The following is a 71139-nucleotide window of genomic DNA, read 5'->3' as shown; positions in this document are numbered from 1 at the left end:
GATGCTAGAGAGGGGAACTGGTAGAGGAAGTCTACCAGGAATGTCAATTACAGGAAAACTGTCAATTACAGACCCCTAACTGAAGAATCTGCAAGAGGAAACAATGATCAATTACAGGCCCCAAGAGGAAAAGATGTACACTGTATCTCCTACAAGAAATTGACTACCCCTGCAACTCAGCCACTGAGAAACCCATTATCACCTGAACCCTTGCTTTTCTCCCGTGGACTTTTGTTCAAAACAACCCCTCCCAACTCCCTCCTTCTCCATAAAATAACGCTCCTCTCTTTTGTTTTTGTTAGTCAGACCTGCCTATGGCTTTGCGGAACCCTGTTTGTTCAGGACGGCAATTTTCTGCTATTCCCGAATAAACCTATTTTTGCTGGTAAAATAACTGGCTGTTTTATTTTTAAGGTTAACAGCCTATATGGTGCCAGCACCAGAACTACAGTTGGAGGTCTGGGGGTGGAAGGTGAGGGTGGGAGGGCCAAGGTTGCAATCTTGTGCCTACTACTTCATCTGTCACCTTTGTTCCCCTACCAGCCTCTAATAAACACCATGGTCTCCTGGATGAGGTGTGGCACTCACGAGGGCACCAGCTGCCTAACTTTTGTGAAGATTAAAAAACGGAAACTTCCCTAGGGGCTCCTGGGTGGCTCAGTTGGTTAAGCGACTGCCTTCGGCTCAGGTCATGATCCTGGAGTCCTGGGATCGAGTCCCACATCGGGCTCCCTGCTCAGCGGGGAGTCTGCTTCTCCCTCTGACCCTCCTCCCTCTCATGCTCTCTGTCTCTCATTCTCTCTCTCTCAAATAAAAAAAAAAAAAATTAAAAAAAAACAAAAAAACCCGGAAACTTCCCTAAAGTGAAACAGCAGAGCTAGAAGGGGGAGCATACCACTCAATGTCAATTACAGAAAAAATTGTCGATTACAGACCCTAATGGAAGAGTCCTCAACAGGAAAGAATGATCAATTATAGGCCCCAAGAGAAAAAGATGTACTTGCATCTTTTTTCTTTTCTTTTCTTTTTTTTAAAGATTTTATTTATTTTGAGAGAGAGAATGAGATAGAGAGAGCATGAGATGGGGGAGGGTCAGAGAGAGAAGCAGACTCCCTGCTGAGCAGGGAGCCCGATGTGGGACTCGATCCTCGGACTCCAGGATCATGACCTGAGCTGAAGGCAGTTGCGTAACCAACTGAGCCACCCAGGCGCCCCTGTACTTGCATCTTCTATTAGAAATTGACTACCCCTGCGACTCAACCAAAGAGAAACCATCATCTCTGCTGCACCCCTGCTTTTCTTCAGTGGACTTTCATTCCAAACAACCTCTCCCAACTTCCTCCTTCTCCAAAAAATTGTGTTCCTCTCCTCCATTTGTTGGACTCGCCTGTGGTTTTGCCGTCGCTTGCATGTCCCAAATTGTAATTCTCGGCTACTCTGGAATAAACCTTTTTTTTTTTTTTTTTTTTTTTTTTTTGCTGTTAAGATAGCTGGCTATTTTCTTTTTAAGGTTAATACTTTTTACCTTTCACTAACTCAACCCCATTTGTTTAACCCATTTGTTGGATGCCTACTTTTTCTTAGGTGCTCCTTACAGATCTCATGTTCTTTTTCTCTACATTGTAGGAAAGCTGGTTCGCACCTTGTTTCGTAGGCACCGTTCCCTCTGCCCGGAATATCCTTTTCTTCTTCTCGAGCTAATTCCTCTATGCTTTCACAGTCCAGCCCAAGGCACGCCCTACTGTAGTTGAGATGCGGCCACAATGGACTCTCAGCCCCCAGCCTTACCCTCAGCACAGGATGAGATCACAGACTCTTTTCATTTTCCTCTGTTATGAGACCATAAGCTCCCTGAAGCCAGAGCTCTGCCTTATTTGGCTTTGCATTCCCAAAGTCTAGCAGCATTTCTGACACATTGGAGCAGCTCCATCCATGTTTGTGGGAACGAGTAAATGAATCAATCCACTTACCACTGAATGAGATGTTTCATTTCCTTCCCTTCTCTTCTCCAGTTAAAATGCCTTGGTATTAAAAAAAAATCCCTCTTAGGAAATTATTTTAGAAAGAGGCAGTCAGCTCCTACCTCCCACACAAGGAACATCAGAGAATACAAATGAGCCGTAATTTACAAGTGGTACTTCCTGAAGGAGGAAATTTGTAGCATGAACCTCTCAATGTTTCAGCCACTGCGTAGTCCTATGGTGATAGAGGCCAAGCTCCAGGCCTGCGGCTCGGGGAGATGCCCCACATCGGGCTTCCAGAAGCCCCTCAGTGTTCTAAGGAAGTTATTCATCGATTTTCACAGCATCTCTGGAGGCTAAGCATGGGAAATGGAGAATTTCTTTTCTTCCTGTCCTTCTCTCTTTCTGCATGAACCTTCTTAACAGTCGGGGAGTTAGAAAACAGAAAAAGACCTAAGCAAATTGCCTAGCATCACGTAAATGAGAACAGCCAAGCCAGGACGCACTCTGGTGCTCATTCCACAAATCCGTGCTTCCTGTAACTTACACAGGTCTGTGTTTTAATGAATTCGTGGCATATGGGCCATAATATTCAAAGTGCCTGGCATTTCCTGCAATTTATGATCAGGCCGGGAATAGGTTGTTTTCTCCTTTTGAGTGAATTTTCACATGCCTAGGTTTGGAGTTAATAAACTTGACATAAGTGAAAATAGTTTCTAGAATAGGTAATGCTTTTTTGTTCCTTCTGTGATCTGGATCCACATCTTCTCTTTCTCACACCAAACTTCATCCCTACCCATGAACTGCCATCACTGTTTCTTCTCTGGCCTTTTGAGAATGAGCGGCGAGATACTGTTCTCGAAGTCTGCATCATGGGGGAAGGAAGATGATTTTGTTTGCTGTCTTCGCTATGAACAGAGACGTTCACAGGCCCTCCCCAGTGACCTACAGTTGTTGGACTCTTGTCTGTAGATAAAGAGCTCTCCTTCTGACTTGACTTTTGTTTATCTGGTTTCCAAAAGGCCTTGTTGATCCAGGTAGTGGTGAAAGTCTGTGAATTCAGAAATGGCCCCACCCATGCGCTGTGCTTGGCTAAGTCTTTCTGAGTTGTGTTGAGTGAGAACGGTAGCTAGGTGGCTTTGGTCCAGCTCACTGAGAAAGTTGCCGTTGCGAATTTATTGTGGGCATTTGATGCTCAGTACGGGTTATACCCATTGATGTCAGTGAGCCTAGGCAAATACCTGTTTTACTAATATTGATGTTTGTGTTATGTTCTGGAAGTGAATTGAAGTTCCCTGTAAGCCTGACCCCCTCTTCTCCACCAGATCTTTGGTTGGCAAATGCTAGCAGTGATTTTTTTTTTTAAGAACCTCAAATTGCGTTTCTCAGACGTGCCTTCTAAAGGAGATTATCCCATGCTTTGTTTTCTTTCTAATATTTTATGTGTGCAGTTCTTACCAGCTTGCAAGAACTCTTTAAAATGGAATCCCCGAATATGTGAAATGCATTCTTTTTCTGAGACAGACTGTCATGGGAGCTATTTAGAGCCTACATCATCCTGTTTGAGGGCTGAATGCTGCACTTTTCTGAGCATATTCTTAACTCAAACAGCAAAAGGCTGCAAGTCAGTTGAGTATTTCCAGACCCAGGCAATTTGTCAGTGAACTGTAGATCTTCAGGATTTTCCCTTGCACTAGGAGCCCTCCAGAAGCACCACTGGAATTTCCAGAATGAGTCCTGAACACGTTGAAGCTACTGGCATGACCCTGGGTGCCCTGGCATCCAGGAAAGTCCTTTTCTCAATGTTCAAATGACTCCTGCCCTACACCTGGGTTAAAATATTTGGAATTCCTAAGCTAATATAATAATGAGGAAACCTCTAGGTTTCAAAGATCCCAGTTCAAATATAAACATCAGGAAAGCGAGGGAGTCAGTCTCCTGGGTTTGCAATTCGTTACAGATGTGCAATTCTTGGGGCCCATGGAGGCATACAAAGTCCTTCTCTCACTGAGGGGAGACAGAGACTGGGGGAGAAAAGAGGAGTGTTTCCCAAGGAACTCAATTCAGCCAGGTACACAGTATCTATATTGGATCTTGTTAGTGCTTGATGGGGCAAGAGGGTTCCCATGGTAATTCCCTGAGGTTAACCAGCTGTGACAGGGGAAAGTGATAGCCATATGATTCATGAATGTGTATAACCAGACTGGCCCAGGCAAGGTTCACAGGGTCACATAGAGACCAGTGTCTGAGGTCAGATTTCAGGCAGCGTGCATGTGCTATCCTGTATGCAGACTAAAAAAGAAGCAGTAAGTGTTGGCTTGAATAATAACCCCCACCCATGATTCAACACCAGTTAGGAAGGAATTTGTAGGGGCACAAGATGAAGAAGTGGTGTGGTTTTTTTTTCTTTTTCTTTCCTTTCCTGTCACATGACAATGGACTAGAAGAAAAATAGAGAGCTCATAATTTTACTTGGATCTCATTGAGTGTAGGCTGGTATCATGTAATTTATTTGGATCTTATGGGACGTCTCAGATTCACAACTGATTTACCTGGCTTGTGAAGTGATTATTTTAAAACTTGAATGATGGATGCTCACATTCCATGGTTCACGGTGGGATGAATTTAGAAGGGGAAACAATGACCCATGGTGTAAGCCAGAGGCACGTCAAAATCAGAATCTGTGCTAATTAAAATAACTTCCTCTTGAATCTCAGATTACCTTGGGAAAGTGTATGATCTTCTGTGCCAGCATTTTGAAACATTTGAGCTTCCGTGATGCCTGCTTGACTTAATTCCAAATGCATGACCTCCTACAGATAGACCATGAGAGCAGGAATTGACTTTGTGAATAGTATAGATCAAATGAGGCCCAGTGACTTACTTGCCCAGGCTAATAAGTGGTAAAACCAAGACCAGAACATCAGAAAGCAGGGCTTTGTCATCTGAGCAAGTTTCCTTAGTGTTCCCTCCCTTCGGCCACCCAAACGGTTAAATTTGGAGGTGATATATATATCAAATGGATTCTACTATAGAGTCATTCAGTCTTATATTTTATGCCTTTTCTTACAAATAGAAGTACAGCAAAGAAAAGTTGATGTTGCATTGTCTGTGCTCTTATTTACTTGAAACACATGAAATACAAAATTGAAGAAGTCACTTTTTATAGTGCTTGGTCTAGAAATCTCAGTAGACACATTTATAAATGTTCCCGATTTTTTTTTAATAAGTCTACTTTTTTTTTTTTAAGATTTTTTATTTATTTATTTGAGAGAGAGAGAATGAGAGACAGAGAGCATGAGAGGGAGGAGAGTCAGAGGGAGAAGCAGACTCCCCGCCGAGCAGGGAGCCCGATGCGGGACTCGATCCTGGGACTCCAGGATCATGACCCGAGCCGAAGGCAGTCGCTTAACCAACTGAGCCACCCAGGCGCCCCTTAATAAGTCTACTTTTAATATAAGAAACTGCAATTCAAGCCAGTAGTTAAAAAACTTGTTTTCCTGTAGGCACAGGCTTAGAATAAACTGAAACCAGATTGAGGCGGGTTTATCAGTTGAAGTTTGAAAGGCGTTGCTGGTCTAATCTTACATGTTTTTACTCTGACAGTTAAGTTGGTGAATTCTTTGCTCTTAAACAGATTCTATTAAGAGTTATATATTACTTGAGATTGTTTAATCCAGCATAGGTTTTACCCTATATTTTCTTAAAGATTTTTTTTTTTAATTTTTAAGTAGTCTCTACACCCAACGTGGGGCTCGAACTTACAACCCCGAGATCAAGAGTCACATGCTTTTCTGACTGAGCCAGCCTGGTGCCCCTTCCTGTATCTGTATCTTCAGTTAGTCTCACAATCGGTAGGGAAAGATCCTGGTTTATAATATGAGACAATCCCTTTTTCTCTTTTTATTTATTTCTGGATTTTGTTTTCAAGTCCCATTCTATCTTTGCTCATATAGGAATTACGGAATGCTTTTTATCCTTTCTCGGAGAATGGAAATCCTACTCATGTTCCCAGACTGTGTTCAAATACTACTTCCTTTGTGAGGCATCGTTGATTTCTACCCCTCCTCAGGTATCCAAAGAAATTCCTTCCTCTTCAATATTCTTAAACCTGTTTCATTATACATCTCCTCCAGTATTTAATTTATTTTTTTTTAAAGATTTTATTTATTTATTTGTGTGAGAGAGAATGAGAGAGAGCACATGAGAAGGAGGAGGGTCAGAGGGAGAAGCAGACTCCCTGCCGAGCAGGGAGCCCGATGTGGGACTCGATCCAGGGACTCCGGGATCATGACCTGAGCCGAAGGCAGTCGCTTAACCAACTGAGCCACCCAGGCGCCCTCCAGTACTTAATTTAAATCTGCCTTCTGGGTTTCGTTTATTTGTTGAGCACCTACTACATGCTAGGCACTGGTCTAGGCCTAGGTAATAGAACACTGAACAAAATCTCCAGTCTCATGGAGATTATATTCTAGTGGGTGTAGACAGACAAGAAATGAATTAGTATTGAGAGAAAGACAAAGCTAGGTAAGGGAGGTAGGGACTGCTGCAGAAGGAGAGATGTGTTACTCTCCTTTTTTTTTTTATTGGTTTGCTGGGAAGGTGACATTTGAGCAAAAATCTGAAAGAAGGGTGGGAGTGAGCCCTGCAGTTATTCTGGGGAATAGCATTTCAAGCCGAGGGAAGAACAAGTACAAAGGCCCCAAGGCAGAATTGGGCCTGGCATGTTTGAGGAATAAACAAGCAAAAACAAGGATGTGGAGTGAGTGAGGGGGAAAGCAGGAGGAGATAAAATCAGACTAGGAGCAGGACTTGGATTTTTACTCGGGGTGGAATGCGAAGTCCCTGGAAGGTGTTGAGCTGAGGCGTGACAGAGCTACAGTGTCAGAACAGACTGTTGGCAGGCAGGGGGAGAAGAGGAGATAATGGCGGCTCCCACCGGGAAGTAGTGAGAAGTCAAATTCGGGCTAGGTTTCGAATTGATGGATTGGACGTGGAGTGTCAGAAGTCGAGGATGACTCCAAAGTTTCTGCCCTGAACACCTGGAAAAATGGAATTGCCAAATACCAAGATGGAAAAACAAGGAGCAGGTGAAGGGGGCAAAATCAGGAGGGGTTTGTTGTTGTTGTTAGTTATTTTTTATTTAAAAAAAAAATTTTTAGGGGCGCCTGGGTGGCTCAGTCGTGAAGCGTCTGCCTTTGGCTCAGGTCATGATCCCAGGGTCCTGGGATTGAGCCCCGCATCAGGCTCCCTGCTCGGCGGGAGGCCTGCTTCTCCCTCTCCCCCTGCCTCTGTGATCTTATTTTCTCTCTCTCTCTCAAGTAAATAAAAAAAATCTTTAAAAAAAATTTTTTTAATTAAAATACCATATTCTTTTTTTTTTTTTTTAAGATTTTATTTATTTATTTGACAGAGAGAGACACAGGGAGAGAGGGAACACAAGCAGGGGGAGTGGGAGAGGGAGAAGCAGGCTTCCTGCTGGGCAGGGAGTCCAATGCAGGGCTCGATCCCAGGACGCTGGGATCATGACCTGAGCCGAAGGCAGACGCTTAACGACTGAGCCACCCAGGCGCCCCTGAAATACCATATTCTAACGGAAAAATAGTCACTGACTTTTCACAGAGTGACTTCCCCCGAAACCTGCATCCAGATCAAGGAATAAAACACCGTCACCGACACAGAAGTAGTGATTTCAAGTAGGTATTTGGATAGCAGGTCTGTTGCTCAGGGGAGATCTAAATTTGAGATTTGTCAGCAAATAGATGGTAGTTAAAGCCACGAAACAAGGTGGAATCACCTAGGAAGTGAGTGTGGATAGAGAAGAGGTTTGAGGATGCAGCTGTGGGGCCTTCTAACATGTAATGATCGGGGAGATGAAGAGGACACAGTAAAGGAGACTGAGAAGGAGCAGACAGGGAAGTCGGACACACCAAGAGAGAATGAGAAGAAAGGAAGAACATCTCCTCAGTACATGAATTCTGCTAGATATTGGGGATAAAGCAGTGAGCAAGATAGACCATGTCCCTGACCTCAAGGAGCTTATGTCAAGTAAGGTATACAGACAGGTAAAAAAAAAATCATCTATCTATCTATCATCTATCTATCTATCTATCTATCTATCTATCTATCTATCATCATCTATCTATCTATCTATCAATCATCTATCAATTATCTCTCTCTCTCATCTATCATCTCATTATAATGTATAAAACAGGCTCTGAAGAAAAAGCACAGTGACAGGGCACCTGGGTGGCTTAGTCGGTTAAGCCTCTGCCTTCGGCTCAGGTCATGATCCCAGGGTCCTGGGATCGAGCCCCGAGTTGGGCTCCTTGCTCAGCGGGGAGCCTGCTTCTCTGTCTCCCTCTGCTGCTCCCCCTGCTGTGTTCTCTCTCTTTCTGTCAGATAAATAAATAAAATCTTTAAAAAAAGAAAAAGCACAATGAAAATATTTATGGGGGGATCTGATTTAGTTAGTAATGGCTTCTCTGAGGAAGTGATATTTAAGTTGAAGCTTGAAGGATAGAAAGGGATTATCGAAGATAAAATGTGGGGGATGTATGAATTTGCTAGGGCTGCCATAACGAAATACCATAAACTGGGGGGCATAAAACTGCAGAATTTTATTCTCTTACAGTTCTGGCAGCTAGAAGTCAGAAATCAAGCTGCAGCAAGGTCATGCTCCCTCCGAAGGCTCTAGGGAAGCATTCTTTCTGGCTTCTTTCAGCTTTTGGTAGCCCCAGGCACTCATTGGCCGGTGGCAGCATCCCTCCAATCTCTGTCCCTCTCTTCACATGGCCTTGTTCTCTGTGTCCTCTCTTCTTATCCAACACCAGTGATTGGATGTAAGGCCTACATTAAATCTAGCATGATTTCCTTGCAAGATCCTGAACTAATTACATCTGTGAAGACCCTATTTCCAGATAAGGTCACATTCTGAGATTCTGAGTAGACATGAATTTGGGTGGGGGGTATCCAATCCACTACAGAAGATGACCAGAAGAATTTTTAGCAATTTTGTTATCTGGTTCACTTTGCGTCGGTAGCTTGAAACGGGCCGCCATGGGGATATTTACACCATGGAAACTGCCAGATGCTACAAATCGGGTTTAGTTATTTTTCTTCTGGAGAGGCTTTTTTTTTTTTTTTTTTTTTGCTTTTTAACTTTTTATTTTAATTCCAGTTAGTTAACACACAGTGTTGTATTAGTTTTAAGTGTACGATACAGTGATTCAACACTTTCATACATCACCCTGTGCTCATCGCAACAAGTGCCCTCCTTAATCCCCATCACCTATTTGACCCATCTTCCCACCCACCTCCCTTCTGGTAACCAGCTGTTGTTCTCTATAGTTAAGAGTCTGTTTCTTGGTTTGTCTGGAGAAGCAATTGTTAAACATTCAACCAGTATTCCATGGGTTTGAAGACCTTGAGTCCAAAAAAAATTTGTGTCTAGCAGGGCTGGACCATAATGAAGTGTGGTGCAGACCAAGGCACACAGGGCCTTGAATACCATGGCAAGGCTTTTGGATTTTAACCCAAGTACAGCTGGGGTTTATCTGAGAATTTTAATCAGAAGAATGGCAGGGTCAGATTTATGTTATTGTTCTAGTTGTTTATATGCCAGTCTTTCCTACGAGAGAGCAAATTCCTTGAGAAGGATTTTATATTCATTGTTTTTTTGTGTCCCTCATGAAATTTTGCACATAAAAGACATTTGATAAATGCCAGGTCATGAACACAGGGTTCTATAAATACCACACCAATTGGCAAAAACTATGGTTAGTGAAGCCAGCAAACTCGATCAATCACGAGTATGTCACGGAGGAATCACCGGAAACTTCTATCATTACGTATGCCACCCATTTAGCAGACATACATTCAGAATTTCCTGTCTACAGGCAAGGGGCGGGGGGTGGATACGGCAGTGACAAATACACAGTCTTACCTGTAACTTGGGATCTTGTAGAAAATGCAACAAAAGCCTGTCAGAGCCCCTTTGTGATTAAATGTGTGACAAAGTGAACATGAGCGGATATCTTGAATTTGGGGGTTCGGGGAAGTTCCCATACTAAGCACAATTTTTAGAGAAAGTATTATGACCTGAACTATGCTCTGAGTTCACTATTGCCCCCTTAAAAGGGTGGTAAGCAGGCTTAGCGGACTGAGGAAGCCGAAGGACTTTGTGTCTTTGAAATGACCTTGGAGGCTTGTTATACCCTCTACTTGCCCACATCCACTGCTAGTTCTGCCACTTTTGTCCCTGTGGGCTGAAGCAGGCAGAATTCTAAGATGGGTCCCCATGAACCTCACCTTTGTATAATCTTGTCCCCTTTGAGGGTGGTTGAAACCTGTGAATGTAAGATAGTAGGCCTGTGCTGATGTTATGTTTATAGCAAAAGGGAGATTATCCTGGGTGGGCCTGACCTAATCAGGTGTTTCCTTTAAAAGCAGAGTGTCCTCTGGCTGGTGGCAGAAGAGGAAGGCAAAGATTGAAGCACAAGGATTCAATGCACCATTGCTGGCTTGAAGATGAAGTGTGAGAAAGAATGTAGGTGAATTTCTAACAGGGGAGCATAGACCCCGGTGGAGAACGAGCTAGGAAATGGGGACCTCAGTCCTAGAGCTGCAGGGAAGGGAATTCTGCCAACAATTAGAATGAGCTTAGAAGTGGATTTTCTCCCCAGAGTCTCCAGACAGGAATCCAGCCAGGCCAACACCTTGATTTCAAACATGTCACACCCTGAGCCTCCGAGAACCGGCCACACTGTGCCTGACGTCTGACCTACAGAACTGTGAGATACTAAATTTTCGTTGTTTTCAGCTGCTGTTCCATTTGTGGTAATTTCTTACCTAACCAGAGAACTCGTACCAAGGCCTCCGCTTTGGAGGGCTGGCTCAAGAATAGTAAAGTCAGGGGCGCCTGGGTGGCTCCGTCTGTTAAGCGTCTGCCTTCAGCTCAGGTCGTGATCCCAGGGTCCTGGGATCAAGCCCCACGTTGGGCTCCCTGCTCAGTGGGGAGCCTGCTTCTCCCTCTCTCTCTGCCTCTTCTCAGCTCATGCTCTTTCCCTCAAATAAATAAATAAAATCTTGGGGCACCTGGGTGGCTCAGTCGGTTGAGCGTCTGCCTTCAGCTCAGGTCATGATCCCAGGGTCCTGGGATCGAGCCCCGCATTGGGCTCCCTGCTTCGCGGGAAGCCTGCTTCTCCCTCTCCCACTCCCTCTGCTTGTGCTCGCTCTCTCTCGTAAATAAATAAATAGAATCTTAAAACAAAAAAGAATAGTGAAGACCACATTTCTTTCACTTACCCTGCAGAAGTGAGGTGAAGAAAGGTCAATGCTAGTTTGCAGAACAGGAGCTGACCACAGAGAAATGTCTATAAGGCACCAGAGGCTCCTACGGGGGCAGGAATGACATTATCACAAGCTGCTATTCATATAATTATGACTTCGCAACTGTCCTGTAAATTCGAATCGCCTTTATGGTATTCTGTGCCAATTCTTATGGGATGTGCTATTGCAAATAACAAGCATGCCACGCTGTGGACCTGGTAGGCATTGATGCAAATCCTGGCCATGGAAAAAGAAATCGCATGAAATGCTGCGTCACGTTCTTTCACAACCCAAGTTTTCCCTTGGAATATAGTTTTTCTCTTTTTGCAGGTTAGGCAGGTACTCTGGAGGGTGTGGGGCCTTGAATAGAATTCTAGTTGCTCTATGGAAGCAGCAGTTTGTACAACAGAAGCCTAGTGAGAAAAAGAGAACTGTGATATTTCTAGAGATTTCCAATCGGTGCATAGGGGCATTCTCTAAAGAGAATTTCAGATGCAGTAAGACGTGTTTGTGGCTCACTTTACTTGTAGCTATTGACATAACTGGTTTTCTTTTTTTTTTAAATTAAATTAATTAATTAATTAATTTTTTTTTAAAGATTTTATTTATTTATTTGACAGAGAGACACAGCGAGAGAGGGAATTCTCCCAAAAGATGCGTTCTCATTCAGATTCCATGCTTCTTAGCTTCGTTTACTTAAGGTTGGGTCTCTATAGGAGTAATCAATGTTGCTCAATTCTATGTAAAATCAATGTATGTTGGGTGGGGAGGTACAGATGATGGGGAATGGCTTATAAGGAACCGGCAAAGGAAAGAGAAGCATCTGCCCCTTCTCCCACGCAGAAAATAATATAACTGAAAATTTTCAATGTTATTGAAAAATAATATCATAATCCCATAATAATACCTTTCCTTTATATAGTACTTCTGAATCAAAAACATTTATTATCTCCATCGGACATATACATGAACAGTGAAAATCAATACCTTCCCATTGAGAAGAAATAGATCTGGCCAAATATCTAAAACGAGATACGTGAATGAGAAGAGAATTAGCACAGCAAAGAACAGATGATGCAGAGGAGGAGGATTTTAGAAGAGGGTTGGATGGGAGAGAACTTGCTGGATGTGTACTAAGGGTCTTGATTTTAAAATTTGTGTGGTTTCAGGCACCTGGGTGGCTCACTCAGTTAAGTGTCTGCTTCGGCTCAGGTCATGATCCCGGGGTCCTGGGATCGAGCCCTGCATCAGGCTCCCTGCTCAGCGAGGAGTCTGCTTCTCCCTCTGCCCCTCCCCTTGCTTGTGAACTCTTCCTCTCTCTCAAATAAATAAATAAAATCTTTAAAAATAAATAAATAAAATTTGTGTGTGCATTTTTTTTTTTTTTTAATTTCAGGTAACTTCTAGAGTGGGCTGAGAAGGAAGGCTGTCTCTCGCTTGATAGATTCAAAGGGGCAAAATGAATTTTATTAATTAAATCTAAACTATTTCTTGCAGAAAATATTTCACGGTGGTGTAGGGGAGGAAAAATTGTTTCTCCTCTACTCTCCTAGGTTCACTGGCCGAGACCTGTGAATCAAGTTGGTAAAAGAACCGATTAACAGGAGAAAACACAGTTTTAATTACGTATGTGCCCACAGGAGTTCACGAAGAAAAATGTGGCTCAAGGAGGCAGCCAATCGATTGAGGCTTATATACCATTTTAGGCAAAACAAAGGAAAAGGGGTTTGGGGCTTCTTGGCTGGGGAGGTGAGTTATGGGAAGGGAAGGGAAGGAAATGTATGGTAAATAAGGGTTGTCTTGTAAACAGGTAAGGGTCTCTCAGGTGATGAGTTGTCTCCTGAGGAGTAGCTCTCTTCCTGGTAGGAGGCATTTTTACAAATGGAAATTTCCTTTATAAATGTAAATCCCTTTTACAAAAGGGAAACTTTGTACTCTATTTTTAGGCAGTGAGGGGGAGGTAAAGAGCTCCTCCTGTGTCTGTTGATTCTCAATTGCCTTTAGCTGAAAATAATTCATATGTCAAAGAGGCACATTTTGGGGTGGCATATTTTGATCTCTTCTCTAGGTACATATCAAGTTTTCTTTAGAAGTAGCTTTTTTGGTGTCACTTATTTTGCAAATTATTTTCACATATTTTTGCCTCTTTAAGTTAGAGGTAGAAGGAAAAACCCGTCCAATCAATTGATAGCGATATTCCTCCGTTCATTACTTGAGGTAAGACCTATCTGAGAGAACACTTGAGCAAGGACAGAACAGATCCAGGTCAGTTCATTCAGCAAATAACAACTGAGCCAGCAGTACAGCTCAGGTCCTTGCCTTCATGGAGCTTACAGTCTTGTGGAGAGGAGACAGAGATTTAAGAAGCGAAACTTAATAAGATAATTTAAGGTGGTAAAGAGCGTCAGAATATACCACCCCAAAATATGCCACTTTGGCATAAGGATTATTTTGGGCTGAAGGCAATTGAGAAACAGTAGACAGAGGAGGAACTCTCTGGCCTCCCCCTTTCTGCCTAAAAGCAGGGCAAAAATTTCCATTTGTCATGGTGTCTCCTTCTCACATACCAGGAAGAAGAGAGTAATCCTTAATCACCAGAGTTGACTCTCATCCCTGGAGATGGCACTGACTTGAGTCTCCATAATGAACTGGACAAGACAGCTCTTATCTACCATTAGTTCCCCCCATATCCTTACCTTCCCACAATTTATTGCTCCTAGGAACCCAAATCCCTTTTCCTTTGTCCTGTCACTTTTTCTCAATTTATCATTCCTTTGCTCAAATGGTATATAAGCTCCTGGGTCTAATTACCACTTTGGAGTTTTCACTTCTTTTCTATATAGCGTCCCCCCCTCCCCCCGCCAGACACCCATAAAATTAAAAATATCAATGACGTGTAGGTTTTTTTTCTCCTGTTAATCTGTCTTTTGTCATTTTAATTCACAGGCTTCAGGTATTGAACCTAAGAGGGTAGAGGAAATGCTTTCTCCTCCCCTACATTGGCGATAACAGTTATGAAGAAAGTAAAAGAGGGGCCCCTGGGTGGCTCAGTTGTTAAGCGTCAGCCTTGAACCCTGGGATCATGCCCCACATCGGGCTCCCTGCTCAGCGGGAAGACTGCTTCCCCCTCTCCAGCTCCTCCCTGCTTGTGTTCCCTCTCTCGCTGTCTCTCTCTGTCCAATAAACAAATAAAAATCTTTAAAAAAAAAAAAAAAGAAAGTAAAAGAAGGTAATGAGATAGGGGATTGAGGGAGGTGACTTAGGTTAAGGTAGTTAGGGAAGGCTCATCTGAGGAGATGACATCTTAGTTGAGACCTGTAAGTTTAAAAAGGCACAGGCCATACCAAGACCTCAGGAAATGCATTCCAGGCAGAGGGAATAGTAAGTGAAATATCTCTGGGTTAGATGTCATCCTGGAGTATTCAACAGGCAGAAAGAGAAGGCCAGAGTGGTTGGAGTGGGCTGCACTAGGGAAAGAGTTGAACTAGATGAAGTCAGAAATGTTGGCAAGGGCCAGACTGTGCAGGATCTTGTAGGTCAGTGGTTCCCAGACTTGAGTGAGCATCGAAATCACCTGGAAGACTTGTTAAACTTAGTACAGGTTCTTGGGCCTCATCCCTAGAGTTTTTGATTCTGGGTATCTGGGGCGGGACCCAGAATTTGCATCTTGGAAGGACCTGAGTTCTTATCCTATTTCGCCACACCTTGAGTGAAACCACTGATGTCATGGAGCCTCAATTTCCCACTTGAATATCAAACATCAGAAAGAAAAAAACTTCATAGGGTGTTAAATGATCTCATCTATGTGCTAGAACAGGGAAAATTTAAAGTCTTAGGATTGTTAACAAAGATGACATTTATGGGTTGCAGACAAAGGAAATCCCAAATGTAGCTGTGGAATGTGTGAAATTAAAGAAGGAGGTGCAGAAGAAGGAGGAGGCATGGAGAGTTGCAGGCAGGCATGATTTTTTAAAAATTATTTAAGGTAAAAAATATTTGTTAAAAGGAGGGCCCAACTTGGTCCAGAGGTTAGATTTTTAGACCAAACTTGAATGCCTTAATCTTGAATGCACTAATTCATAGAGCTGTGTAACTTTGGTCTTTGAAGAAATAAAACACTCTGTTAAAGGCTCAAAAGACTTTTGTCAGAGGAGACCAGTAAGCAACTCTTACAACCTTTTTGAAGTGGAAATGATTTGAACTACCCAATATTTTACCCATCAGGGTAGAGGGTTTGGTAAGGCTCACCCTAGGCGCTGTCTTGGACCATACCCTTAACGCTGATAACAGCTGGGAATTTAACCTAAAGGTTTTTGAGCATAATGTGTGTGTACTGGAAGAATCAATATTTATTTAATTTTAGATAACACAATTGAGAAAGACTGGAGGTAAAAAAGAGGTTGTGCGTGTGTGTGTGTGTTCTTATCTATGCAGGATATTCCTGTTTCTAGTCTGATAGCAGTCAAAAGAAATCTACTTGATCCATGGAGAAGTTGAAGATGAAGGTAGAAGTTAAAATACTCTTGTTTTCTTAAATGCCTTGACACCAGCCCTCACACATTTCCAAGGGCAGAGAGAACAACCTTATAGTTTTATATTTAAGCCATCCATCCTTCTGTGCCTTCGTTTGGTAAGAGCCTAGTAGTAACCCCTGTTTTTATGTTTGAACTGTTTGAAATGAGAACCTGATAGCAGAAAGACTTTCTCTGAAAATTTCTAAGGAAAGGGCAGACTCCTATCTTATAGGAATAGTGTCTGTGTCATGTTTTGTGGGTGTGAGTTAAATCAGAATTTCGAGATATATCTAAAGTGGTCTGCTAATTCCTCCTTCACTCATGTTCTCAAGAGAAGGGACAGGGTTGGAGAAGGCTTTACTTTGGTATCCCTTTTTGGAATTCAAATCCTGGGAACCTGCCACACTTTCAACTCTGATCAATTAACAGGGATTAATGAGATGGACACCTAGAGCTGGTGAGGTGCAAGTCCAGAAGGGAAAAAAAAGAGGTGATGTCGGTGATGTCAGAAGTGATGAGCTGGTGCCAAAAGGCAGACTTTGGTCTGGAGCCCCCTCCTTCACCCCAGATGCAGCAGGCCCTACATGATGGTGGGGGAGACTTTGGGTAGGACTCAGGTTACTTAGACTAGAAATTGGCTCCATTGTAGTGTCCTCTTGATGGAACTTTTTAATGTATAGAATAAATACCTACCTGATAATCCTGTTCTGTCCAACAGCTACAGAATGGGTTTTTCCCCTTGGGGAGATTGTACTGGAGGATTCATTCTTCTCATGCCTTCTCTCATTTCCCTTCCTGCTCCAGAACGCCATTCAATCTGCCTCCATGGAGATGGTCTTTCCTGGATGGAAAAGTTGCAATTCAGGTACTGCTGGCAAACCAGGGAGGTAGTAGACAAGGAACTTGGTCTATGGAGTCAAACAGAGTTGGATCAAAGGTTGAGCTCTGTGCTTCCAAGGTCTGTAACATCAGGCACGCTTGTATCAGTCAAGGTTCGGACAACAAAACAGAAATTACTCTTGGTGTTTCAATCAAAAGGGGTGATAACACAGAGCCGTGGGTGCTTATAGGACTGTTGGAAGGGCTGGAGGAGCAAAGTCGGGAAAAGCCACTGCCAGCTAGCTCTCAGATCCACTGCTAGCTCCAGAGACTCAGGAGGCTGCTTCAGGTGTCCAGGAAAGGAATCACAGGAGACCGCCACCAACAGTCATGGCTGCCAGTAACATCACAGAGAGTGATTAGCTGAGAAACTCATGGAAGCTAATGAAAAAAAAATCCTATCATTTGGCACAAAGAGGTCTATCTGCAGGTAACTTTTCTTCACCTTCCAAATTTTGTGCCTCACCGTTTCATTAGGGGAACCTAAAATGAATCCACAATCTTGCCGGCAAGGAAGTCTGGGAAATGTGGTTCCCAGACTTCTAACCTCTGAAAACCAAGAGAGGCATAGAAGAAGGCACAAAGAAATGGTGAGTGCCAGCGAACTCCATGTCTGGCGCAGCAAGGCATTATATCCTTGAGCCTATATCATCATCACCAGTAAAATAGAGATCCTAATATAGAGAACTACAGCTGTCACTAAAAAATGTATGCAGAAGGACCAATAGAGTTCCAAAACCATTTGTCCCTTTTCTGGAAAATCATCATATGATTATAGAAAGCCAAAACACTTAAAAAAAAATCTTTTTAAAGATTTTATTTATTTATTTGACAGAGAGACAGCAGAGAGGGAACACAAGCAGGGGGAGTGGGGGAGGGAGAAGCAGGCTTCTGGCAGAGCAGGGAGCCCGACGCGGGGCTCGATCCCGGGACCCTGGGATCATGACCTGAGCCGAAGGCAGACGCCCAACGACTGAGCCACCCAGGGCCCCGCCAAAACACTTTTTGAAAGGAAAACAAACAAAAGAACTTTTGTGCTACTTATTTTTTTAAAAATATACGAATAATGAAGGCTTTCAGAGCATGCCACCCCAAAATATGTCACTGCATGAGGATTATTGAATGGAAGGCTACTGGGAAGCAGCAGACACAAGAAAAACTCTCTGCCCTCTCTTTCTTCCCCAGGAAGGGCAGGAAGATTCTTAATCACTGGAGACAACTCTAGACTCTTATCAGCCCAGAGATGACACCAGAGGCATTACTAACTAGTCCCGATTTTCCATTCGTTTCCCCATATATTTGCCTTCCTGCAATTTGCTTCCTTCCAAAACTCAAAGTCCTTCTCCTTTGTCAGTTCTCTAAAATGTATTGTTCTTTTGTTAAGATGCTGTGTAAGTCTAAGTTCTAACTACCTCTTTATTACTTAATAATACTCATCACTGAGTATTCCTGTGTATACGTACAATGTACATATTAATAAACTGTTTTCTCTTGTTAATCTCCCTGTTGTCAGTCCAATTTGCAGGAGCCCCCATCCAAGAACCTAAGAGGGTAGAGGAAAAAAGTTAAGTTTTTCCTCTTCTACGACAATAAATGTTGATTATAAAAAATTTGAACACAGCAAAGAAGACAAAATGCACTGGATAGTTAAGGAGATGATTTTACTCAGGCCATTGCAAGCGGAAGAATGTTCATTAATTAGAAACATCTCAAAGAAGAAAGAGAACACTTGAGGTTTTATAGAGGCAAGTAGACAAGGGTGTCATGGGGCAGGTGGGCAAGAAATCTTATGGGAGTTATCAGGAGTCATGAGAAAAGGTGGAGGTGGGTCTTATCTCTGAATTCCAAGGATAGGGTGGTCCTTTGCATTTGTTCTTTCCTGGAAAAGGGGGAGCAATTTCTTAACCATTGCTGCTTCCTGGGAACATGGGGCTCAGATAAAATTTAATGTGGTCAGAGCCCCCCCCTTTTGTTGAAGGCAAATAGCATGAATCACTTAACAACTCAGACGTGATCATAAACCCGAGTGGAGGAAACAGGGTCTAAGAAATAGTCTTTCTAAGACTCTTATTGCCATTGTTTCTGACCAGTTAAACCATCAGTTAAGATTTGCTGGCAAAGGTAAGTTGTTTTAGGATCCTGGAGATCAGGCATTTCAAAAGAGGGCTGCCTGAAGTGAAAAAGAGGAACTCTGATATAAAAAAAAACAACACAACTAGATCCCCCAAAATGGGTGGAGGAAAATCTTCAGTAGCTCAGGGGTCAGAAGAATTGTAGTTGTTTGACATATTTCTTTGTTGGCGCCTTGAACGTGATTGTCAGCTATCAGGTTATCAACTGTAAAGATGTCAGAGAAGTTTTGGGGAACAAATGGATAGCAGTTGCCTCCAAATACCACGCATGCACCCTCTCTGGAGGCCAGAATTCTGTGAGCACCAGTCAGACAGCACAGCTCACTGATCTTCTGGAAGCTCTTAAGTTAGTATGTTCATACTCTCAGTCATGTTGTCCAGTCTTGGTTACCAATCATATCAGGCCATGCATGACCTGAGCATTTCGCTGGACTTCTTTAGTAGTCCAGACAGTGGTTCTGATCTGTTGCAATAGTGAGTTGGGTCTTTCAAAGTTTATATCACGTCTTTGCGATTCAGCTTGCAAGGTTTCTTTAGGTCATGATGGCGGGGCGGGGGGGTGGGGGGGGAAGGTCAGCTGCAAGGGAGTCCAGAGTCTCAACAGTCAGAGCTTCTGGGCAGTCAGGTTTTAGTTCATGGTGACTCTGAGTCAGGCGGGAGGGAAAGAGATTGGATCTGTGAGTTTGGAGTGTTGTGGCCAGATGCTCAAGAAAACTGGAAGAATTGACAATTTAGCAAGAATGGATAATTTGGGCAAAGTAACAGGATCCAGCCCAATTTGCGGGTAGGGACCAACATTGTTTTTTCCAGAGGGAGAAGAAGTCACCGAAATCTCTGTCAGACAAGACAGAGTTTGTGTATCTATCAGTTACCTGCAGTTTACAAAGAGATGCAAAATAGTTCATTGACGACGAACAGGGCCACAGTCTGACTGCCTGGAAGGGTGTGCTTTTATAAATAATGCTTTATTGGAATACATCCATGCCCAATGCAGAGATCTCTACTGAAACAAAATTTGTCCCTGCAATTGAGAATTATTCACTTACCAATTCTATGAACACTTGTTATATAGTTGAGACCATAATGAATTTTCAGCCCAGTATTTTGATTTATTTTTTTATGTGCTTTTCCCTCCTCCATTGAAAAGGAATTCTTTAGAAGGGGAAAATGTTAGATATGTATAGAATGACACATCACTCTGAAAACAGAATCTATTTTCAGTGTCAAAAAAATTAACAAACAAGGTTTAAATATCAACAGGATATAAATTGGGAAATTCAGAAAGGAAGGAAATGATACCACAAAATGCCAAATATTTATGTACTGGACTCTCACAAGTGACTTTTCACATATTTATTTTTGCATCCCTCCAGCAGGAACATAGACATCAGCACTGAGAAGCCCTTTATTGAAGTACAGGAATGAGTGTGTTTTGATCCTAATTAGAAACAGAGTTTTGCCTGCCTCAGTGAGAGGAGAAGCCGAAGAAACACAGCAGTCATTGTTTCTACTAATTTGATGTTATAATTCAATGCGAGGTTGGAAAACTGTGCCCCTTGGGCCCAACCTAACTTTGGGGCAGGAAAAAAAACCCTACCTTTTTCTCTACCCTCTTAGGTTCAGTGCTTGGAGGTCTGCAAATTAAATGGACAAAAGGCGGATTAGCATTGATTCATAGAGGTACTCAGTAGTTCACAGAAAAATGTGATTCAGAGGGAAGTTAGAATTTGGAGCTTTTATATCATCTCTGTAGAGTATGGGAAGGAGCAGAGGCCTTTAGGAGAAGAGATGGGAGATATGGTAGTGTTGTGGCCATGACTGTTTGGGTGTTCTCCTAGAGAAGAGAAGATTAGAGTTGTTCCTGAGAAGGGGATTAAAACAGTTGAGCTCTTTTGGGAGGCTTTGCTTTTAGTATATAAGAGACTCCGGGAACTCAAATGCCTTCCACTCAAAATAATTCTTATGTCAAAGTGGCATATTTTGGGGTAATATCCTGATCCCTTTCATGGCCTGCTTTTATAAATAATGCTTTATTGGAATACATCCATGCCCATTTATTTATACGCTGTCTATGGCTGCTTTTGCCGTAAAAGTAACAGAGATATCTTCTGGGCCACAAAGCCTCAAACATTTACTATCTGGCTCTTTCCAGAAGAAGTTACTGATCTTTTATTTAATCATATATAGTGTATAGATATATATACTCCACATTTTGTCCCTGAAGATAAAAAAATCTCATACAGAGATTTTTCAGTTTAATACATGATTTTTTTTTTTGAGCTTCTTTTTTTTGAGCCCCAAAACCATGGGCCAGGGGTTTTTCTAGCAGGGAGAACCAGAGACAGGGGTGCTTGTAATCTGAGGCAGCCGGTGGAAGTGTTAGAACAGAGAAGAGCTAAGCACGAGACGAGCAGACAGAGTCAAGGGACAGACTCTGTGAGGATCACCAGGGAGGGATTATGGAGGAGGAATGATTTAAATGATGCATGGAAGGAACTGATAGTATATAGACAGGTAAGGATGGGAGGAAAGAACATTCCACCTGGGGAGAATTCCATTCATTCGCTCATTCATTTAACAGATCTTTATAGCGCACCAAATGGAAGTTTCTGCCTTCACAGAACTAACATGTCAGGTAAGTGGTAAGTGTTTTGAAGCACAAAATGCTCTGGTAGGAAAAGAGCAGGTGTTTTAGGAAGCGATTGCATTGTCGTCCGTGACCACAGAGGAGGCTGCAGTGGGATGGGGTATAGGGAAGCCATTTTGTCTGGAAAAATAAACAGAGATCAGATTCTGGGGGGGGGTCCATTAATGCCAAACTGAGAACTGTGTTTTGCTTTGCATTTTGCTTTCCATTGTTTTTCTTGTTTCTGGCTTGGCACTAGGGAACCCCTGGAAGGTTTGAAGATGATCTGTGTGCTTTATGCTCATAGATCGATGTGCTTTATGCTAATAGACCGATGTGCTTTAATATAAGGAAGAACCGGGGGCAGAGAAGGAAACCACTTTAGAGGCCAGAGTGAAGAAGCATCTGAACGAGGATGTAGGCAGTTGCAACAGAAAGGAAGTGGGAAGAAAAAGATTGCAGCAATAGAAGGACAGTAATTAGCAGTTGACAGAACATAGAGACGTTGCTGAGGATTTAAGCTGGAGAGACAAGCTATTGCTATTCCAAAGACTGGAAGCATGGGAAGAGGAGGTTGAAGTGTGGGTTATAATAGATTACTTCCCTCTGCCAAAGGACAATCCAGAACTTCGCAGTGTCAACATGTGAGCTTCATCTGGGTAAGTCCGCTAAACTTAGTATTTTAAGAACACGATTCAAACTAGCTATTCCGCACTCTGGTTTTGAGACTTCCCAGTCTGAAAAAAAAAAAAATTTCAAGCACTGTCATGATATCTTTAACAGTTTTGAAACCTATATTTTTCCATTCTGATTGAAAACAAAAGTATCAGCTATACAACACTCTTTAGAAAGGGGATATATTAGCAAATCAAAAATGTAGCACTCAATCCTTAAGGCATGGTAAATTAATGTCAGATTAACTGCGAGTTTTGTTTTTCTTTCTTTTTTAAGAAGATTTTATTTATTTGTTTGAGAGAGAGCAAGAGTGAGAGAGAGAGGGAGAGAGCGTGTGTTCGCGTGTGCGCATGCGCATGAGCGGGGGGACGGGGGCAGAGGGAGAGGGAGAAGCAGACTCCCCACTGAACAGGGAGCCCGATGCGGGACTCGATTCCAGGATCCTGAGATCATGATGTGAGCCAAAGGCAGATGCTTAACCAACTGAGCCACCCAAGCGCCCTGTTTTTCATACTAATAATAGTTTGGCTTTCTCTAGACTAGAGAAAACTTCTGTGATTTTTATCATGACATTTACTAGGAGTTAACCATTCCATTGTCCTTTGAATGTCTGGAAAGAACAGGCCACGGAAGCCCTGGGAGTGAACAGTCAGTCCCTAACGCAGGGAGGCAGGGTTGTGTAAAAGGAGGCATCAGAAAGACAAGGACTGCCCCCTGACTTTGTCACTTGCTAGTTGTGTTAGCCTCTGTACACGTAGTTTGACAGATTAGTTAGCCTCTCAATGCCTCTGTCTCCTCATTTTATTTATTTATTTATTTATTTATTTATTTATTTATTTATTTATTTTTATTTTTTAAAGATTTTATTTATTTATTTTGAGAGAGAGAGAATGAGAGAGAACACATGAGAGGGGATAGGGTCAGAGGGCAAAGCAGACTCCCTGCCGAGCAGGGAGCCCGATGCGGGACTCGATCCCGGGACTCCAGGATCATGACCTGAGCCGAAGGCAGTCGCTTAACCAACTGAGCCACCCAGGCGCCCTGTCTCCTCATTTTAAACTGGGAATAAAAACACTGCCATGAGAGTTAAATGATCAAATGCAGGTAGAAAGCAGCTGGTATGGGGCCTGGTCTGCAGTCAACATCAGCTATGGTTATATTTCTTTTCTTTTCTTTCTTTCTTTCTTTCTTTCTTTCTTTCTTTCTTTCTTTCTTTTCTTTCTTTCTTTCTTTCTTTCTCTTTCTTTCTTTCTTTCTTTCTTCTTCTTTCTTCTTTCTTTCTTTCTTTTTTTTTAGATTTTATTTATTTATTTGAGAGGGACAGAGTGAGAGAGAGCACAAGTGAGGTGAGGGGCAGAGGGAGAAGCAGGATCCCCGCTGAGTAAGGAGCCCGATGCAGGACTCAATCCCTGGACTCTGGGATCATGACCTGAGCCAAAGGCAGATGCCCAACATCTGCAAGAACATTGTTGTGTTATTCAGGATTCTCCAGTGAAACAGAACCAATACAATAGATAGATAGATATGGATAGATTGATGGATAGATAGATAGATAGATAGATAGATAGATAGATAGATACATACATACATACATACATACATAGATATAAAAGATTTATTAAGGGAATTGGCTCATGTGGTTATGGAAGCTGAGAAGTGAAGATCCCATGATGTTCATCTGCCAGCTGGAGAATCAGGAAATCTGGTGGTATAATTCTGTCTGAGTCCAAAGGTCTAAGAACGAGATGCATCCATGTCCAAGGGCAGGAGAAGATAGATGTCTCAGCTCAAGCAGAGAGAGTGAAGTTGCCCTTCCTCGCCCTTTTTGTTCTATTTAGGCCCTCAATGGCTGGATGATGCCCTTGCATTGGTGATGGTGATTTTCTTTATTCAGTCCACTGACTCAAATGTTAATCTCTTCCAGAAACACAGACAGATACACCCAGAAATCATGCTTTGCCAACTATCTGGGCATCCCTTAGCCCAGTCAAGTTGACTCATAAAATTAACCATCACAATTGACCATCCATCTGAAGGACTTTTTGCTTTCAGTTGTGTGTTTGTGTGTGTGTGGGGGGGGTCCTTTAAACTAAGTAGCAAAGAGTCAGTATAGAGAATAAGGCCTTTGCTCATCCCCTCACCAGCGCCACCAACACAAGCAAAGTGGTGGTAAAATACATAAGAAAAGGCATCTGTTCAGTTAGGTTGTTCTTAAATGCACTGCCTTCTACTATCTTGGGCGCTTTTGGCCTGCTTTCCATGGGATTTGAGAATTTGTGAGCAAATATGCTGGGACTATTTGCTATGGGCAGGTACTTGTACTTTTGGCCTTGTGATATGAGCAGTGTGGAAGGGCAGATAAAGGGCTGTGGTCCTGAAACTCCTCCCATTGGAGACTGGATAACTCTGGTCCAAGCCAAAAAATCAGAAGAAGAAAAAAAAAGGATGCTGAATGCTGGAATTACGTCTTCAATTAAAATATATCATATTTCCACAATTGGAGAAATAATTGACATGGACAGTCATATAGGTGTCAGTTGACTGTCAAAACAAAGTTGTTACCTGTGTGTTTTCCCCATCATGTTTTCAGAGAACTGGCAAATTCTAGCATTCTGGGGAGCATCGGCCTTTTTTGAGTAAAAGATGAAAAGAGTCGCGTCTAGAGCAAGAGCTAGGAGGGTTTTCATGTGTCATGCCTACTTTGAGTTTAAAGCACAGTATGTTTGAGGATAGTTAGCTGTGAGGCGGAAGTTGTAAACTTTGCTCCGTGCCCATCTCTTACTTCTGTACTCTTTTGAGCATGCTCTTCACTAGGAGTTCTCGGTACAATTAGATACAGAAAGTGATGCTGCTCATTCTCACTTATATTAATTAAGGCATGTTCAGGTTTTATACAGTTTGCATAACTGAGTTTTTAAAAAAGATTTTATTTATTTATTTATTTTGAGAGAGAGCAAGCGAGAGCAGGGGGAGGGGCAGAGGGAGAAGGAGAAAGAGAATCTCAAGCAGACTCCATGCTCAGTGCGGAGCCCAACGTGGGGCTTGATCTCAGGACTCTGAGATCATGACCTGAGCTGAAATCAAGAGTCGGACACTTAACTGACTGAGCCACCCAGGCGCCCCTCGTAACTGAGTTTTAAGACCAACATTAGCTGGTCTATTGTAGCAATTGTATGTGTCAATTTTCTCTGCCAACTTGATTTCACTTGCATTTTTTTTCTCTCTTATGAGTATTCTTTGAGGATAACATCTCTACTAAAAGCTCTTTTTTTTTCTCCAGGTACCTTTGAATGAATGAACTAAACCTGTGTTTAACTCAACAAAACACTTCTGTCCATTTGTTTAACCGTATGAAAATAGCTTTTCTCTTTTTTAGTGAGGAAGAATTATTTTCTCATCTCTTTGCTTTAATATCAAACTTTCTTATTAATTTCTTTGTTATTATGTAAGGGTCTAATTAATGACCCGCAAAAGGTTATTCATGGGAGTGAAAACACTGACCTTGTCAAAGATGCCTTAATTGGAGGAAAATATGACATCTTCCCCACATGCAGTCATGGTTTGGACATACTGATTTCTGTTCTCTGAGACCTAGTTTTCTGGGTTTGTTTTTATTTGTTTTTATGTTTTTTTTAAAGATTTTATTTATTTATTTGACAGAGAGAGACACAGCGAGAGAGAGAGCACAAGAAGGGGGAGTGGCAGGCAGAGGGAGAGGGAGAAGCAGGTTTCCCAGCGAGCAGGGAGCCGGATGCGGGGCTCGATCCCAGGACCCTGGGATTATGACCCGAGCCGAAGGCAGATGCTTAACGACTGAGCCACCCAGGTGCCCCCCTTGTTTTGTTTTTAAATATGAGTTCTTATTGTCTGTAAATTGTCATTTCAGTGCATGCATAAATAACACACTCACACAACACAAACCAGATTACTTGGCTAATGAAATTAAGCAACTGGACTGGTAGGTTTTTCAAAGCTGAGTCAGGGTGTCTGACACTTAGGGGGGAAAAAGGTTGGTATGTGATTAGTTTGATGCTCAGAGCCAGGCACGAGGGAGCTAGTTCCCTTAAGTTCACAGCAGCGAGCCCAACTCTTCCTGCCATGTCATAGATTTCAGTAGGAGAAAGCCTTTACTCAAGGTGCTGTGATTATGCCTCAAGCAACTGTGGAATGGTGGTTCTGGGAACCAGAAATAGATATGCTCTTCTTGGAGTCATTTACTGCTCTCGCAGAAACAATATATCCAATGGTTAATTGAGTACATAAGTCCTTATTTGTAGAAGACATCATGAAGCAGGGTCTCAAAAGAAGCATTTTCAAAAATTATAAAGGTCGACACTTGTAATAAAAGGGAACTGTGCTAAAATCAACTGCACATATTTTTATAGATATTTGACTTAAATATTGACATTTTTGATCACTAAATATAAATGGAGAACAACCACTGGCAATGTTGCCGATTGAGGTCATATTTATATTGCTTTTTTCTTTTCATTTTTTTTTTTTTTTAGAGAGAGAGAGAGCAAGCTGGGGCGGGGGGGGGAGGGCAGAAGGAGGAAAGGGAGAGAGAGAATCTTAAGCAAGCTCTACACCTAGCACAGAGCCCAACGTGGGGCTTAATCCCACCACCCTGAGATCATGACCTGAGCTGAAATCAAGAGTTGGACACTTAATTGACTGAGCCACCCAGGTACCCCGAGGTCATATTTATATTTCTATTATTGAATTTCAACTAAATTTTTATTTTATTTTATTTTTTATTTTTTTTAAAGATTTATTTATTTGACAGCGAGAGAGGGAACATAAGCAGGGGGAGTGGGAGAGGGAGAAGCAGGCTTCCCGCTGAGCAGGGAGCCCGATGTGGGGCTCGATCCCAGGACCCTGGGATCATGACTTGAGCCGAAGGCAGACGCTTAACGACTGAGCCACCCAGGTGCCCCGAATTTCAACTAAATTTTTAAAGATGAAGTCTCTTTAGTTTATCTTACTAATACTGCTAACAATAACAAGCTAATATTTCATATTTGGGGGAAATTCACACTCTTATACTTCCGTAACACAAAGCTATCTTATGTTTGTATATCAACTGAGTGGCAGATTATTATGTGGCAAAAGTATTATCACCTTTTGCAGTTCATTCAATCCATCAATAGTACTTTCTGAACACCTACTAGGGCAAGGCACAGGCCCAGGAGCATTAAAGAATACAGTCCAGAGTTTTTCCTGTTTCCTGCTCCTTGAACATATCTTGTTCTTTTCTATTTTGATTCTTCATTCACTTCTGTCCTGTCCACTATAATGCCCTCTTCTCTATCTCTCTAAATCCTACCCATTTCCCTTAGACCTAGGTCAAGTGTCTTCTTGGCAAATCTCTCCCAAACTACTTCAGAGGTCGGTGATTTCTCCCTTGTCTGAATTCTTATGCAGTTCGTTAATTGCTGGCAATGTCTCTTCTACCTTGGTGTATTTTTGTTCTGATTCGTTTGCCTTAATAGAAAGGAAAGCCCTTGGGCAAGGTGAGCATGAGGTGAGGGAAAAGGGACAATGTTTTACATTTGTGTTCCTCACAGGGACTTGCTGGCCGTGCATTGCCACTGAGAAGTGATTGGGGAATTCAGAGAAGACAGTGATACCTGGCATAAGGTCAAGGAAGGGTTCAAGGTGGGATTTGATCTGTACTTAGAAGGGTAGGTAAGATTTAGGTAAGGGGAGAAGGTGGAGGTCATATTTCAAAGGATAGTTGAGTGAAGGGCAAGTATCAGTGAAATTGAGGACTTAGCATCAAACGGAAATATATACTCTCCAAATTGTTAAAGCCTGCCGAGGAGATGGATGAGTTATGGAGCATACTGGTCTATTGCCTCCTAAAGCACACAGTAATCAAAGCCCAGAAAGTGGGAAAGAACAAGTGATGCCCAATGCAATTGTTTCTCATTGGCTGCTTTTCTTATAAGACAAGGTCTGCTATATTTAACTTTCCTGGTATATACCTTTTCTCTACCTCTCTTTTTCCACCACGATTTATTTATTTTTATTTATTTTTAAGATTTTATTTATTTATTTGAGAGAGATAGTGAGAGAGAGAGAGAGAGCACAAGCTGGGGGAGAGGCAGAGGGAGAGGGAGAAGGTGACTCCCTGCTGAGCCAGATGCGGGACTCGATTCCAAGACCCTGGGATCATGACCCAAGCGGAAAGCAGACACTTAACCGACTGAGCCACCCAGGTGCCCCTTCCACCATGATTTAAAGAATTTTTTTTTTAATGTGGGCTATTAGGTAAGAGATTCAGAGGTTTCCCATTTCATCATGGGGAGAACTAGGAATGACCCTTTTATAAAGATTAAAAAGTCCTTTGACTGCCATATCCTAGAAGAGGGGCCAGGCCTTAGTTAGGGGTGCACAAACATAGGAACAATCACTGGCCAGTAAATGAGCTTTCCCATTCATTCTTACTGGGAAAATAAGGGTTTTCATGATGTCAAAGGAGAGCGTGAGGTTTTACTTTCTTCTTGCCTTGAGCACCATGATGAGGAATGCCCGAAGGCTGTTTGGAATAAGGAAGTTGACAATCAGGTAACAGGATTAGGAGAAACTCTGGGATTTGATAAATTGAAGAGTTAATGGAATCAGTAATTTTCCACTCATTAAATTAAGGAAGTTGCTACATATATTTGGCAACAGGGGTGGAGCTATGAATTCCTTCATCTTGGAAAAGTCTGAAAGTAAATAATTATGGTCTTCATCCATGTAGAGTAAAATTTTATTCAATCGGACACTACCAATGCAAATTCTTATGATGCTTGAGAGTGAGAGGTATAAAGGGAATAAAAAGATATCAAGGATTTTCAATTGCTTGTTGTTAGGGATGTGCAAATTACAAACATATATTATCTCATCCTTGAAGCAGAACCCCTAAAGATTTTTCCTACTCAACACTTCGTTAATACAGTTCAATTACATGGAAGTTGATATGTTCTGTCCTTCATGTGTTTATTTATTCATTCATCCAACAAATATTTATTGAGCTCTTAACTATGTGCCAGGAACTGTTCTAGCAGCTGGGGATATAGTGGTGAATAAGAAAAAGAATGTATTCTTATGAAGATTACTTCTAATAAAGATAGCCACTAAGTAGAAGAGAAAACAAATGTATAACATAAAGTTAGTGTTTTATGTTATTGTCTTATAAAAAAGAATAGAACAGGGGCAGCTGGGCGGCTCAGTCAGTTAAGCATCCAACTCTTGGTTTCAGCTCAGGTTATGATCTCAGGGTCGTGAGATTAAGCCCTGCATGGGGCTCGGTGCTGAGCGTGCAGTCTGCTTGAGATCCTCTCTCCCTCCCTTTCCTTCTGCCCCTCCCCCCAATCCCTCTCTGTCTCACTCAAATAAATAAATAAATCTTTAAAAAAAGAATAGAATAAATTGAGGGGGTAGAATATTATAAAATAAGAGGACAAGTATAATTTTTCATGGTGAGAGGTAGCCTCCTTGAGGAGGTTATATTTGAGATGAAAAGACAGAATTATAAAAGTTCTATTGAATATTTCATAATTATGTTGGGGAGAGCCACATAACTTACAGTATGGAGTCTCAACATCTCATAAATTAGTATATCTGTTCACTCAATCAGATTAACTTTTATGAGGTTTCATACTTTGTTTAATATAGGTCTTATCCATTTCTTGTTAAAATTATTTTTAGGTTTGGGCGCCTGGGTGGCTCAGTGGGTTAAGTGTCTGCCTTTGGCTCAGGTTGTGATCCTCGGGTCCTGGGATTGAGCCCAGCTGCAGGCTCCCTGGTCAGTGGGGAGTTTGCTTCTCCCTCTCCCTTGGCCCCTCCCCCCGCTCATGCTCTCTCTTTCTCTTGCTTGCTCTCTCTCTCTCAAATAAATAAATACATACATACATACATACATAGATAAAATCTTTAAAAAAATTATTCTTAGGTTTAAAATAGGTTTATTTCCATTGTAAGTCGAATATTTTGTCATCATAGTTTCTATCCGATTATACTTAGCATAGGAAAGCTATTAATTTTTTGATAATTATCTTGTCTCTTGTATATCTTATATAAGAGTTACTCAGCTTATTAGGTCTGCCTTGGGGGGAAACAGTCATATCACTTTTTTTGTGTTGACTATGTTCTCTAGAACAAAATGGAATGATAATAGTCATTATGATCTTTTTTCAAAAAAAAGATTTTAGAGGCACCTGGGTGGCTCAGTCATTAAGCGTCTGCCTTCGGCTCAGGTCATGGTCCCAGGGTCCTGGGATCGAGCCCCGCATCGGGCTCCCTGCTCAGCGGAGAGCCTGCTTCTCCCTCTCCCACTCCCCCTGCTTGTGTTCCCTCTCTCACTGTGTCTCTCTGTCAAATAAATAAATAAAATCTTTAAAAAGAAAAGATTTTATTTATTTCATTATCAGAGAGAGAGAGAATGAGCACAAGCAGGGGGAGTTGCAGGCAGAGGGAGAAGCAGGCTCCCTGTTGAGCAAGGAGCCCGATGCAGGACTCGATCCCAGAACCCTGGGATCACGACCTGAGCCGAAAGCATATGCTTAACCGACTGAGACATCCAGGCGTCCCCATTATGATCATCTTTTAAAAAAATTCTAACAGTAAGAATCCTTATAACATTTATTTTACCAATAAGTGGGATGCTCGCTGTTGCTTTCTTGTATAAATCTCTTTTTTTCAAGTTCAGGAAGTTTCTTTTTATTATTTGTTTGTTAAGAGGTTTAGCAGGAATGAGTGTTGAATTTTACCATATGCTTTTTGGTGACTTTGTATGATTTTTTTTTTCTCATTTAATCTATTTATGTGAAGTATTAGATTAACTTTTTTTAGTGCTGAAACACCCTTACTTTTGTGGGACAAACTCCTTTGGGTCAAAATGGATTAATTCTGTGGAATGTAATTGGTAATATTATTTCCATTGTTATCTATATTTGTTAGTGAAATTGGTATATAAATTTTGTGTGCATGCGTGTGTGTGTGTGTTGTGTGCTCACTTTGCCTGATTTAGATGTCAGAGTTATGCTAGCCATATAGAATGAAGTGTACAACTTTTAGTTCTTTCTGGATTTGGATTGGAACCTCGAAGTAACTTCCCTTGAAGTTTTGGTAGAACTTTCTCTTAAATCACCTTTGGGTGGTGTCTTGGAGAGGGTAGCACTTTGAATAACTTGAAATTTTCCTATGGTCATTAGATAATTTTGGTGTTGTCAATATTTTGTGATTTGAATCGGAGAGGATATTTGTAAGCATATATAACAAAAAAGATTAGTAGCCAGAATATATAAAGAATGCTTCCAGTGGTTATTTGTTTAAATCTGGTTTTATTCGTTTGTTACAACCCTTTTTATCTTTATTCAAATATTGATGAAAGGCTGGAATCAATTTTACCAAATTCACAATTATGATTTTTCTCCGGGGAGGGGGGAGGAAAAAGGGGAGTGGAGATGTACATCTGACCAGTCTTCACATGATGGTTTCTTTGGTCTTTATTCATAAATATTTCATAATTTCAGTTTTTATTTCTGTTTTGAGTCATTTAGTAGATTTTTTTAAAAGTTATTTATAGTTTCTTAGTACATAGCTGCTTTTTGGCTGTTCTTTTGTTGTTAATGTCTAATTTTATTTCATGTTGTGAAAGAATAAGCCTATATGATATTGATCTTTTGAATTTATTGAGATATTCTTTGAGCTGTAATGCATGTTCTGTTTTAGTAATTGCCCCATTAGTTGAAAAGAGTAAGCAGTCTATTTGCTGGATTCTGTGTTCTACAAAATTTGTTAAGCCAAGCCTATTAATTGGGTTCAGATCCTCCATATTCAAGTGTATTTTAAGGCACTCAATCTGTCAAAATACGAGTGAGAACATAAATTACCCACAAGGATTCACTCATTAGTTCAACAAATATTTATTAAGGACCTGCCACATGTCGGGCCCTGTTTTAGGTGCTGAGGCTATAGCAGTGAATGAAACCAAGACAGTGTTTTCAAGGGACGTAGCTTCTGGTTGGAGGAGAGACAATAAATAAGAGACGAGGGGTGCCTGGGTCCCTCAGTTGGTTGTGTGTCTGATTCTTGATTTTGGCTCAGGTCATGATCTCAGCATCGTGGGACTGAGCCCCGCGTCAGACTTCTCACTCAGCTGGGAGTCTGCTGGAGATTCTCTCTCTTCCTCTCCCTCTTTCCCTGCCACCCCTTTTCCCGCTTTCTCACTCTCTCTCAAATAAATAAATCTTAAAATAAATAAACAAACAGACAAAAATATCCGTAATAATTCAGGTGGTAAGAAGTGGGCAGAAGAGGGACGCCTTGGGGGCTCAGTCAGTTAAGCATCTGTCTTCAGCTCAGGTCATGATTCTGGGGCTCTGGGATCCAGTCCCACATTGGGCTCCCTGCTCAGCGGGGAGCCTGCTTCTCCCTCTGCCTGCCGCTCCTCCTGCTTGTGCTCTCTCTCTCTCTCCCTCTGGCAAATAAATAAATAAAATCTTTGAAAAAAAAAGAAAAAGTGGGAAGAAGAAAAATAGAGCAGAGAAAAGGGATAGAGAATGACAAGGATGGTTAAATTGGGGGATGGATGCTCTTTTAGAGTGTAAGAGCAGGTCTCTCTGATGAGGTAACATTTGAGCAGAATGGACAGGGGGATGGGGAATCCAGTGCCGCCAAGAGCTGGGACTCAGGGTTCCAGAGGGAGTCCAGGACCCAATTATGTCAAATACCAACAAGAAAATCCTTGTAAGTGCTTTTACCTCATCTGAACCTGCTTTCAGGGGCCCCGCACATGAGCAGAGACTGAAAGAAGGGGAGTGGTGGGTAAAGCCTGTGGTTTTCTGGATGAAGGATGTCCTAAGCCAAGGAAAGAGTCTGTGCAAAGGCTGAGGTGAGAATGTGTTTGTGAAATAGCAGGGTAAGTGAAAGGAGCTGTAGGTACCATGGTCAGGGAGAAGTAGTGCAAGGACTTGAAGGTCAAAGTAGTCATAGTAAAGCTTTGGATTTGTGCTTTTGTCAATTGTTTTTCTGTATCGGTCAGTTTTTACTTTATATAGTTCAGTCCTTGAAAAAATTTTTTTGATTTGTATGCACAAACTCAAGACTGATATAGCTTCTTTTTTTTGGAGAGGGAGGGAGAGAGAGAGAGAGAGAGAATCTTAAGCAGGTTCCATCTCACAACCCTGCGATCATGACCTGAGCTGAAATCAAGAGTCGGACACTTAACCCACTGAGCCATCCAGGTGCCCCTGATATAGCTTCTTCGTAGACCATTCTTTTATCGGTACAAAATACACTTCTTTGTCTATTTTTAAAAAAAAATTCCAGTATAATTAGCATACACTATTATACTAGTCACTGTTTTTTGACTTGAATTTAATTTTGTCTGATATTATTATTGTTTATATTTTCATAGAAATGTCATGGCATATCTTTGGCAATTCATTTATTTTCAATATTTTTTTGCCATTTTGCCTTTTAAAATATCAAAAAGCCCAGCATTTATTTTTTGTTTTAAGCTTTTCACTTTTATTACGGTTGCTGATACATTTAGACTTTTTCAGTCACATTTTTTCTATTGACTATAATAATACCCTGTTTCTTCTTATTTCTTCTTTCCCTTGTAATACCACCATAATCTGGTGTCTCATTGTCTTTCTGGCCCCATCACTAATAACTCCTGCCTTGGTTCACTCGGCTATAGATATACCAATTTTTTCCTGTGTCTCAGGGCCTTTGCACTGGCTAGTGCATTTGTCTAGGATACTCTTCCTCAAAACATCCATTTGGCTTACTCTTTCTCCTTCTTTAAGTGTTTCCTCATATATCACCTTTCACCCATGTCTTTTGTGACTGACCACTGTATTTATAATTGCACTCTCAAGACTCTCTATACCATTTCTTGCTTTATTTCTGTCCATAGCACTTTTTACTATCTAACATATGATGAAGGCACAGATGTGGGATCTGATTTATTCACTGCTGTGTATATAAGTTTAGCATATTGCCCAGTGTGTATTTCCACACTTAGTAAATATTTGATGAATAAATGAATGATTGATTGAATGAATGAATTTTGTTCAGTAAGCCTTTTTCGAATAGCACCTAGATATTGACAGTGTTCAGAACTAGGGAGATAGAAATTACTGATGAAGGCACAGTTTCTGCCTGAAGGGCCTTATGTCTTAATAAAGGGCACCAACTTGGAAAGATACTGTCACTATATGATAGAAATAACGGGATACTATGGGGTCCAATAGAGCATCAGCACTCTAGGGTTGGGAGAGGATTCTGAAGAAGGTGACATCAACATTGAGTCTTGAAATATGAAGAAAATATTAGCTAGATGGAGAAGGGAGAAGCACCACAGGCAAATGAACATTATTGTTTTTTGCTGGGGTGGTGGTTTTGGTGGTAGTTATTAAAAATGAAAGACTTGGGGCACCTGGGTGGCTCAGTCGTTAAGCATCTGCCTTCGGCTCAGGTCATGATCTCAGGGTCCTGGGATCGAGTCCTACATCGGGCTCCTTGCTCGGTGGGGAACTTGCTTCTCCCTCTCTCTCTGCCTGTCGCTCCCCCTGCTTGTGCTCTCCTCCCCCCTATCAAATAAATAAATAAAATCTTCAAAAAAATGAAAGACTCATGGGGCGCCCGGGTGGCTCAGTTAGTTAAGCATCTGACTTCGGCTCAGGTCATGAGCCTCCTTCTGGTATATCATCATAAGGTCACTTATGCCACTACGTCACAGTGCCTGTGTCATCCCCCTCACTTTATTTCATCACATAGGCATTTTGTCATCTCACATCATCACGAGAAGAAGGATGTAGGTACAGTAAAATAAGATATTTTAAGAGAGACCACATTCACATAACTTTTCTTACAGTATCTTGTCATCATTGTTCTATTTTATTCTTAGTTGTTGTTGTTAATCTCCTACTGTACCTCATTTAGAAGTTAAACTTTATCATAGGTAATGCACATATAGGGAAAAGTATGGTATATACGGGGTTCGTTACTATCTGCTATTTCAGGCATCCCCTGGCGGTGTTGGAATACATCCCTTTGTAGGCAAGGAGCAACTACTGTACTCATTTGTTTAACACTAATCTACATGTAAAGTATTTTTGGAATTGCTAACCCCCTAGGAGAAATTTATCAACTAGAATACAGTGCTTATGTATGGTCCTTTTTGTATTTAGCCTTAGACTATCCAGACAAAACATTGTTTTCGCAAGTGAATCAGAAACGGTCGAATACATTGATAAATGGGGAGAAGAGACAAGTCTTGCTTACAAAAGAATTCTAAATAATATAGGTAGATAACTCCCTCCTGCAGGAAGTGAACTTAATGGCCCATCTCCTAGGGTGGGCTCGACTTAGTGACTCATATCCAGATTAGAGTAAAGGAAAAAGAAAACTTTACAGTGGAAAGACATGGCAAACACTACATTAACCAAGTGATGAAGGTTAACGACATCAGTAATAAGTGATGTTGATAACATATGTCACCAGATACACTAGAAAGGCGCTTCATCTTTGTGGTCTTCTTCCCCCAAACTCATAACACTAGTAATATCCTGAGAAAACCATCAAACAAACCCAGATGGAGGGACATTCTACAAGACACAAGGCCAGTATGCGTCCCGAGTGTCAAGGTCATGGAAAACAAGAAAAGACTGAGAAAATGTTAAGGACTAGAAGAAACTGGGGAGACATAACAACAAACTGCAACGTGGTACCCTGGATTGGACCTTGGAGCAGAAAAAGAGGCTGTTAATGGGAAAACTAGTAATATCCAAATAAAGCCTGCTGTTTAGTTAATGTACTAGTACTAGTACTAATAGTATTAGCTAATTAGCTCATATTAGCTAATGTACTAGTACAGAGCAATGTACTAATGTTGGTTTCTTAGTTGACAAACGTGCCAAGGAAACAATGGGGAAAACTGTGAGAGGTATAGAGGAGCTCTCTGTACTATCTTTGTAACTGTTCTATAAATCTCACATTATTTCAAAATAAGTTTATTTGTTGGGGCGCCTGGGTGGCTCAGTCGGTTGGGCGGCTGCCTTCGGCTCAGGTCATGATCCTGGAGTCCCGGGATCGAGTCCCACATCAGGCTCCCTGCTCGGTGGGGAGTCTGCTTCTCCCTCTGACCCTCCTCCCTCTCATGCTCTCTGTCTCTCATTCTCTCTCTCGCAAATAAATAAATAAAAATCTTTAAAAAAAAATAAGTTTATTTGTTTAAAAAAGTTCATTAGGTCAGCTCCTTTTCCCCTCGTAATCTTCAGTGAGGTTATGTCATACATTTGTAATATACTGAAATTCATTTGTCACAGGTTCCATCCTATCCTGGAATGCCCTGATATCTCGGTTTATTTTACTTTTTAAAGATTTTATTTATTTATTTGAGAGAGAGTGTGTGAGAGAGAGAGCGCACAAGAAGGGTGAGTGGCAGAGGGAGAGGGAGAAGCAGGCTCTCTGCTGAGCAGGGAGCCCAATGAGGGGCTCGATCCCAGGACCCTGGGATCATGACTTGAGCTGAAGGCAGATCCTTAACCGACTGAGCCACCCAGGCACCCCACTGATAGATTTTTTAAAATTTGCATACAATAAGGTTTACTCTTTGTGCTGCAAAATTCTGTTTTTTTTTTTTTACAAATCATGTATCCACCACTCCAGCACCAGACTGAAGAGTCAGTCCCACCAGACAAAAATTCTCCTGTGTAACCCATTTGAGGTTAACTAGTCCTCTACCCCTATCTCTGGCAATTACTGATCTGTTTTCCATCCTATAGTTTTGCCTTTTGCAGAATGTCATATAGATAGGATCCTATAATATGTAGCCTTGGATCTGGCTTTTTTTCACTTATCAAAATGCATTTATGATTCATCCATGTTGTTGCATGAGTCAAGTGTGTTCTTTTATTGCCAGATAGAATTCCATTGTATAGATGTAACATAGTTTTGTTGTTGTTGTTGTTGTTTGCTTATTTGTTTTTTGTCATCATCTGTTGACAGACATCATGGTTGTTCCCAGTTTGGAGTGATTATGAATAAAGCCTCTTGAAACATTAGCATACAGGTTTTATGTGTGTGAAGACTGTCTTTCCATTCACTTGGGTAAATACCCAGGAGCAGGATTGCTGGGTCATATGATAAGTCTATTATGAGTTTCCATTTATAAGAAACTACCAAATTATCTTCCAAAATGGCTGTCCCATTTTGCATTTCCACCAGCAATAAATGAGATTCCTATTACTCTGTATCCTTGACAGTATTTGGTATTGTGGTCAGGGGGTCCCCCAAGACCACCCTTGAGTTCAAAAATTCACTATAAGGACTCACAGAGCTCAGAAATGCCATTAAACTTATGGTTATGGTTTATTAGGGAGAAAGGATATAGATTAAAATCAACCAAGGGAAGAGGCACATAGGGCAGGGTCTAGGAGAGTTCCAGGTGAGAAGCTTTCAATCGTCCTCTTGGCCGTGGAGCCACAGACAAAGCTGACTCCTCTCAGCGGTGATATATAACAATACACACAGAGTGTTGCCATCCAGGGAAACTCACCTGAGCCTTGTTGTCCAGAGATTTTACTGGCGCTCCGTCACATAGACATGGCTGGCCGCCTGTGTGGCTGACCCTAGTTTCCAGCTTCTTCAGAGGGGGGCTGATACCACATGAGCCAAAGCCGCCATCATAGATCACATTGTTAGATTAGCTGCTGTGGCCCAACGCTCCCCTGTTAAGCTAAGACACTTAGCAGATAGGACTCATGAGGACTTAAACATTACTTCTCAAGAGCCATGGGCACAAGCCAGATCTCTCTTTGGGGAAGGTTAATTCTACACAAATAAGAACTGAATATTTTCTAATCCATTGTATGAGTTTATGTTCAGAAAACTGAAGCTTTTTCTATGAACAAAAATAGTGAACTTTTCACTAAAACTCCATAGTACTGTGGTGCTGGTGGTGGTGTGTGTGTGTGTGAGTGTGTGAGTGTGTGTGTATGTGTAGAAAGAGAGAGAATAGGGGGAGGGACAGAAGAAAGGGCCAGGAGAGATTAGGATTATAGTAATAGTATATTTAGGAAAACTTCCAGGGCGCCTGGGTGGCTCAGTCGGTTAGGTGTCTGCTTTCAGCTCAGGGCATGATCTTGGGGTCCTGGGATTCAGCCCCTGGGATCGAGTCCCATGTTGTTGGGCTCCCTGCTCAGGGGAGAGTCTGTTTCTCACTCTCTCTCTGCCCCTTCCCCCTGTGCTTTCTCTCTCTCTCAAATAATAAAATCTTTTAAAAAAAATTAAAAAATAAAAGGGAAAATTTCCCAGATTGTATTACTGTCATTTATGTATTTGGTTTCCTGCTCCATTTTGGTTGCTAGGAGATATGGGATGAGGCTACAGTCTTTTGTCTATTCTTTCCTCTTTTATAAACTTCTGATGTCAGTATCATTTAGAATTCAATTAAGTTGTACATTTGTTTTTCACTTTATTTCACTGCATCATTTATTTATTATTATTTATTATTTTAGGGTTGACAGGACACAAACATGCCGGGCAAGTTTTTCGAAGGTCATTGTCAGATTTCAAGTACAAGATGAGACACTGACACTTGTGTTTGCCTTGCCTTTCTTCCAAAATCCTAGTAAAACATCCAAATAGATATTTTTTAAAATATTAATCCTTGGGGCGCCTGGGTGGCTCAGTCGTTAAGCGTCTGCCTTCGGATTAGGTCAGGATCCCAGGGTCCTGGGATTGAGCCCCACATCAGGCTCCCTCCTCGGCGGAGAGCCTGCTTCTCCCTCTCCCACTCCCCCTGCTGGTGTTCCCTCTCTCGCTGTGCCTCTCTCTGTCAAATAAATAAATAAATAAATAAATAAATAAAGTCTTTTAAAAAAAATATTGATCCGTAACAGCTCTAAAAAAAATAAGGGTACCATCAGTGGCCCAGAAATTTTAAGCAAGTGGGAAGTTTCTAGAATGGGAAAACCAAAGGGGGACGGTTGCTTAGACGGTGCCCTCCTCTTCCCCAGAGACATGAAGACATTCCAAGCTCTGAGTCCACAAGCACAGAAAGGAAGAGTGGGGCCATTATTATAGTAAGGAGGTTCTCTAGTGAAGACATAACATATATTTAGCTCTTACTAGTACATACAGAACCTTTGTGCGTACAAAATGATGCCATTTCTAGGCCAGTGAATTATACATGGCACATCTTCCTCAGAGAAAGGAAGCAGAGAATTTACCCACACCAGGGCACCGAATTTTGAAAGGGGAATGTGACTGCATTTCAGCCCTGCTCACTGCCCCAGTGGGATGCCTCTGCTAGGGGCAAAACCTCCACAACCTTAGCTGGGTTTTTTTTTTCTTGTTTTATTGCATCTGCAAGATAGGTACACAGAAGTTTCTCTGCCCTTCCTAGGGAAGGTGGTTCTTCAGTGCTGTGTGGGAAGGGTTCCTGTAAGGCAGTGCAAACAACGTTCTGTGTTTTTAATATCCAGGCCCTCCTTAGAGGCTGTCGAGCCTACTATTCACTTCTGATTCTCTCCCAAGTGAAGTAGCCCCATTCCTTCTAGGTCCTTCCTCTTACAACTAAAACAAACAAACAAACAAACAAAAACCCTGGAAATAACACACAAACAAGCATAGGAAGACTCTGGAAGGTAGAAAGAAGAAGGGGGACTGCTTAGGGACGGCAGGATTGAGGAACAACATGGGAGTGAGTTTCCTTTGCTTTCTCATTGCCTCCCATTATATCCTGGACCAGGGGCTGCAGAAGCCTCCAGGCCGCTGCCAACAGGCACAGACCGAAAAAAAGCTCCAAGAAAAGCCTGTTTCCCTTAGCCAAAGGAACAGGAAAAGGGTCGCCTTACAGAACAGCCAATCTTTTTTGGTAATACCCACTCTGCTCCAGCCAATCACATCACAGTCCCCCAGCGCTCTTCCAGTGGGGCCAAGCAAGAAGCTGATCTTCCACTTGATTCCGATCCCTGGCCCAATGGAAGCCAACCATCCCTGCTTGGTGGTATCCGGGGGCTGAGCGGATCACACTATGTAGGACATTTTCCGTAACCGTAAGGACTTGGATTTTGACTCTGAGAACCCAGTGGAGGGTTTTGAGCAGGGAAGGACACGATCTGACTTAGATTTAACAGGATCCGGCTGGTGTGTTGAAAATGGACAGAAGGAGGGGGGAGAGGCAGACGCAAGCTGTATTTTCTTTGTGGAACCGCAAGACAACTGGACGAAGTTGCCAGGGCACCTTTTATCAGGTTACTTTTGTGGTTAAGACAGCTGAGGCTCAGGTAAGAGGCATGTTCAAGGTCACAACCAGCATGGCCCAGAGCGGCGTCTAACACCCGGATCTTCAAGTTTCCGTGAAAGGAGTCACTAAATGTACAGAACGTCAAGAAGATTTTAAAAGAGCTCCTGTTAAAATGCTGCTAAGTGTTTGTGAAAATTGCATCAAACAGGGATAATGGGGGAGAGCAGAGAAAGAAAAGACCTGGAAGAAGGATGCTAAAAATAGGTCTGCATTGTCTCTCTTCCACCGTTAGATGGCGAGTTTCTATTTGTTACCGAGGAAATGGTGCCCCGGTTTCCCTGGCATTTGACAGAACCGATAGAATTAAGGACTGAAACTAATGAATGAGGGGGTCAAGGCTTTGAAAAAAGCAAAAATCCAATTGATCCAGGACATGTGTGGGGCGGTGGGAGAGGAGGATCGGGGCTCTGAGAACGGGGGTGTGGGTGGGGGTAGAATGAACACAAAAAAATTGACAATCACAGCTGACAGCACAAATTAGAGCATTGATTTTCAAACGGCAGGTCGTAAAAGAGAGTAGTTCCTAAAATCAATTCAGTGAGGGGGCAGCTAGCAGTCTTTTAATTAAAAAGAACAGAATAAAATAGAAAAATACGTTGTACACGGTAAGATCAGAATTTGTGAAACTTGTCCCGTTTTATAAAAATAAATATGTATGTGTTAAGCTGTAATGCAAAATGCGTTTACAATTTTTTTTTTTTTTTTTTTACCATGGGTATGGTCAAAAAAAGTTCGAAAGACCCTAGACCCGGATGAAATGGAAACGAACAGAAGGATTGTACCCACTTGAATCACATATGATTTTGTAGAGGGGTTTCTCTGGGTTATGAACTTTCTTTCCCCCGCCCCAGTCTCGGGGCCCATTGTGGGCTGAATTGTATGCCCCCCAAATTTATATACGGAAGCCCTAATCCCCAGTACCTCAGAACGTGACTGTCTTTGAAGGAGATGATTTAGTTAAAATGAGGCTGTTAGGATGGGCCCGATTTCAATCTGATTAGTGTCCCAGGAAAATTTGAACACAAAAAAACACAAAGGATGTGCACGGACAGAGGAAAGACCACGTGAGGACATAGGGAAGAGAAGGTGGCCATCTGCAAGACAAGGGATAGAGGCCTCAGGAGAAACCAGACCTATCGACACCTTGATCTTGGACTTCTAGCCTCCAAATCTGTGAGAAAATAAATCTCTGTTGTCAAGCAACCCAGTTTGTGGCATTGGGTTATGGCAGCCCTAGCAACCTAATACAGGGCTAGCGTCTGGTACGCATTTCTGGGACCTGGGACAAGGAAGGACCTGGGCCAACTGAATGTCCTGTTGCTTTCTAAATGAGAGTTCCTGGATTCAGTTCAGTTCTTCACAGAGGAGAGCGCATAAGCTCCTATGCCAAACGTACCTGCATTCTTATAACCACTCCATCATTTTAATAGACATGATTTTGGCTTAGTTAACCTCACCGAGATTAAACTTCCTCATTTATAAAGTTGGACCAATCATACCTTTCCTGCAATGTTGATGTAAAGATTAAATGAGTCAATTATCTAGAATTCCTAGCAGTCAATAAATCCCTGTCATTTTTTCCTGTTGTCACTGGAGTCGATGTTTATTAGAGTTATGTATTCATTTTGTGCTTGTTGCAATTTCGGTCTTTCCTTTGAAGGTACACTGTCTGCTGGGAACATCTGCTGAAATGGTTGAAGGGTAGAGTGGGAATAAAAGAAGCTGAAAAGACCAAAATGATCTGATCCAGTGTAGAAAGGGTTGGCAGTGGGGGTGCTGGGGAAGAGGGGTGCTTGTCTGACATCCACTTCAGTTCATTAAGAGGTTAATTAGTAAATGGATCCGAGATCTAATAATGATAAAAAACATGAAATCATACAAATAATGGAGGAACACATGAATAAAGTTTTTTTTTTTAATTTTGAGATCATTGTGGATTCATATGCAGTTGTAAGAAATAATACAGAGAGATCCTGTGTACCCTTTACCTAGTTTCCCCTGCTGATAACATCTTGCAAAACTATAGCACAAATAGGCAAATTCATAGAGACAAAAAAGTAGAACAGAGGTTACCAGGGGCTTGGGGGAGAAGGGGAATGGGGATTAATTACTCATGTTACAGTGTTTTTGTTTTGAGCGACGAAAAAGCTTTGGAAATAGTGGTGATGGCTACGCCGCACTGTGAATATGTTTAAGGCCACTGAATTGTACCCTTAAAGCTATGTATATTTTATCACAATAATATAGGACACCTGGGTGGCTCAATCGGTGAAGCGTCTGCCTTCGGCTCAGGTCATGGTCCCAGGGTCCTGGGATCGAGCCCCGCGTTGGGCTCCCTGCTCAGCTGGGAGCCTGCTTCTCCCTCTCCCTCTGCCTGCCGCTCCCCCTGCTTGTGCTCTTGCTCTCTCTCTCTCTGTGTCAAATAAATGAATAAAATCTTTAAAAAATAATAATAATAATTAAAAAAAACACCTATGATGAAGTGAATGTTTGGGCGTCCCTCTCCAGTTCATATGTTGAAGCCCTACCCTCCGGTGTGATAGTATTTGGAGGTGGGGCCTCTGCAAGTTAATTAGTTTTAGATGAGGTCATGAGAGTAGGGGCCCCATGATGGGATTAATGTCCTTAGAAGAAGAGGAAGAGACACCAGAGCTCTGTCTCTTGGCCGTGTGAGGAGACGGCAAGATGGCAGCCATCTGCAAACCAGGAAGAGGGCCCTTACAAGGAACTGAATCTGTGGCACCTTGATCTTGGACTTCCAGCCTCCAGAACTGTGAGAAATAAATGTTGGTTGCTTAAGCCACCAAGTCTATGGTGTTTTGTTATGGAGGCCTCCATATCCACCAATAGGACAATATCACAACCAGGATACTATACAGTCAAGATGCAGAACACTTAATCACCAACAGGGATCCCTCCTGTTGCCTATGCAGCCACACCCTCCTCCCTTATCGCTGAGTTACGGCAACCACTAATCTGCTCGCCATTTCTATACTTTTGTCCCGTCAGGGATGCGGTATAGATAGAATCATATAGCAAGTGACCTTTTGAGATGGGATTTTTTTTTTTCTCAGCCTAATTCCTTTGAGATCCACCCAAATTGTTGCTGTATCAATAGTTCATTCCTTCTTATTGCTAAATGATATTTTATTGGTATGGATGTACCACGGTTTGTTGAACCACTCACCCAGTGAAGGACATTTGAGTTATTTCCAGCTTTAGGCTATCATTAAGAAAATGTATATGAACATTTGTGTACAGGTGTTGGTGGAAACGTAAGTGTTCATTTCTTGCAGATAGATGCAGAATAGTACAATTGCTGAGTTGTACCGTAAGCTATGTTTAGTCTTCTGGAAAAGGGCTGTGCTCTTTATCAGAGTGGCTGTGCCCTGGGGCACCTGGGTGGCTCAGTCATTAAGTGTCTGCTTTCAGCTCAGATCATGGTCCCAGGGTCCTGGGATCGAGCCCCGCATTGGGCTCCCTGCTCTGCGGGAAGCCTGCTTCTCCCTCTCCCACTCCCCCTGCTTGTGTTCCCTCTCTCGCTGTGTCTCTCTCTGTCAAATAAATGAATAAAATCTTAAAAAAAAAAGAGTGGCTGCGCCATTTTCCATTCCCACCAGCGATGTCCGAGTGATCCGGTTTCTTCACATCTTTGAAAGCACTAAGCATTTTCACTATTTTTTTTTTTTTATAGCCATTCTGACAAGTGTGTACTGATACCTCATTGTGGTTTAAATCTGTATTTTCTTGATGGCTAATGATGTCGAACATATCTCTATGTGTTTATTTGCCATTCGTATATCCTCTTTGATGAAATGTCTGTTCAGGGCTTTTGCGTGTTTTCTCATGTATTGTTCGTTTTCTTTACTGTTGGGTTTTGAGAGTTCTTCTTTTTTTTTTTTAGAGTGGGCTCCACACTTGGAGCCCAACAAGGGGCTTGAATTCACAATCCTGAGATCAAGACCTGAGCTGAGATCAAGAGTCGGACGCTTTACCGACTGAGCCACCCAGGCGCCCCAAGAGTTCTTTGTAATTCTGGATACTGATCCTTTGTCAAGTATGTAGTTCACAAAGATTTTTCTCTCATCTGTTGCTTGTCTTTTTTACTTTCTTAAGCGGGCCTTTCACAGAACAATAGTTTTAAACTTTGATGAAGTATGATTTATCAGTTTCCGTTTTAGAGATCATGCTTTTGAGCCCAGTCCTAGTCATGATGTTTGCCTCGTCCTAGATCGTGATGATTTTCTCCTATCATTTTTATAAAAAGTTTTACAATTGTACATTTATCTTTATGTCTGTGACCCATTTTTAGCTATTTTTTTGCATAAGGTATGAGGTTTAGGTAAAGGTGGTTTTTCCCTACTTCTAGACGTTCAGTTGCCCCACCGGTGTCTGTTGTAAAGGCTATTCTTCCTCCACTGAACTGTGTTTCACCTTTGTCAAAAAGCAATTGAGCAGGGCGCCTGGGTGGCTCAGTTGGTTAAGCAACTGCCTTCAGCTCAGGTCGTGATCCTGGAGTCCCAGGATCGAGTCCCACATCGGGCTCCCCGCTCAGTGGGGAGTCTGCTTCTCCCTCTGACCCTCTCCCCTCTCATGCTTTCTCTCTCTCAAATAAATAAATAAAATCTTAAAAAAAAAAAAGCAATTGAGCATATTTATGTGGGTCTATTTTTGGCTTCTCTATTCTGTTCCATTCACTGATGTGTCCATTCCGCCACCAATATCACGTAGTCTTGACTACTGTAGCTATGTAGTAGGGCTTAATATTGGGAAAAGTGATCCCTACCAGTTTATTCTACTTTTTCGATGCTGTTTTAGCTATTCTAGGGCCTGTACCTTTCCAAATAGATTTTAGAATAAGCTTGTCTTGCCTACGAAAAACCTTGTTGGTATTTTGGTTGGGATTGCAATAAGCCTATAGATTAATTTGGGGGGGGGGGAATGGCATCTTTATACTATGTTGAGTATTCCAATCAATGAACACTGTATGTTTCTCCATTAATTTGGCTTTGTTTCTTTCTTCAGCATGTAATTTTCAGCATACAGATCTTATACATGCTTTCTTAAGTGTATACTTAAGAATTTCATTTTCTTTGGAGAGACTGTAAATGGTATTGTAGTTGGAATATTGCTTCTACATGTTTGTTAGTATACAGAAATGCAATTAATTTTGTGTGTTGATCTTGTATCCTACAACCTTGCTGAGCTCACTTCTTATTTCTAGGAGTGTTTTTATAGGTTCTGTAGGATTTTCTAGCCTCATGATCATGTCACCTGCAAATAGGTAGTTTCATTTCTTTTTTTTAATTAAAAAAAATTTTTTTTAAGGATTTTATTTATCCATTTGACAGAGAGAGACACAGTGAGAGAGGGAATACAAGCAGGGGGAGTGGGAGAGGGAGAAGCAGGCTTCCTGCGGAGCAAGGAGCCCGATGCGGGCCTCGATCCCAGGACCCTGGGATCATGATCTGAGCCGAAGGCAGACGCTTAACGACTGAGCCACCCAGGTGCCTCTAGGTAGTTTCATTTCTTCCTGTGCAATCCATATGCCTTTTATTTCTTCTTACTACAGTGTTTAGAACTTCCAGCACTATGTTGAGTAAGAGTGTTAAGAATGCACGTTATTGCCTGTTCCCAATCTGAGGACGAAAGCATTCAGTGTTTCACCATTAAAGTAAGATGTCAGCTGTAGGGTTGTGTTTTTTTTTAAGATTTCATTTTTAGGTAATCTCTATACCCAACATGGGGCTCGAACTCACAACCCCGAGATCAAGAGTCGTGCACTGACTGAGCCAGCCAGCCGCCCCGGCTGTAGTTTTTTATAGATGTTTCTTAACAAGTTGAGATGGTTCCCCTTCATCCCTGTTTTGCTGAACGTTTTTATCATGACTGGGTATCGGATTTTGTCAAAAGCCTTTTCTGTGTCAGTTGATAAGCTCATATAATTTGCCTTCTTTAGCTTGGTAGATTACAATGGTTTATTTTCGAATATTCGACCAGCCTCTCATGCTTGCAGTAAATCCCACAAGGTTATGCTGTATAATTCCTTTTATACATTGCTGGATTAGATTTGCTAATATTTTACAGAGGTGTTTTGTGTTACTAAAGTTCACAAGAGATATTCTGTAGTTTTTCTTTTTTTGTACTGTTTCTGTTCGGTTTTGGTATCTGGGTCATACTAGTATCATAAAATGGGTCGGAAAGTGTTCCTGTCTATGCTATGTTCTGGAACCGATTGTGTGAAATCGGTGTTAATTCTTCTTTAAACGTTTGGTAGAATTCTCAGTGAGACCATTCAGGAGCTTTTTAATTACAAGTTCATTTTTTTTTTTCAGTGGTTATAGAACTATTCAGGTTGCTTATTATTTCTTTATGATGGTTGAATATGGTGGCTTGTGGATTTGGAGGGAGCCCGATGCAGGACTCGATCCCAGGACTCCAGGATCATGACCTGAGCCGAAGGCAGTCGCTTAACCAACTGAGCCACCCAGGCGCCCCTGGAGGAATCGGTTCACTTCTAAGTGTTCAAATTTATGAGCATACAGTTATTCGTAGTATTCCTTTATTACCCTTTTAATGCCTTCAGGATCTGTAGAGATAACCTATGTTTTATTTCTTATATCGGTGATTTGTGTCTTCTAGTTTTTTTTATCTTTGTCAGTCTTGCTAGAGTTTATCAGTTTCATTGATTTCTTAAAAATAACTTTCTTTTGTGTCATCGATTTTTCTGTATTGTTGTCCTGTTCCTCATTTCATGGGTCTCTATTTGGTTCTCTCATATAACTTCTATTTCTTTGCTGAGATTTTCTATATTTTTTCATTTGTTTGGAGAGAATTTATAACTGCCTATTGAAACATTTTTATGATGATCGCTTTAAAATCCTTGTCAAATAATTTCTTCATCTGATTTGTCTTCATTCTGTTGATTATCTCTTCTCATTCATGTTGTGATTTTCTTGGTTCCTGCTATGATGACTTTTGGTTATATCCTGAATGTTTTGGATATTATATTTGTAGACTCTGGATCTTATTAATTCTTTTTTTTTTTTTTTTAATAGGCAGTCCCTGGTTGAGGTGTAGGAGGAGGGCTGAGTGGGTATATAGTTTCAGCTTCTGGTCTCCAATGATCCTACTATGGCAAATGTAAGCACTGATTCTCATTGCCTCATTATAGATATATGGGATGGAAGTTCAGCTCTGTCCTTGGCTCCATTAGCACGTTTCCAGTGAAAATGAGGCACTGATTCATGACACCTCTCTGCCTCCTAGTGTGGATGTAAAGTCAGCTCCTCACCAGCCCCCACCGACATTGGTGAGAAGGAAGGCCAAGGGTTGACTCAATGCTTTTTTGCTACAGGGTAGGGGCAGTACTCAGCTTTGAGCTGGGCCCCTCACACACAAAGGGAGAGAAAGAGGAAAGTGGAGGGCCACCAAACGCTACCTCTCGCCACCATCTTTTGTCCTGTTGATGCCTGCTGAGGATTGAGGTTCATTTCCCAACAGGGCCCCCGAATACGTGGGTAGAGGGGAAGCCAAGTTTGGATTAACCCACCTCATTAATGGTGGGTGGTGCTGGAGGCCACCTCTCCACTGGGCCCAGCTGATGGGGGGGCGGGTGGTTAGCGGGGAAGGGGAGTGGCTACTTGCCCTGTTTCATCCCACCTTGTTCAATCTTGTAACTGGGTTGGCATGGAGGAGATTCAGCTTCCTACTGGGCCCTGCTGACTCCAGAGGCAGGGGAATAGTGGATAGTGAAACACTGACTAGACCCTACTGCCACCACCTTGTTCAGTGTGGTTGATGCCAGATAGGGGTGGATACTTAGCTCCCCACTGTTGGGGTTCTGCTAACACTTGGCATGAGGGGAGATTAGAGTACTGAGCATCAGTGCCACTGCAGGGGAATCCAAGCACCACCTGCATCTGCCAGTGGGGGCTGGAAGATCCCACGGGGCAGGGGAGGGTGTGCAGTTTTTCTGTTGGTTGGTTGGGGTAGTGGTGATAATACCCAAAACTTTTCTGTTGTTATGTCATCCTTTTCCTGGTACTTTGGCTAGGGATATCAAGCTTTTCTTGGGGCTTGTTTTTTCGTCTGTGTCTGTTGGCAGTTCTGGGTTGGAGGTTTCTGCAGGGCCTTGTCTGGGATATATAAGGGAGGCAATAAAGAAACGCAGAGAGTTCCCTTGTTGCTGTCAAGTTTGCCATCCCTAGGAAGTCAGTTTTCTTCTTTCCATCTTTCAGAGTCTTCTTATGCTTGTTTGTTGTGTTATGTCCAGGGTTTCTTAGTTGTAAGAGGAAGGCCGTAGGAGGAATGGAGCAGTCCCTCTTGGCCAGAACCAAAAGTTCCTTGTATTTCCTTTTAACCTGGGAGTAGAGAAAGCTTTTCGAACTATGACTCAACATTTAAAATCAATAAATAGAAGATTAATAAATTTTGTTTACATTAAAGACACATAAACATAATCAAATGTAAAAGGACAAATCTGGAGAATATATTTGACATCTATATGACTGACAAAAGACTAGTAGTCTCTGACTCAATAAAGAGATCTTAACAATTAAGAAGGAAAAGACTAGGGCGCCTGGGTGGCTCAGTTGGTTGGGTGACTGCCTTCGGCTTGGGTCATGATCCTGGAGTCTGGGGATCGAGTCCCGCATCGGGCTCCCTGCTCGGCAGGGAGTCTGCTTCTCCCTCTGATCCTCCTCCTTCTCATGCTCTCTGTCTCTCATTCTCTCTCTCAAATAAATAAATAAAATCTTTAAAAAAAAAAAAGAAAGAAAAGACTAAAATTTTCATAGAAAAAATTGGCAAATGGCAGGGTTCACAGAGAAATGCAAATGACATTCAGAAAGATGTTTACTTTCACTCACAATAATAGAAATGCCAATTAAAGCTACACTGTTACCATTTTACCCAAATCACATTGGCCCAAGTCCCAAAGTTTGACAAAAACACAGTGTCGACAGGCCTGTGGAGAAAGGAGCATTCTCATGCGTTGTCGGTGGGAGCGTAACAGGGTATAATTCCCAAGGAGGGAAATCTGGCAGTATCTATCAAAATTACATTTACCCCTTGACCTAGCAATCCCACATCTGGGAATTTACCCTGTAAGTATGCCTGTGTAATTATGAAATAATAAATGCACAAAGTTATTTATTGTGGCATTTTAACTCGCAGTGTTATATTTGTTTCAGGTGTGCAACAGAGGGTTCCGACAATTCTATACATTACTCAGTGCTCATCACGATAAGTGTAGTCACCGTCTGTCACCATACATTATTGCAGTGGTGTTCTTGACTATATTCCCTATACTGTGCTTTTCATCTCTGTGGCATTCTTTTTAATAGGGAGGACTGGAACTATCTGAAATGTCCACCAGTAAGGGATCTGTTGGATAAATGAAGGTTTAACCTCATAATGAAATATTATATGGGCATATAAAAAGAATGAGAGGATTTCTATGTACAGAGGCTATTTATATTTATTAAAAAATGTGCAGAGCATGTATATAGCGTTTTATCTTTTGTATATGAAAAGGAGGAAATAAGAATATGTATATGAATTTGCTTTATTTTTTTTTTCAAAAAATACTGGAGGGGCTCCTGGGTGGCTCAGTCGGTTGAGCGACTGACTCTAGATCTCGGCTCAGGTCTCCATCTCAGGGTCGTGAGTTCGAGCCCCGCATTGGGCTCCATGCTGAGCGTGGAGCCTACTTCATTAAAAAAAAAATACTGAAAGAAAAACCAGAAACTGATAGAAATGGTGACCTATTGAGGGCTTACAGAGCGGCTGAGGAGGAGAGAAGGGGAATTGGAGAGAGATTTCTCTGAGTATGCCTTTTTACATAGAATTCACTTTTGAAATATATAAATGTTTAGCAGCCAAAGCGTACAGTGAAATGAAAAAGAAGACAAAGCAAAGCCTAAAATTGGAAACAAAGAAAGAACTTAATGGCATATTAGAGGTGGCAGAATCACGGAGAGACAAGAATTATTTCAAATGACTTATTAACATAGTACTTAGACTATACTGAAGTAAAAAAGAACTGAAAAGAAATCTTAAACATTACTTAGTAGTTTTATTGTTAGTAGCAACCTTGGTATTGAAAATTTGAAACTTATGTAGGTGTATGTATGTATTATAGGTAGAGCAAATAACTAATTATGTTAATTATGTTTGGAACCAAAATTTCCAGTGTAATAGAAAATATGTGCGTGTATAAAATAAATGTTTGGGAAATCCGATGATGTTAAATTTGAATGAAAAATATCAACACAATCTCCTGATTAATATATATGTATATCTAGATCATATATATCAATAGGATCTCATGATTAATATATAAAAGTATATAATATATTGTAAATATAAATATATATTACGCATATATATGGTTTTTCCCAAAACCAGCGACATAATTTTTGGCCCAGTGCAAAATGAAAATACAGGACCTCTTGTTCAAAAAAGCAGGGATAGGGGCTCCTGGGTGGCTCAGTCGGTTAAGCATCTGCCTTCAGCTCGGGACATGATCCCGGGGTCCTGGGATTGAGCCCTGCATTGGGCTCCCTGCTCAGCGGGGACCTGCTTCTCCCTCTGCCTCTCCTCCCACTGGTGGTCTCTCTCTCTCTCTCAAATAAATAAACAAAATCCTTAAAAAAGCAGGACTAAAGTGCCATTAAAGTACTAAAATATAAAGTTTTTTCCTTTCTTCTATGGTCTCTTACTCAACTTGTCATGGTGTTTTTTATTTGCTATTTTATGTTGTTCTAAGTAAAGAAACATTAAAATCTTAAATAATTAGCATGGATTTTACCCTTCATCTTTATATTGTGCAATGTCAGTTTTAAAAGCAAATGTAAGAGCATTTAGTTCCCATGTGGAATAACTGAAATTTCACAATTTTTATTTTGTGACTTGTCCTGGAGACTGCCTTGAGCTGGCCAGAAGAGACTAACACAAACCAGATTCTGGAAGTGAGAAGGAAGAAGAAAGGGTCTCCCTAGGCCCAGGATGCTCCCTTTGCACTGGATACTCATGGCAAGTGGAGTTGCTCACAGGCCCTCCACATGGGGCATGTGGGTCCTCTAACCTGATGGTTGCTGGGTTTCTCCTCCTGCCAGCCTCTAGACTAAGGCTGGGGGTTAGAGAAGCCAAGCCAGGCTTCTCCTCTTCCTCTGGGGCCTTCTGCCCCCAACCCAACAGCTAATGGGAGACCTCCAAGTATATTGCAACCTTGGTTCTCGGAAACATTAGTGACAGGGATTGGTAGTGGGTGAGAGGTTACCCTTGCCCTTGAATGTGATGTGGCATTGCCAGCCTGGGGTGAAAATGCCACCACTGGGCCTTGTCTCGAGATATTGTGGGGTAAACATACTCAACCCTGATCTTTCTTGAGCTCACATCCGGGCTTTCACTGGGGACAAAGGACAACAATGGGAAGGGTTGGAGATGGAGAGGCTAGGCAGGGCCCAGAGCACCAGCACATGGGGGAACAGCCCCCAAGAACATGTCTCGGGGACCCATGCATGAGCCTAGGCATCAAGTCCTTGGTGCATGCTCCATTATCACTGGGCTCCACTTACCAAACACAAATGTTTGTGGTAAAATTGCAAAGAATTTCAAGATGGTAATTACAGAGCGTTAAACCCCAAACACAAGGCTCTTCTGAGCATGAGTGTCTTTGTGACTGTACCCTTCTATTCTGTAGTGCTGTTCACTGCCCTGGCCTAGAAGCAATAAGCTTATATTGAAACCAGATCTTGATTTCTAAATACCATTCTCTAATGAAAGGAAACAGTGCTTCTTGGAGAAATGGTCTATTCTTGGCTTGGTCCAGGCAAAGTATAAGGTGAGGCTGGGGCTTCTTATGTCAGAAATCAAGAAAGCACTGAAAGACCAATGGGGTTGTGTCAAAGGAACCCAGGAGCCAGCTTTTTTTTTTTTTTTAATTTTAAAGATTTTATTTATTTGTTAGAGAGAGAGAGAGCACACAAGCAGGGGGAGCAGCAGGCAGAGGGAGAAGCAGGCTCCCCGCTGAGCAAGGAGCCTGATGCAGGGCTGGGTGCAGGGCTCAGTGTGGGGCTGGGTCCCTGGGATCATGACCCGAGCTGAAGGCAGCCACTTAACCAACTGAGCCACCCAGGCGCCCCCACAGGAGCCAGCTTAAAGGGGTTCTCACTGGTCCAATGTGAGACAATGGAGCATAAAGAAGAAGAATGACTGTACTTGCTTATAATGACTGACTGAATTAAAACCATGAGTCCATCATGATACTCAAATGAGAGAGAAAACTCATTAGCGATTTGTGATGGTTATTCTACCAACACTTTGTTCTGAAAATTGGTAACTAAAGGAAAGAGGTAAGCATTTACCCTGACTTTGTAGGAAAGACTTTAGTTCATCTCTATTTGATTCTTTATAGGTGAATGCCAGGTACCAATTGCAAATGAATTTTTACAGTAGCATCATTTTGCTGCCTTGCAAGAATATAATCCACTCAGGCAAAATCATCAAGGAATGCTACAACAATCAGGTGACAGATTGATGGAAGTAGCATACTTGTGTGGTGGTGCCGGGGCACCTCCCCCTCAATTTACTTTCTAATTGCAAAGGGAAAAAATGCAGCTTGGGAGTCATGACCTTAACCCAGTGATCACGCTTAACATCAGTTTCCAGTGAGACAGCCTGACACTACGTGATGCGATATGAAGCGCACGACATCACTTTGCGTCATATTCTTGCTAAAAATGTTCAACCTGAAATCTAATCTCTAGGTCTAGCATCCGGTTTAATGGGTATATGTGTTTGCCCGGGCTGCCATAACAAAGCGCCACGCACCGAGTGGCTAAAACAACAGAAATGTATTGTCTCACAGTTCTGGCATGTGAGATGAAAGTGTCAGCAGGCTTGGCTCCTTCTCAGGGTTGTGAGGGAGAATCTGTTCCAGACCTCTCTCCTAGCTTCTGGTGGTCTACTGGCAAACTTTCATGCTCTTTGATGTGCAGAAACATCACCCTTCACTGCCTTCATGTTCATATGGCATTCTCCCTGTGTGCATGACTGTCTTTGCATTTCCCCTTTTATGAGGAAATTTCCAGTCATTTGGATTAGGGACCCACCCTACTCCAGTATGACCTCATCTTAACTCATTACACTTGACCCTTGAACAACACAGGTTTGAACTGTGTGGGTCCACTTATACATGGATTTTTTTTTTTTTAAGATTTTATTTATTTATTTGACAGAGGGAGACACAGCGAGAGAGGGAACACAAGCAAGGGGAGTGGAAGAGGGAGAAGCAGGCTTCCAGCTGAGCAGGGAAGCCCGATGCGGGGCTCCATCCCAGGACCCTGAGACCATGACCTGAGCCGAAGGCAGACGCTTAACGACTGAGCCACCCAGGCACCCCGACGTGGATTGTTTTTGACAAATACAATACAGTACTGTAAATGTATTTTCTCTTATTTAAGATTTTCTTGTAACATTTTCTTTTCTCTAGCTTATTTTATTATAAGAATGCAGTATATAATACACAGAACATATGAAATAGGTATTCATTGACTTTATGTTATCAGTAAGGCTCTGGTCAACAGTGGGCTCCTAGCAGTTAAGTTTGGGAGGAGTGAAAAGTTATACACGGCTTTTCAACTGTGTGGGAAGTCAGTACCCCTAGCCCCTGTGCTGCTCAAGGGTCCACTGTACATGGGCTACAACCTTATTTCCAAGGACGGTCACATCTGAAGTAGTGGGGTTTAGGGCTTTAACAGATGATTTTGGGAGACAGACATAACATCATCACAGGAAATCTAGAGATAGAAGAACAAGTGCAATACCACCACAAGGAAATAACCAAAGACAAATCCAGGATGTGAGACTTTCTACGTGTCTTCACAAAGAAAATGCCATTTATAAAAAAGAAGTAGGGGGACTATTTTAAAAAAGACTAAAGAAACCAAATGCATGAGCTGTGATTGGATCCTGGTTGAAAAAAGAAACTGCTATAAGACATCATGGTGGAAACTGGGAAGATTTGAATACGGACCGGGTATTCTGAGAGTTAAATGATATTAGGGAATTCCTGTTAATTTTCTCAGGGGTGCTAATTAATATTAGGAGAGTTATAAGAGAATGAACTTATAGGGGCGCCTGCGTGGCGCAGTCGGGTAAGCATCTGACTCTTGGTTTCGGCTTAGGTCCTGATCTCAGGGTCCTATCTTAGGGTCGTGAGATCAAATCCCGCGGTACTTAGCACCGCGGAGTCCACTTGGGATTCTCTCTCCCTCTGCCCCTCCTGCTCATGTGCACATGCTCGCTCTATCTCTAAAATAAGTAAATAAATCTATTTTAAAAAAATAGGAAAAAAAGAGAATGAACTTATATTAGAATATGCAGCCTGAAGTTATTTGAAGAGTCATGAAGTCTCCAATTTACTTTTAAATAGCTCAGCAAAAAATTATTTTAATTAATTAAAAAATTAAATATATATATTATATGAAGCAAACGTGTATATATCGTGTACAGAGATAAAGCACATATACCAAAAAGTTAACATTTGTTGTATTTAAATGGCGGGGCTGTGGGATGTTCATTGTGTTAATCAACTTTCTGTAGGTTGGAAGTTTTTCCATAATAAAAAAGTTAACAGCAAATGAAAAAAAAGGGTGGTTTATTTCTGTCCGTTTGTTTTTTAAAGAGAAGCTTCTACCCACCTTTCAATTGGAAATGGAGCATGCGGGGTGGGGGTGGGGGGATCCAACAGGCTTAAGGTATAGAAGATGAAAATTCAGTCAGTGAGAAAGAGAAATTCGCTGTCAGGGTTGTTCAGCAGTTGGGCTGGTTTCCAAGGGATTCCCCCTCAAAGTCTTTATTACTGAGAGGTGGAGGCTGGAGAACAGGCTGTCAATCAAGAATGATTTGAAGGCCCCCAAAAGACCTGCTGACCTCTAAATATCTCCCCCACCAGCTTCCCATGTGGCCTGAAATCCCGGTAACCTGGGTCAGTTCTTAGGAATCACGTCTTTTTCTCACTCTTCTGGGGCTCCCTTTTAAAATGCAAAGCTGGGAGGGTGCCAGGGCCTATTAAGTGGGGACAATTGTCTGAGGAACCAGCACCCGCCCATAGGCCCTCAATTCTAATGGCTCCTTCCCAACCCCTTACCACCGCTGAGATAGGACAATGCCTGCTTCAGGAAACTGAAATTGGACAATGTGGGCTCTAAGAAACGTCTTAGGTGAAGATACCATTTCAAGAAAGCTTATTTTCCGTGAATAAAACGGGGTGCATGAGGTCATTGCTGTTTTTACTTTGTAAACTGGGTGGCATCTGAAAGCTCCTTAAAACACTTCAAAGAAGCCTCCTCAACTCTTCGGGGCCTCCCACCCCTTCCCTTTGTAACCGAATTCTTACTGACCCCAAAGCTTTTCATTGAATGAAGAGTTTCCAAGGGGTCTAAAAAATACCTGAGACAATTAGGGAAATGAAAACCAGGGGGTCAAGATGAATTGACCCTTGGCGGAGGATTTACATAAATAGGTCCTAACCTCTGGCTGCGAATAAAAGATAAATGCCCCATTAGGGTCAGAACCACAGTTCAAGGGCATCTGCGGGGCCAAGCCTGGCTTCTCGGCTATGTCAGGAATGTCAGGAATGCCACTGATCATTGTGTGTTGGCAGAGCGCAGGGGGTTGGTTGCCGCCAGGCTAACAGAAACTCAGCCCTGCCCACTGGGTGAAACTAGCTCTCCCACACAGCGATCTGCCTGTCCAGAGCGTGGGAAACCTACATCCAGAAGGAATGCCTTTCAAAACGGGAAGGATGCCCGGCTCCCGAAAGGTGACCAGACTCGTGTATGAGATGGCCGTGTTAACCTGGGAGGTTAGAGGCACACAGGGACCATCCCCCTGCGAAGAGCCAATTTGCTCCCTCCGTGGGGGCGCAGCTCCGGGAGACGTCTGCCCCTTCCCTGGAGATCGGCCGACCAACGACTGGCCTCCCCCCCCCCCCCCCGCCCCGCCGGAAGGCCTCCGCCGTGCCTCCCTCGGCTGAGACTTAAGAAAGAAGGCGCACGAGGACCGAGGACGTTACGAGAGAATGTGTAGAAGAAAGGGTGGCACGGTGACCCTCATCCAGATAGAAAAAATTACCATGTGTTGAAGATTATACTGTACTCCCCGCAGCGGAGGGAAGGAAGCACATTTTATAACCGACTTTAAAAAGCAGCAGCCCGGATTTATAGGGAGTAAAGAATGTTGAAATGAATTGCAAATGGAGGCAAGCTGAGTTTTGGTGCCTCCCCCCCCCCCATCCACCCACCCACCCACACGCCCACACACCCAGGGGAGAAAGAAGCCAAATGAACCAGACAGGACAGAATTTGCATCTCTATCCCTTACCTACAATTTACAGAGTTCTAAAACAGCTCCTGGAGGGAGCAAGTGCTGTAGGCAATAAGGAGTCTTCCACTGAAGTATGAATTTTCTCCACAGGGGCGAGAAATTTTGCTTTTAAAATATTGCCTCAGAGATGCGTCTCCTCCATCTGCTTACCTTTCACTCCTGCTCCCCCCCAACCCAAACACGTACATACTTTTTTTTTTTAAAGATTTTATTTATTTGACACAGAGAGAGAGAGAACAAGCAGGGGGAGGAGCAGAGGGAGAGGGAGAAGCAGGCTCTCCACCCAGCAGGGAGCCCGATGTGGGGCTCCATCCCAGGCTCCTGGGATCATGGCCCCAGCCAAAGGCAGACGCTTAACCTGCTGAGCCCCCCCCCCCCACCTCCCACGTACTTTTTAAAACGGAGAGGGAGGTGGGCTCAAGAATCTTTGGCCAAACTTCATTTGCAACCTCCGCCCTTTTCTACCTTGCTTTATTTCCCTGTCACAGAAAAAATGCACACAGTGCTGGCTGGGTTGTTCCCACTAGGAGGCTGAGGACTCGGGATAGAGAATCTGCTTGCTCTGCAGGTGTTTGGACAGGCAAACGCCCTCCTCTTGATGGCCATCCTGGGCTCATTTTGCTGAGAGTCTCCAAAGTGACGCATTGCATCGTGGAAACAAAGAACAAGGACCTCCTGAATTTTACTGCACGGAGAGTATATTTTTCTTTCCTGTTGCATCAAAGGGGTTTGTGACGCTTTCTCAAAGTATTAACTCTGACTTGATGTCTAAAGTAACAGATGGAAATTTGGGCCCTTAAGATGGAGCTCTTTCCCCTATACCTGCCTCGAAGGGAAGAGAGGCAGAGATTCAAGGCAAAATCCTGATGGAGAATTACTGCTTGTTCCTGGGTTTAATTTCTTATTTTTATATTGTTGCATAAGAAATCCACTGCAAAAAGCATCTGCTTTCAAACCCGGGAAATCTTGTTCTAGGCTCATTTATTTAAAGACAAAGACAAACCCACTAGGCCAGGCTTTGGCTGACCTCCCCTCCCACCCCACCCCCACCCCCCCCCCATTTTCCTCTGGAGCAGTGATTCTGGAGCTACTGCATGAATTTCATTCTATTATTGAATGAACAAAGCCAGGGCTGGTGATGTTGAGAAAGCATGAGAGGGAAAAAAAAAAAGATATCACGGTGACAGCACACTTCTGCAGAGTTCCATCCAAAAGCAAATCAATGACCTACTTATGGTTCTATAAAGAACAGGGCAGATTCTCACATGGAAAAACTGCCCTCAGAAGGGCGCGTGAGACCCTGGTATGTGGAAAGGAATTTATGCAGGGCTCTCTTCACATTGGCATGCAGGTATGCGAGTGTGGGTTAGTAGTAGACATTCCTTTCTGACTCATTACCCATTTTGCCCCTGCGCACCCCCTCTTTAGTGCTTGAGGTACTTTTTCTCTGGCTTTCCCTGGGCTGGGACAGAGTTTGATGGTATCTTGGTGCTCTCCGAGGAGAAGCTGACTAGGCCCCTTTGCACTTTCCTTTTGCAGCGAGTTGTTAAGGCTTGCTGCCAAGCTCCATCAGATCAGCATGGCACAGCTGTCTCTGAGCTGAAGGCTCTTACCTGTCACCAGACTCTGGTATATGTAGACTTTTCTGGCAGTCTGGCAGTCAATACATATTTATCAACCAGACAGACAGTGAGACAGACAGTAATGTAGGGGAAGAAACACTTTCACTCTACCCTCTTATGTTCTGTACCTCGGACCTGTGAATTAAACTGACCAAATGCTAGATTAACAGGAGAAATTGATAGTAACGTTTTTTTACATTCACAGGGACTTCACAGAAAAGAAGTGAAAACCCAAGAAGTAATTAGGCCTGGGTGCTGATATATCATTTTGACAAAGGGTGATAAATTGTGGAGAACTGACTAGATAAAGGCTTGGGCTTTCAGATGCAAGAAAGGTGGGAAGGTGACTAAGAAATATATGGGAGAAATTAATGGCAGGTAAGGGTGATTTAATAAGGTTTGTTTAGGCAAACTCATCTTGGTGCCTTCTCTGTCTCCGAGGATAAGTGTTGTTTCCCTCTTCCTAGTGTGGGAGAGGGGGACTCCTCCACAAGGGAAATTTTTGCTGTGCTTTTGGGCAAAGAACTTTCGGTGTTTGATTTTTCTCGATTGCCTTTGGTTCAAAATAAGCCTTATGCCAAAGTGGCGAAACTTGGGGTGTCATGTTCGGATCCCTTTCAGTGAGAAGGCATCAAAATGGCCTGCCAATCTTTCAAATACTTGTGCCACTAAGAATAAGAAAGCGAACGTCTAGCATGGCCTAGAGATCCAGAGGCCAGGGTAGATGAAGCCAACTTCCCCCATCTGAGTAGAGGGCTCAGAGGCCTGGGGGGAACCAAAAGCAGGGGTGGGAGCCAAGGATGAGAAGGAGTTCCAGGAAGGGCCTGAGAAAGAGGGTCTTTGATCAAGAGTCACCCTTGGGTCCCAGCTACTCCTCTTGGAGGTGGGATGAAGAAAGAGTTGATGTTTAGCATCTCATGTCCTGAAAAGAGGCTGAGGGAGAAAAAAAGATGGAGAAAGGAGTCACGTGCTATGAATCTGCTCCTGCCCCTCAAGTTCCTGGAAGTCTCCTGTTGGTTCCTGTGGCCTGTTGTTCTGTTCCCTCTGCAAAGGAAAGATGAAATCTGTTGCCTTGTAGGTATAGACATAATCACCAATGAAGGGAATCAGAGTATAGCACTCCAAAATATGCCACTTTGGCATAAAGGTTATTTGGAACAGAAGGCAACTGGAAAGCAGCCATCACAAGAACTCTCCCTTTCTGCCTAAAAGCAGGGAGTAAATTTCCCTTTGTAAAAGTGATATACATTCCCATTTATAAAGACATCCCCTTCTCCCATACCAAGAAGAGGACAAGACCCTTTTCAGAGAACATCTTGCACCTCCATAGCAAACCCACTAAACAATCCTTACCTACCATATGTTTCCTAGTCACCTTCCCACAGTTTACTGCCCCTAGGAGCCCAAACCTGTTTTCCTTTGCATGGTCAATTCTTCACAGTTTATTGCCCTTGGTTAAAAGATCTTACTGCCTTTGGGTTTCATGTCTGTTCTGTGAAGCCCCTGTGCACCTAAAAAATATTAACATCAACAAAGAAACATAGGTCTTTCTCTTGTCCGTCTGTCTTCTGTCAGTTTAATTCACAGGTCTCAGGAACAGAACATAACAGGATAGAGGATGTTTCTCCTGCACTCGCTTCGCTTGACTGCGTTTGATTGCTCAGGAAAAGAGTTCTTGAGTTTTTTTTCCCCACCGTTTCTATTAAACACATGGTTTAACACCAATTAGAGATCTTTGCAGAAGCTCCTCTAAAATGTTGCTTATTCTGGGAGGACAGTAAGACCCTCATGACCATGTGTTCAAGCTGCCCTGAGGGCCACTGCTTTGTCCCTTCACGGAGCTGCTCTACTGAGTCACAGCAATCCAGGAAAATTTCCTGGATTCAGACAATCCTATTATTCTGGAAAATTCATTTTTCCTGTCCCTCACACGGGCCTGCTTAGACAGAGGGACCATAGATCACAGACTATAAAGTCATGGTCAATTAAAGAAAATGACTCCTCCATTCCTTGTCTTCGGGGCTAATCGCGGAGGCCCATGGACTTCCGAGCTGTCAGACTGAGGCCCTAGGCTAGTTTCCCAGTGAAATCAAGCAGAGAAAAGCAAAGAGGGGAATCATCAGGGGAGCCCTAATTATTGTTTGAATTTTATGTTTGCAGTTTAACTCTATGAATCAAAAAAAGGGACGTTCACCCTGGTTTGTTAGGACACATGGTAATACCACAGCATTTCTATCAACAGCTTTTGGCTCTCCTCGTGATCAGTGGCCTCTTCATAACAGTGTGTATTCTGAGCTTTGCAATACCTGACACATAAATTGTAAAGAAGAGGAGTTTTCCACAGGCTAAAGAGATATGAGAAAAGCAGTAAAACCTTCTAACATTTCTGAACATTTCAGAACATTTCTGAGGGGTGTATGTTTGGTTAGAGTGTCCAGTTATTCTGTGACTAACTTCATTCCTATGGTTTTCTCAAGAAAAGTTTTGTGAAGATATCCACTTATAAACACCAACTGCCTCCCTTGAACTATCCATGATACCTACATTGATTTCCCCTAAATATTTATACAGCCAGGATGTTGGAGAGCTTGGGCGCCATCTTCTCTGTCATAAACAATTTTCTGTGAAACCTTTCCATGTTAACTTGTGGTACCTGATTCTCAAACCTGATATAAATTAAATGCATTCCCTTTTCCCACAAAATATCTTTGATGCTCACTGTTTGCTATTATTCTCAAAATATACACTGTATTCTCCGAACCCTGGGCCCCAAATCCCACAGAATGAGGGTAAACCACAGAGTCACAGAGAGAAAACACCTCTCTGTTCTGTGGATACTATTTTGCGTTGGGGAAAGGGTAGCGTTCACAGTTTAGTCTTCTGGATTTAATTTATAACGACTTCAGTTGGTGCCTTTTTTTAAAACCTCAAAAAAGCAAAATGGCAAGCCCTAAATGCCTGTTTTTCTAACTCCTTTGGCCCAAGGGGTTATCCAAGGCTCAGAGCACGTACATTACTACCAAAATACTGCCTTGTGTATATTCTTGAGAGACGGGGATGAGTTTGTACTGTTTTACAGGCCTGGTTCAGAGCTCTATATTGCTTTTCTTTTTGGCAGTCAATCTGTCCTACATGTGACAAGCTCTGTCCTACATGTGACAAAAAAATGTCGTTGCGTGTATATAAGTAAGCTCAGAAGCAGAAACCGACAAAAAAGTGAAGATTCCCAGAACCCGGGAGAACCCACTAGATTCTGACCATCTGACAATCTCATGTCTCCACCTCCCAGTTTCCAGTGATCATAAAGGTGACTGGAAGTGTTGAGCTGCTGATTTTATCCCAGAGTCATTTTTCTCTGTGGGTGCCTTGGACCTGGAGATAGAGAACCGTGCCTTCAGCTAAAGCCTTAGCGTGGAAGGCTGGAATGGTTCTGCCGGAGCACTTCCTGTGTGCCCTTTGAAACCTCGAAACTCAGCCCTTCAAAGTGAGAGCTAACTCATTCTGTCTTTCCCCTGAACAAATATATTTGCTGCTTATCATCTTTTTTTTTTTTTGCCACCCCCACCCTAATTGACTTAGCTAACATTGATTTATCAAAGCAAAAGCATGGCTCCGACTGAGTCATAAGTTACACTTTTACCTGACATTATCTGGGCCTTTAGAAAGGAAGGCATAAAAATAATGGAAGTTTTGTGTACAGACATACATTCACGCACACACGTCTGTGTCTTTCTGTTTGCTTCATTCATCGTGCTGTCCCTATTCTCGCTGTACACCCCCCCCCCCCATGCCTCACTTGCAGGAGTTGATGAGAGCGTTACGTTTTCTCATGAGCCAGGGGGTCATTTTTCAAGTTGAACCCTATTAACATCCGTTGCCAATGCTGGTTTTTCAGCAGGTCTTCTTTGCAAAGCCTTGTTTTGGGGTCAGAAAGTTTATTTCTCTCTCAAGAGCCGGTGTGGCAAGAGGAAACTGAAGCTGGTCTCTGGGTGTGTGTTTGTGCTAATTTGCTGTACAATCAAATACGGATATAGGTCAATAAAAGCTGTTCTTTGATCTATTGCTACAAAGGATTCATTGTAAATACATTAGTGGATAAGAGGGTTACAACTGCGTAACTGCCCCTTGTGAACGGTGCCCTGTGTCACCCTTGAGCTCGTGCAAAGAGTGAGACATCTGGCTTCAGCCTGCCTGGGTTTGTTTTTTTTTTTTTTTTTTTTTTTCCGTTGTGGTAAAAAACACATAACCTAAAATTTACCATCTTAACCATTTTGAAGTGTACAGTTCAGTAGTGTTAAGTATGGCCTCCCTGAGTTTTACTTTGCTGAATTAATTTTTTTTTTTTTTTTAGGGAGGGGGAGAGGGGGGCGGGGAGGGGCAGAGAGAGAGAGAGAGAGAGAATCTTAAGCAGGCTCCACGCCCAGGGCGCAGTCTGACACGGGGCTCGATTTCACAATCCTGAGATCACGACCTGAGCCGAAACCAAGAGTCGGATGCTTAACCGACTGAGGCACCCAGGCGCCCCCGAATTAATTTTTAGTAGGTAGTCACAGTATCATTTCTTTTGGGGGTATCCCCATAACAGAATAGTATTCAGGCAGAGAAATAGCTTTTTTTTGTTTATTTATTTTTTTAATTTATCTATTTATTTATTTTTAAAGATTTTATTTATTTCTTTGAGAGAGAGAGAATGAGAGAGAGAGCACATGAGAGGCGGGAGGGTCAGAGGGAGAAGCAGAAGGGAGAAGTCTGGATGCGGGACTCAATCCTGGGACTCCAGGATCATGACCTGAGCCGAAGGCAGTCGCTTAATCAACTGAGCCACCCAGGCGCCCCGAGAAATAGCTTTGAAAGAACAACAGGAATAACAGCAACAAAAAGATTTGGCAAGAAAAGCTAATATTTCTATAGGCAACTATTTTGAGTTAATACCTGTTATTATTATGTGTCTAAGCACCGGCCAAGGCCTTGTAAATAATGCAACGAGACATGATCAGTGACCTCAAGGTGTTTACACTCCTGTTATGGGATGAAGGGATCAGAGTTACTCACATTCACTAAAATGAGAATCAAGACGTCCACCTTATCTACCGCACTCGGTGTTTATATGTAGAGGCACGTTTCCTTTTACCCATAAACTTGTAGTGTGTGTAATTAAGTCCCAGAGCAGAGCAGTCAGTTGAAAAGGTCCTTGTTTGAAGTCACAGGACCTATTTAGGTGTGACAAACAACCCTTGGTGGCAGGGGATTTGGAACCAACCTCTGCTGAGTGCTGGGACTGGTGTGGGGCCAGTGGGGCCCGTAAGAGTCTCAGTGGGAGACTCTTCTATGGATAAAGACTCCACGTCTCTGATCCCATGTCGATCCCAACCCTGCAGAGTTTACACGGCTTGCTGTCAGTTAGCCTTCAGCTACAGGCCATTAACTTAAGTCAAGTTGATCGTCTAACAAGTGATAAGACATATAAAAACGTCTATAATCTCTAAAGTGCCAAGCAAATAGGAATGATAATGATTTCAGTGTTTATATGATTAAAATCAACCTTTCCAAAGTAACTTCTCTGCCATTTCCTCTAAAGGCAGTGTCTTCCGCTCTGGGTGCTGGGGACAAACATGGAGGAAAGGAACTGACTTTTTCTGGTTCACGCTGGAAATCGAACCGGGTGCACCTCCCCTCCGGTCTCAGTCAGGCATTCATTTGTTTTTATTTTTTTATCGTTTGCCTTGACCTATGGGGCAATCAGCACTCACACGTGTGCAATGCTCCCACAGGCAAATGCACTGGACAAAGCCTATTAGACTTCATCATTGCTATGGTGATAACCTTGGATCTGTTCTAATCTGTGAAAGAGCCCATCATTCAGAACCTTCTATACTTTATCATTATTAACAAATTACTTATGACTCACCTCATAAATGACCCCAACTACACCCGTGCTCATGACTAAACGTTTCCAGCCTCAGTCTGGCCCTCCGGCAACTGAATTGTTCTGCCCTCCCTCGCATTGACTCCGGTTCTGGGAGGCTTGCAGATCCTTTCGGTTCAATGGTTTCTATTCAATTCCACAGACATTGAGCACCTGCTATGCTCAGGCACTCAGATGGACTCGCGGGACGCAGACGGAAAGCAAACCTGGTTTCCACCTTCCTGATGCTCACAGTCTAGGGACAAGATGCTTCCACAATACTCTCCCTAGCTGTCTCTCATTTTTTCCGTTGGTGCCTTCTGATCCCAGGTCTCTCTCTCCTCCCTGCAACTGAGGTCCCCTTGCAGGAGACCTTTCAGGGGTGTCTGAGATTCCTCTTTGCCCTTATAGACCTCTGGATTTGCAGTTACCGAGGTGCATTTTATTGCATATTTGCCTATATGTCAGTGCTGTGTGCTTAACCTTCTTTGATCCTCGACACCCTATGAAGTAGGTGCAGATAAGGAAATTAAAGCTAAATAAGCCAAGGGTCTTGTCCAAGGTCACATAAGCAGTAACAGGAGAGTCCTGTCCTGAATGAGGGGCAGTGTAATTCCACAATCGTTGTGCTATTCTCAGAGTTAAGTGAAACTTGGTGCCCGTGATCTCTAACCATCAAGTGTGAGGCATTTAAGCAAATATTCTGACCACGATTATTTGAAGACCCATTTCCATGTATTCCTGATTCACGCCGCTGGGTCTGAAGATGATTTTATGACAGCTATGTCCACTGAAATCTTAATACACTGATGACAAGGAGTGAAAAAAGTACAAATAACTTTTAAAAGACCCAGTATTTACCAGCTTCCCCAGCAAGGTGTACCCAGGATTCTAGCCTAATCGGCAAGCATATTTTCCATGAGGCTCAGCAACCTGTTGATGACGTAAGGCCCCGTGCCAGAGCCCGCAGTGGATTCGAGCATGGGGTAGAGCCCAGGAATCTGAGGAAAAGCTGTTGTGGAAACACAGCCTCCACTGTCTATGTGAAGAGGCTGGGCCTTTTGTTTCTGTTATGAGAAATGGCCGGAGACCTGCCTGGTAGACCAAGTAAGACAGAATCGACAAGCAGGCCATTTCGTGAATGGAGACACCAATATGTATCACCTACCACCTTGTGACCCTTCATGAAGCTTTGATCCTGTAAATTCAAATGGGTTTCTCAACCCACTTTGCATTTAAAATCTGCCTGGCTCTGGAAGAAATTGTTCGTTACCATGGTAGCCAGCCTACATAACAGAAAGTTTTCTACTGTATCATTTTCTCTGCATGGGCTTCAGTTAATAACTCGTGGGGAGCTTCTATAGACCCGGCGTATGCTGAGATCCACAGTCTAAGAACTGAGCGTGCATCTCTCCCACCTATGAAAGGTTAAGGCCAAGGATTAGACTGGCCGTGCGGGGAAACTGGAAGGTTCCTGGACCTCCGCACATTTCTTAGGTGAGTGGTGCTGAGAGGCAACAAAAGCTGGCAGAACCCCCCAAAGGAATACAAACTTGCTATGTGCTCGAGAATACTCACACACACTCAGAAAGAGAGGCCCAGTGTTGGAAGGCCCGGTGCTTGCCTTCTTGTTAAAAAGCCCACTGATGAAGCAGGATGCCTTGCCCCAGGGCAGGGAAGATTGTATTGCTTTACCCTACTCTGCACAGAGCCAAACAGATGAAGAAAAGGAGCTAGGCACTCCCCCTACATGTTCCCCCAGCATCCTCTCTATTGTAATTGCCTATTGACCTGTTTGCCAAATTCCACTGCTAATTTCACATGGGCCGGAGCTATGCCTGTCTCCTTCATCCCATGGCTCAATAAATAGGCTCAATAAATATAAATATTTGCTGCTGACAAAATGAATGCAGCTTTAACAATGCTAATTTGATGAAGAAATGCTAACAGACGATGATCTCTATGTGATTCAGTGATGTGATCAGAACCAGAACAGGGAGAAAGGGAAGCTGCGGAGAGAAATTGAGGCTCAGGGGCCACATCCGTTTACTCAAAGATAGAAGAGCTGTGGTGAGCGTGGGAGAGGCACGTCCCGGCTGACCAGGGGCAAATTGGCGAGAAAGGCAGGATGGGGTTTAGACACCCCCCGCCAACAGACGAGCACTCGATGAGGGGGATTTTGTAATTTGGGGAGCAGAGAAGCACTCTGGGAAGGAGTGTGGGGCTACACCCCAGACTGAAATGAAGTCCTAGCTTATCAGAAAACAATCTCCCTTGGGGAGCAAGGGGGACCTGGCCTGCCACCGGAGCAGGGCCAGCGACAGAGGAAAAGGGCTGGGGACAAGAACCATAGATGTGCTGAACAGCGTCCAGCTCGTTCCAGGAGCAGCCAGGCATTGCTTATGCCTGAGCCAACCCCGAGATAACTTCACAGCCAAGTGACTTGGCACCAAGGACCTGGCTCTTCAGCAGTGAGGGTCCTGGAGAGGCTGCTTACCTTTGGTAGGCAAACCTTGGGCCAAATCCAGTTGGCCACCTATTTCTGTAAATAAAGTTTTATTGGAACACAGCCACTCCCATTTGTTGACATACTGTTCGTGGCTGCTTTGTGGCCCAGTTGTTGCAATGGAGACCAGATGGCCCACAAGACCTCAACTCTTTACTGTTTGGCTCTTGACAGAAAAAGTTTGCTGACCTTGGTGTAGCCAGCCAGCCTGGGGGCGGGGGCTCTCTGTTTCCTCTGCTGTGATGAGCAGGGAGTGGACCGAACACGGCGTGTGGCGTGGAAGTGGCCTTCTTGTCCCCGGCTCCGGTCTTAGATCATTGCAGACAAGTCACCTAACTTTCCTGAAGCATGCTTTGCCAATCGTGATATGGCCGGTGATTACCACCCTTTCTACTTCGCAGGGGCCGGTGAGAAGTAAAGGAGAGAAGCTGTGGGAAAATATCCCACAAAGCCCTCTCGTAAGTTGTCCCCCAAGATGGCCAGCCTAGGCATTAAGGAGTTGGTTGGCCATATGGGCCCAGTGTGGAATTTTTGTGTTACCTTCTCTTATGAAATCTCTATCCCATGATTTTTTTCCCCAATTTTTTTTTTTATCGTGGTATACACAACATAAAATGTACCATCCTAACCATTTTTAAATGCTTCTGAATTCATTGTTGTCTCTGACAGTTTTCCCAAGTCTTCTCATTGTTTTTCTGAGGAGAGGATTTGCTGAACTCTTTCAACAGCCACTCTGGAAGTCCCACCTCCCATCCCATGATGTGTCGACAGCAACAGCTGGGTCTTTCCTGTCCTGTGAAGCATCGGAGTCATGGATTTTGGGGGGGGGGGGGGGGAACATCCTCCAAGTTCATATGGACACTCGCAGGTGAGTTCCCTCTGGTTGTATGCCCTGGTGAGCCACGTTGTTCGTACCCTGTATTGAGGTGGATGGCTGTTTCCGTAGCCGGTGGGGCCCCGGCAGATCCTTGGCCTCTAAGTTACAAGTGTTTGGCAGAGCGGAGGGAATTTGTGCATCTCCGGCTCAGGGAAGATTGACAACTTGATAACAAAAGACTGTTCAAATCCTTGTATGGGGCCCTGGTTAGGCTTTCCTGACCTCTGCATACATTGCTCCCCAGGTTCAGTGAGCATCCACCCAGGTCATCTGTGGCCCAATCCCGTATGTCTTGCTCTCCCACTCGCCTAGATGAATTACCCCAGACACCTTTGGTCCAGCGGACATCACACAATAGATATTGCTGTTGATTGTTTATGCCTCTGCGTCTCTCTGGCCAGATGTGCAGCCCCTTTGAGGCAGAGAATCTCATCTCATCCAGAAGTAGTATATATCATATATTATTGAGGGAGTAGTATTTATAATAGTAATGACTCAATATGATAATAGTAATGATATCTAAAACGAAGAGCTAACTGTCACCCTACAGCTGTTATAAACGTACTTATTAACTCACCGAAGCCTCACCACCACCCTTGGGGAGAAGTCTTCTTCTTCTTCTTCTTCTTCTTCTTCTTCTTCTTCTTCTTCTTCTTTCTTCTTCTTCTTCTTTCTTCTTCCTTCTTTCTTCTTCTTCTTCTTTTTCTTCTTCTTCTTCTTCTTCTTCTTCTTCTTCTTCTTCATCTTCATTTTGCAAATGAGGAAACTGAGGCTCAGAGCATGTAAGTAATCTTTCGGTCAACTTCGGCTACCCTATACCTGCTAAGAGAATAGTAATTTGAAGGAAAAAAGAAAAAGTCGACTGCAGCAAAGACGGCCAAGCCTCCTCAAGTCTCTGAGAGAATAAAGCCCAGGGATGTGAGGAAGACAATGGAGTTTGCTGATCACGGTCTGATGCTGGGGAAACAATGTTTCTGAGGCCCTCAGGCTTTGAAGCAATACCACCTCTCACTGGCTCCTTTATCCAGAGGCTCTGGGTGCTAATGGGGGTGGGGGTTTGGGGCTCTCCCGTGCTGCCCCCTTCCAGAATTTCCAGGGCAACCTGCTGAGGGTGGGCTGCTCCCAGGTCCCAAACGGGCTCCTCACAAAGGGGGCACGTGTGCTCTCAAGCTTGAAATCTTTTGTCATTTAAACGTCCTTCTTGGTGGTGGAGTGGTCCTCTTACTTTTGAGACTGCAGCCAGAAACAGCTAGAAACCTGTGACTGCCCGGGGGCCCTTTCCTTTATAATTTCTGGCTTTTTGAAAAAAAGGAGAGGAAGAGTGGAACCTCCCCGTCAGACAGACCAGCACCAGACGCCTGGAGAGATGCAGGGGTGGACCCCCCCCCGCCACCACTGTAATCATTGTGTATCCTGGGTCAGGGCCCTGATGTTACAATGACTTTTTATAGTTCACTTTAGCCATTATTGTGCATTACCTTTGCCATGGTAACCCTACAGCTTTCCCAGAGATAATGTGCAAGAGCCTGCGGGAAAACGCTGTTCTTTCCTTGCAGCTGTGACCATTTTATTGACTCATTTCCAGGCTCTGAGGACATGCAGCACCCAGGCCTTCCCTCCGCCTTTCTTCCGAGAGGCCAGAGTCCAAAACGCCGGCGAATGTTCCTAGCGGTGAGTTGGTACTGCTCATTCCACCCGGAGGAAGAAAAACAGGAAGGGATTTTACCCTTTGGGGTCACAGCTATCTTTCGGACGGGGTGGGGGGTGGCGATTGCAAAGGTGAAATGTCTGAGTCAGGGAACTTCCTCTGTCTTTAAGATGAAAATGCTGTGGGCCAGTGTAATTGGTGCCCTGGAGCCTCCCCTTTTGCCCCCAAATCCCCCAAAGCCCTCCTTTAAAAAAAAAATTATTTAGGGCGCCTGGGTGGCTCAGTTGGTTAAGCGACTGCCTTCGGCTCAGATCATGATCCTGGAGTCCCTGGATCGAGTCCCGCATCGGGCTCCCTGCTCGGCAGGGAGTCTGCTTCTCCCTCTGACCCTCCGCCCTCTCATGTGCTCTCTCTCATTCTCTCTCAAATAAATAAATAAAATCTTTAAAAAAAAATAAAAAAATAAAAATAAAAAAAATAAAAAAAATTATTTAAATTTAATTAATTAACATATAGTGTATTATTAGTTTCAGAGGTAGAGTTTAGTGATTCATCAGTTGCATATAACACTCAGTGCTCATCCCATCACGTGCCCTCCTTAATGCCCATCACCCAGTTACCCCAGCCCCCCATGCCCTCCCCTCCCGCAACCCTCAGTTTGTTTCCCAGAGTTAAGAGTCTCTCCTGGTTTGTCTCCCTCTCTGATTTCGTCTTGTTTTAATTTTCCTATGAAAATATCTGCCCCATATTTTCAACTGCCTCCTCTCAAAAGCCCCTTTCCTTACAGAACGGACGTCAGATTGTTCCATTTCATTAGGTTGAACCACACGAAATGGCTGATATTTGATCAAGTTTTACCCCTCTGATGGTTCAGCCTAACGTAGTTAGAGGTTTCCGTTTGAGCAGGAGAGAGAGAAGTAGTACAGTGAATGAGAACTGGGACAGCATGACTTCCTGAGGGAGAAGCAGTGGGGCCTGAGGGAGGGGGGCCGACGGGGCTTCCCAGCCCTGTCTTCAGGTGTGTCTGCCTGGATCCCACACTCAGGGTGAGGAGCTGATGCTGGTCGGAATGGCAAGACAAATATTAGGCTCCAAGAACATCAGCTTCACTCATGAGTCATGCAACCCTACAAAGTCGAAGCAGGTTGTGGTTGAAAAATGCAAAACAACCCTGTCCTCATCAGAGTTACAAAACGTTGGCCATATGCACACGCAAAGAAGCACTTTCAGCCTGCTGTATTTCTCATGCTGGGCAAAGGCTGAGCTTTGATTTTTTCCCCCCCTCTGATGTTCTTTATGGTAGCTGCTTCCCTAGATTAGAAAGGTTTGCAGTTCCTCACATCTGTGTCTCAGGCTGAGCGTGGCTATTACATTACTTGAATCAAAGAAATAATGAAACCAAACCCCAATAGCTCAGATAGGACATGTAGAAACTAGCTAGTTGGGGAATGAATGTAACCTTTAAATCTACTAAGGAATGGCCTCTCGGGTGATTCATGCCAACGAATAACCAGGAAAATGAAGATCACAGTTTGAAATGGCGGACCTCTGCTTTTCAAACTCAGTATCACGTTAAAAAGTATGATTTGTGTTCGTGTGGCTTGTGGCACAGGATACACAGGCTCTTATTGGAATTTATTTCGCTAGAGGCAACTGATTGACAGAATTCTTCGGATTTTGTATCTTCTTCAGCCACCAACGTGTTAAAAAGGATAGACTCTCTTCTCTTTGTGTCCTCATGAAATTTGCACGA

At 42.9% G+C, this 71139-nt stretch overlaps 1 long non-coding RNA gene across 1 annotated transcript; it reads left to right on the top strand.

Annotated features, from left to right (window-relative positions):
• The first annotated feature begins 21945 nt into the window (after positions 1-21945).
• Positions 21946-54949, top strand: LOC129046221 (uncharacterized). The gene is made up of 3 exons (XR_008507120.2): positions 21946-22101; positions 44338-44490; positions 53678-54949. It is a non-coding gene; the product is annotated as an uncharacterized LOC129046221 (long non-coding RNA).
• Positions 54950-71139: the final 16190 nt, after the last annotated feature.

Source organism: Mirounga angustirostris, unplaced genomic scaffold (assembly GCF_029215605.1).
Source record: "Mirounga angustirostris isolate CCGP_5_RB_7025 unplaced genomic scaffold, mMirAng1.0.hap1 SCAF_11, whole genome shotgun sequence".
Lineage (NCBI taxonomy): Eukaryota > Metazoa > Chordata > Mammalia > Carnivora > Phocidae > Mirounga > Mirounga angustirostris.
The sequence above is the reverse complement of the archived record's forward strand: the minus strand, read 5'-3'. Positions and strand labels throughout refer to the sequence as shown.